This window comes from Pygocentrus nattereri, chromosome 2, assembly GCF_015220715.1.
Source record: "Pygocentrus nattereri isolate fPygNat1 chromosome 2, fPygNat1.pri, whole genome shotgun sequence".
NCBI classification, from domain to species: domain Eukaryota; kingdom Metazoa; phylum Chordata; class Actinopteri; order Characiformes; family Serrasalmidae; genus Pygocentrus; species Pygocentrus nattereri.
Genome location: NC_051212.1, coordinates 18291243 through 18363331, shown reverse-complemented (window position 1 = coordinate 18363331; position 72089 = coordinate 18291243). Strand labels below are relative to the sequence as shown.

The window sequence follows — 72089 nt, the reverse complement described above, 5'->3', positions numbered from 1 at the left end:
TCTGATTACATCACCCTGTTGCTCAGGCCTACTTGTAGCATTCAATAGTGTTTGAATAATCTACACTTGAAAGTGTCCGTTTGTGTACAGTCTTAGAAAAAAAGTTTGGAACTGTCACTGGGGTGGTACCCCTTATCACTCGAGTGGGATTCTCAGGGGTACGTCTTCAGTACCTTTAGCCAGGGAACATTATTGTACCCCATTCCATCTTTTCAAATTTTACATTTCTAAATTATATTGACTCTACACGGCCTGTTTTTACTCCAGTTTTTTTTATTGTATTTTTATATTTTAAATTGTTACATCATGAAAAGATGCAAATATGTCCCTCTTCTGAGGGAACATTAATGTAGCATACCTATCCTAATCATCAGGCAACGGACTAAAAACCATTTCATGTTCTTTCTGTGTTGATTGTGCTTTAAACCACACAAATTGGGACAGTAGATAAAATCCAAATAAAAACAAAAAGCAATGATTTATAAATCTATTTTGATTTGTATTTAAAATAATACTAAGACAAGGTCATTTGTGTTTTATTTTATCAACACTGTAAATGTCAGTTTAAGGAGCATCCAGGAAAGGCCTTTATGAGCGAGGATGGGTCAAGGCTCACCACCTTGCCAAAAAACGCAGAAAGAAAAATCTGTTTAATAATAAAGAATAAATCCTCAGTGAGTGATTGCAAGAGTTTTAAACATTTCACCCTCTGTGCTGCATAATATCATCAAAAAAATGCAGGGAATTCAGAGATAGATATCTCAGTGCTGCATGAAGGGCAAGAGCAAAAACCATAAGGGATTGCCTATCATTTTCGATCCCTCAGGCACTGCATTAAAAATAGGCCTATCTGAAATGTCCTGTGCACAGTGGAATCGTGCATTATGGTCTGACAAATCAACCTTGCAGATTGTTTATGGAAATAATGGACGTTATCTTCTCCAGGCCAAAATAGACACCTTGTGTAAAATGTCATGACTGGACCAATAGAAATGCTCTAAAATGGCTTCACCTAAAATTGCTTTACATTAACTTACATTAAAAGTAAAGAAAGTTTTTGCCCTCTCCTGTTGCCATAAAGTTATCAATTGGAGATACTTGTTTTTCTGTAGATAGCAACAATATGTGTACAAAAAAAAATACAATTCTTAAGGTAAAAATAGAATATTGTGCTTTGGGACCACTTTTAGTTTAATACACATCAAACAGAATTATAATTGGATTTGTACATTTATATTTTTAGTGCCTTAGAGAACAAACATGTCCCTTTACAGTAGCCTTTTTTTCTGATAGTACATTATCATATTATCTTAGACCCACAATTTCTTTTCAATTGTAATTTCTCTGGCTGGCTTAGAAAGTGCAATAAAGGCACATTCAACTTAACACCTACGCATCATTACTGACGGTGGAGTGACTTTACATCAGTGTCTGAGGAAGAGCGTTCCTTCGTTGCTCTGCAAGCTCTGTTGGCTTTAACTATGTGATTAGATCAGGTGTGCGTGTGTGGTGACCTGAAGGACACATCTGTGCAGCGACGCCGAGGAGAGCAGGTAAACGTGTGCGTGACCTGATCTGTAAACACTTATTGTGTGTGTGTGGGGGTGTGTGTGTGTGCGTGTTACCTTGCTTGTGTCACAACATTTCAGCACAGATGTATTTGAGGAGAGGAAAAACAGATAAGGTTGAAGTAGCCCATGGCAGACTTGTCTCTTGAGATTTATTTTGGATAAAATCTGTCCAGCAAGGGGATTTGAGATGTATATGTTTGCGTACATATAGGGGAGACTCATGGGATTACACTCTTCAGCAAAATTCCTGGGTTAGCACCTAACTTTTCCAATTTAAGGAAGTTTTGGTTTGAACCCCGAAGTAACATACCTTCAGCTGAACTCAGAGTGACTAACCTTTGTGTGCACTGCTGCATTACTAGCTTTTGTTTTCATGCCTCAGCAAGGGACACAATCTTGAATACATACTCTTCTGTTTGTACGTGATGCAGAATCATTCTTTCCACTCCTTTACTCACATGTTTGTCTGTGTATAGATGTGAGTTTGTCTCATGAGTGTTGTGTCGAATGTGCAAACACATACAGTCAGCGTCTCATCATCTATATACCAGGACTGTGAGTGGTCATGATAAGAAACAGATGAAAAAGGTGCCAACGGCAGATGAATCACACTTCTGGCCTCCCCAGCCAGTGCAGACGATGGCATTTCTGCCACTGAATAGGGTTGGCTTCAGGAGTGCTAACACTGACACCATAAGCGTCTGTGCGGGGGAGTGTGAGATTATGAATGAGGTCAGAGAGATTGCAGCAGGTCAACTAGAGGCCAACCTACAGAATATAGTCAGGAGAGTTCCCCAGCTTTCAATCATGAAAAGGTACAAATGTGCCCCTTTTCTACAGGTATCAGTATCATGTACCCTTTCATGTGAAACCACTCAGAATGACTGTTTATGTTTTAACAATTTCATTATGCAGAATTTAAGATAAACAGGTGGACCAGTGATATAACATTGAGGTACATTTATGGTTTTAATAACTTGGAGAACAAATGTGTACCTGTACAGTAGCCAAGTAATTTTAGACCTTTTCCAGCCCAGCTCTACTGAATAACAGCAAGAACAGTGGGGAAGGTCAACAATAGCCATTTAACTTCACTTTAAGGTAACTAACCCACAGCCCAATGCAATAAAACACAGTAAAAACATAGACACATCTTAAACTATCAACATTAACAATATTAACAACAAATGTGTAGTGGCACAGCTTTACATATCACATATCATATCATATCATATCATAGACAAATACAAAATGAATGTCCTCTATAGAGGATAAAAATGAATGATTTGGTCTCACAGCTGTAAATCTCTGGTATCACAATGATTCAATGATTCTTTCATGCCTCCCAAAATCTTATTGCACCACGATTCTGTCTTCATACACTCTTCACCTCATTGAATGCAACCATCACTGCTGAATATAACATATTGGGGAAAAAATATAACAGAAAATTTGGGCTGTGCAAAAGTTATTAAACTCAGCAGATAAATAGAAATATTTCACAAAATGTGCAGAAATATCCCATATGTACATTCTATGAAGAGAGAAGAGATGTGTTAATTTAGAAAATCACCAAAAAATGTAAATTAACTGGAGGTGTTTACATTTTTGCATTCATAGATAGATAGATAGATAGATAGATAGATAGATAGATAGATAGATAGATAGATAGATAGATATTTATCTAAGTAACATAATGTAATACATAATCTGGCATCACCCGGCAAACATGTCCTTCATCAGCTGGTTTACAGCTCAACCCCCACGGTGGTCCTGATTTTCACCCAGGCGAGGTGACCTGCATTGGGACAGAGGGGAGCTGTCTACCTGTCATCTTGACATCCCCCCTCCAGCATATGGGGTTCTCTGACTTACACTGAGCTGGAGGTACTGGAAGGTCTTATTGGCTGAGAGAAGAACTGAAAGAATCTGATTGGTGGAGAGAGAGTAGAGTGAGCAGAATGCCTCACAGAGCTATTAGATTATGATCACATCTGGCACCTATGAGCTCACTTGGCATTTGCATCCGTTACTGGATGCACGCAGAGCCCATGAGCTGGCACACACACACGCACACACACACACACACACTTACACACATACGCACACACACACACTCTTACACACACACGCACACATATGCAGTTCTGTGGATAAATGGCAGCAGATGTAATGGTTGAAAAACATAAATTAGATGAATTACAGTATCAAATCATACCCTATGGTCTTATGTAATGGCATTAACACGTAATTAATTACTGAAACCACACACTGTATAAAATTGTTCAGAATACCTTATTACATTTCACATTAGCCCAAATATCTGGCAGCTTTATCCTGCTAAGGGCCATGCTCCAAGTGAAGGGTATTTTTAGCTGCACACCGCGTGAGACAGCCAGGTAATGGGGTCTTCAGGGGTGCTAATCTGAGCAACATGGTGGAGTGTGAAAACATTCTGGGAGAGGGATAGCAGCTTAAATGGGAGGTCCAAAGGAGAGATATGAAGTGCCTTGGCTTCTTTTCCTCCTCTTGCTACAGCATGGCTTCCTTTGAATTGAAAAGATGCCTGGAAACCTTCACAAGCTGCTGAAACAAGCTAAGCAAACATAAGCTTCTGAATAGCCTGAAATATGGAGGCATCTCTTTCCACTGACCACCAGGTGCTTCTAACTGTAAACCATGCCTTAAAAATCTATAAATATAGGATCAAATTTAAAAGCGGTGTTAGCTTATATGCCGATGACATATATTTGTTTCCAGCCACAAAGCAACCTACTGTGGTGGATATCACTAACATTAAATACGTACATTGAAAGCAATCTTCAGGATTTTTCACTTTTTTTCTTTTTGTTTACTTAAAGAAGAAGAAGAAGTTTACTTTTTTTCCATCAGGGAAGCTGTGACAGAAATATTGTGTTTATGAAATGGCAGCACATGAATGCCACCACAGTCTTTTATTTATTTTATTTTTTGCAGCTCTTATTGTTCTGATTCTTGAAACATCCCATGATGTTTTCACTTGCAAAAGGCATTAGAGACCACTTTCAAGAATTCTCCTTTTATTGTGATATACAAGTGGGCCGTACACATATAAGAAATACAAATTCTGTGTTGGGTGCATGATGGGTAGTGTGTGACGTCACATTGTCATGGTTATCTGGTTTTGAGAACGTGCATTAGTCTGGAAAAAAAATCAATAAAGATCTTCTGTAGGAGTTTGGCATATGGATCTCGCTGCTGTCGGAAGAAAACCTTGTATCTCCAAAATAGTAACTTTACAGGAGAAGGAAAAACATACTTCACTTTCAATGTAAGTCAATGGAACCAGAATTTTTCCCATGTCATTTTGGGTAATTTCTTTTAGGCCATTTATCATAAAATTGACAAACAATGTAAAGAGTAACAGATACTATTAAAATTATGTCAAAAACTGAAAAATGGAGATATAAGGTTTTCTTCCAAAAGCAACAATATATATATATATATATAACAGAAACTAAACTAAATATAACATCACATTTTTCAATATTCATTTTATCTGCTCTTTGCACTTATTTGATCTTCCATCCTTTATTTTTTCAATGATGAAATCTGCTGGGATATTATTCCACTCTTCCAAAGTTTAGTCTAAGAAGTTGGTGGCATTATCTGCTTCTTGTGGTCCAGATATTCCTAATCACAAATTTGGACTTGTCCGTGCATAAAGCCTTACTCCACATCTCAGATGTCTAGTTTCAGTGTTCTACCTTCCTTTTTACAGCCAACTACACGCTACGGGTCTGAAAGAATCTGTAGCTGTCAAGAAGCTGTCACTACCATGTCTTTTATAGCTGTGAGGAGTCTAATTTATCTGTATTTTTAACATATTTTGGAAAATATGTTACTTAGATACATATCTATCTATCTATCTATCTATCTATCTATCTATCTATCTATCTATCTATCTATCTATCTATCTATCTGTCTGTCTGTCTGTCTGTCTGTCTGTCTGTCTGTCTTTGAATGCAAAATTTAAACACCTCCAGTTAATTTACATTTTTTTTGGTGATTTTCTAAGTGAAAATAAGTTAACACATCTCTTCATAAGTTAACACATCTCAAAAATAAAGAGTGGACAAATATTTATAGATATGATATTTCATATGGACACTTAGTATTGGAGTCTTTTGTGCAATTTTCTGTTACATATGTTTTCATAATATGTACTTAATGTCAGTTGTGGTCGTCTCTAACTTAAGCACAGTACTGAACATTTAAGATGGTACAGAGTGAAAAAATCAACTGTTGTCCTCCCCCCTCATCTACAGTTCTGTGCAATTATTGTGCATTTCTAATCTTGCAAGAACCTGTTGGAGCAGTAAAGTGGGCCAAGTGTCCTCAAGGTTTCATCACCACCGTCTGATAAGTTCATTAAACGCCTCAGAGATGTCGCCATGGAAACCCAGCGCCAAGATTTGGCGCCTCATGAGCCCACAGGCTGTGATGTCACGACCCAGTAAGTGTGTAATAGTGACACCTGAGCTGAGCCTTATGGGGAAATGCAGAGCAAAATAGCTCAGACTCAGTGTAACATAATCTAAATAATTAATTGGAAATAATTGGTCGCCTGCAGAAATTGCATGGTACAATAATTTAGCTAAAAGAAAGAAATGTGTAAAACCCTGCATGAAGTTCTAATCTTCAAAATAACATTAATAACTGTATTAATAACCTCTTTGTAGTTTTGAAGGCATAGTTTAGAAATATGCTGTTTGAGACCATTCTGACTTCACTTACATATAAGAAAAATGAAACTGGGACATTATGTGTGTTCAGTCAATTAAAAATATAAGAGTTTGTTGGTTTAAAATGTATTATTTACTAGAGATGTACCGATTCCACTTTTTCCCATCTAATTCTGATACCAATACCTGATCCTTCAATATCAATAATGATATCAATACTACCTCCTTTTAACTTAACTAATCTGTAAGTCCTGATATTTACACTATTTATTTGGGTAAAATCTATGTTCTGTGGCATAGATGAAACATACTTAACTAGACAGTATTTGGATTATAGTTGGATAGTTGGATTATATATCAGTGCTGTCAGACAAAACGTCATATCTCCATTTTGTCATTTTTTCAGTTTTTGGTGTAATTTAAAAATGCTCTTAATACTGTACGGAAAGTTCACAATCAATAGAAAAAAAATCTTTTTTCTCTCCAGAGAAAATCTCCCAGAGTTTGATTAAAAGTAAAGTTATCATTTTGGAGATATGAGGTTTTATTCTGACAGTAGTGATGTATTAGATGCTTAAGAAAACCTATTTTTATTTATTTACAATATGTATTTAGCATTTACTATTATAGAATAGTAGTAGGGATCATGTTTAACAACTAAAGTAAATATGAAATATTTTTTAATGTGCAAAATAGTTCAAAACAGAACTGAACAATGTATAGATTAACCCATGGTGTGCACCCGGCAGCCTCCCTGGCTCGGCAAAATGGCGCTGAATGATGTTTCACATGTGGATCTCTCAAGTCATTTGTCTCATACATGCATCCCATTCGCTCGTACTACATGTCCTAGCGTCAGACTCTGCTGGAGTTCAGTAAATATTAACGTCGTTCATGCTGTCAGTAGCACCGACTTTCAGTGATTTTACCCGCTTGGTTGAAGCGACAAGCCATGTGACCCCGCTGCTGCATGATACAGCTGACCCACAGAGTGACACTGCAGGCAGGGCTAGTAGACACAATAACTTGGCTAGTGGGCAACTATGTTAAAGGAAAAATCAAAGCTAAAGGCTATCATTATGTTGAGAGCCCAGAAAAAACACACCTGACACCCCATATAAAGTGCCAGGCAGCTCAGAGGCAGCTGGCATTAGTGACTTCAAAAGAAACCTAAGATGACTTACCAATGACACCACTCGTCCAAAGCCTACCTGGAATGCCTCGACTCGTCTCCCACCTATCACTTATGTACATAACATCATGGCATTAACAGACGAAGCCCCACTTCCCACTTATGTATCTCTACAAGAGCCATGAGGTTGAGAAGCTCCTTGGCTTCATCACTGGTCTGAGATATGAAGTCAAAGAGCTTCTTGAACACGTGGCTCTTGTAGAGGTATGTGAGTGGGAAGAGGGACCTCTTCTGTCAAACATGGGGCTAATAATAAGGTCTCTAGCTGAACTCTGGCCATCCTTCCACTCTTTACATGTCAAAACAACTTTAGAAATGCTGGACTTTTTCTTTTTGCCTCTCAGATGCCCTCATTGAGGCAGATCTTGTGTTTGAAGGCATCACAGATGCAAATGACCAAACTGAGAAGATGGTGGACGTGAAGGACAGAAGTAGTATTACTGAAGAAGAACTGCATATATATTGCATGAATCATTGATTTTCCTTCTTAGTGTCTTGTAGGCTCCTCTCCTAACTGCCTTGTATTGATGGCAAACCTGGCACCTAGAAACACAAGACCTCAGAGAGGATGGTTTCACCCCTCAGGGCTCATCAGCAGAATATGAGACAACATGAAATCTCAGACTAATAATGAGACCTGCTGGACTGTGGTACCAGTAGCTGTCAGTTTTTTTGATAAAATTACAATAAACTGACTTCTTCAGTTGATGGGTGACAACCTCAGCCTCTTAATTTGCAGCGTTTGGAGTAGGAGGGAGGTCAAAATGTGACATCATGGGCATCACCAGGCCAGTATTAGGTGGGCTTTAGTATCAGTGCACCCCTCCGGTCTATGTATGTATGTATATGTTTACTATGTGTGTGTATGTGTGTGTGTTGTTTCATCTGTATGTGTTTAGCCTGTGTGTATGTTGTTTGCTCTTTGTGACTGTGTGTGTGTGTGTGTGTGTGTGTGTGTGTGTATGCTTCTTCTATGTGTATGAGTGTGTGTGTCTTTGTATATGTGTTTGATCTTTGTTTCTGTGTGTGTTGGCTGATGTTTGTGTGTGTGTTGTTGTTTGCTGTTTGTTCCCCTGTGTGTTTGCTCTGTGTACATTAACCGTCCTGTGTGCTTTGGTTGATGATTGTGTGTGTGTATATTGTGTGCTATATGCATGTGTTGTGTCTTTGGTGTGTGTATGTGTGTGTTGCTTGCTGTGTGTGATGACTGCTTTGTAAGTGTGTTGTCTGCTGTCTGTCTGTTTGTTGGCTGCCCTGAAAGTGCTGTTGTTTGCTCTGTGTGTGCGTTGTGTGCTGTGTGTGTTTATTGTGTGTATGTGTGTTATTTACTCTGTGTGTATTGTTTACTATGTGTATTTGGATTGTTTGCTGTGTGTGTGTGTGTGTGTGTGTGTGTGTGTGTGTGTGTGTGTGTGTGTGTGTGTGTGTGTGTGAGTGTTAATCTGCTCGGTGTTAAACTCTCCGGTTCTCGGCGCGGTCAGCCGCTCTGATCCCGGAAAGGTCCTTTGTCACTGAGCGTTAGTGTCGAGCGTCCAGTGAACCGTGACAAGACCGCGCGCACGAGAGAGAGAGAGAGAGAGAGAGAGAGAGAGAGACAAATAATAACATGGAAAGATATTTATTTATTTATTTGACTACTAAATGCTGCAAAATCATTATTTTTTTATTGTTCAAATACAGTGTTTTAGTTATTGTATATTATTACATCACATTATTATTAAAATAAACGTGTGTCTATATTTTTCATACACATTTATCCTAAATGTTTACAAACTATTATTTTTATTATTATATTTTAATATTTGTATAAATAGTGTTTAAGAAATCAAACAATTTTTTTTAAATCATGTTTTTGGTTTTCTTATTTTTTTAATTACTCTCTCTCTCTCTCTCTCTCTCTCTGTGGCTTTAATTTAAGGGTCATGATGACTCAATTTGTTTATTATGAGACTATTTACACTGGAGGATCTTCTTCTTTTGAGATTTTAAAATAAGAAATATTCTGAAAGAGAAATTAGTAATAAAAGTGTTAATATGTGGCTCATTCCATATAGAAGAGTTACAAGAATTAGCAGATTTTATTTATTTATTTAGCATAATGTCAGGCAGCATGTGTACAAAATAACGACTAACAAAATGTCTTCATAAGCCGGTTATTTATGAGAGCTGCTGCCCTGAGATGACTCGATGCTCAAACAGAGGCATTACCGCTGCATCCGCTCTAATGTTCACTGAAGACGGTTTCTTCTCGTTAACTTTTTTTTTTGCTTATTACCAAAAATATTTGGGCCTGAGGAAGTGGAAGCTTCTATTATGCAATTTTGAATTAGTTCATACTGCATTAAACATTCATACAGAACAACAACCATCACCACTCATATGTCAGTTAGTCCGCTATCTTCCCTGTTTTGAGAAAGTTCAGGTTTAGGTCGCTCGTGACTGTATATCCCCTATATTACTTGAACCTTATTGTTATCGTTCATATTAATTATTTTCTAGAATATTATTGGAAGATTAAATGCGTTATTTCTTTTCCCACCTTTGTTCCGACAAGCCCCTCCTCCTGAACTGGGACTGACTGGCAGCATGTCGGGGGGGGGTTGTCGGAATACGGGTGGGAAAAGTAATAAACGATAACACGCCTTTGGTCTTTATGGAAACAGCAGCTGCTTACGACCAACCGGACGTGTGAATGAAACACAGTACGAGCACCACGTGAGAACACAGTGTGGGTGCGTCTGTGTGTGTGTGTGTGTGTGTGTGTGTGTGTGTGTGTGTGTGTGTGTGTGTGGGTGAGAGAGAGCCTAGAGCTGTGACGTCACGACCCGGTGACTCACCATGGCAACAGCAGTGGATGCTGAGCTGCATGGGATGCGACGGGCTGAACTCTTCACCTCTGCCTTTGCTCAAAAGAGACTGCAGTAATGGATAGTTTCTGTGCCCTGCAGTTTCCCTCTCTTCTCTTTTCGTTTGTTTCTGTTACTCCGTGACTTTGGTCTGTGTTTGTGTTTCTATCTTCTTGCTCTTCACTGGTTTAAACTGATATCATGCTCTGTTTCGTTCTTCTAGAGTGATGCTCTCATGACAGTGTCAGCTTAGATAAAAAGCAAATCTGCTTTGATCCAGCACTCTAATGCCAACTGTCACAGCAAGTGTTACAGACTACAGATTTGTTTACTCGCAAAACGAAAAGCTGCTAAATGGTTCTTGGCTTGGGTGCTTGGTTCTGGGGGGAGAAAATAATTGATATAGAAAAAATAGGGGTATCCCATAGGAAATTGTACAACTTCTGTTTATTCATGATTAGGTGATCAAAAATATTTATGTGTGGGCAGCCAAATTACATTTTGATTTTATAAGTCAATATAGAACACAGAGCACACATCTGCACATTTTTATGCACACTGTTTATTTGCTGGATTAAAAATATTGAAAAAAAAAAAATTCTCTGAAAAAGTTGTGGAACATTTAATATTTAAATTTTTTCTAAAATGTTAAAACTGAAATTGTGCACTAAAAGTTGCAGAAAAATGCCATATTTACATTTGCTTCCTGTAGAGCCAATCTTATCTGCAAAGGGCCGGAGCAGCTGCACGTTTTCATTCCAAACAAACGGGACCTCACTTGATTTCACCCATGTAATCATTTAGTCTAAGTGTTCAACAACGGATCAGGTGAGCTCCTCATTTATTGAAATGAAACCCTGCAGTGATATCAGCCCTTTAGGATCAGATGGGACACCCCTGAGCATGTGCTACCTTACTTGCACTTAGAAAAGCAAAAAAATGTTGAATGTTCATGTTGAAACCTTTCATATGACTGTATGGTCAAATATCTGTATAAAAGTGGTGCATGTTCACTACAGTAAGCCTACTTGTGTTCTCCCAGACATTAATGAGCATCTAGTTTGATAATGGTGGGGAATGCTAGCAGCACACTAATATGATATTGTATGTTGTGATATTGTAATGCATCAGCATTTGCCTGTTGACAAGACAGAGTAAATGTGTTTTTTTTCCTTATTCTAAATACCAAGAAACATGCTGAAAATGTTCTCTGTGAATGTTGATTGTATACTCCAGTGGTAACGGGTAAACATTAGGTTGACAAACACTGCAGTATTCCTTTAGAATTGACAGAATTTATGTACAGCGCTGTGAACTTTCTGTGGGCCCTGTCCTATGTGTAATTAGTCCGGTTTCAGTGAGAGCATGAGCTGGGAAATGGCTTGTGAAATTCACCGTGGAGCAGGTCACGCCAAAGGCCATTTTTGTGGCCTGGCCTAAGCAGGCCTGCCCGGGCACAACTGAAAGCCCTGCCACAGATACATCAAAACAAACACGATGTGAACAGACGGGCCACCACTGAGCCAATGAGACGGCTTGGCCTGCTCAAACCCTCCACCCCTTTCTCTCTCTCTCTTTCACTCTCTCTCTCTCTTTAAGGTTAGACTGTCTCTGACTTACACTAAGCCTTTATCTCCCCTCAATTTCTTACTGTCTGTCTAGGTTAGTAGCCCCCTTCAAGAACCTCTAGCAGACAGCATGTCAGTACAGTGATAAATAGCGGTCATGTCACGATAGAGACTCCAAACACAGATTCTTTCAGCAGAGAGGAGACGTATTGTTCTGGTCCGTCTGACTCAGGCCAGCAGAGTCATGAGGTAAAGCACAGAGACTGGGCTTCCATGACACAGTTTGTCTACATTCATCTTTTTATTTTCTTGTTTAGCATAAACAGCAAGCAGGTATGCTCTTCAGCAAAAAGGCTTATATAGTACTGAGGCTATATAGTACTATATGGAACTGTACATGACTTGCAACTGCAAAATATATATCTTTTTATTTTATTTGATGATGTTATTTTTAGAAGATATTAGAAACTATAACCAATATACACCATGTTCATCATTATGGAGAAGAGCCACTTAAAGGGATACTTTATCCAAAATGAAAAATGCAACTTCAGATAATAGATATCTACAGAGCCCCACTGGTGACATCCTATATATGACTTAGTAAGGCATGGGAACAAGATACTTAAGTCATAGCCATGACTTAATAAGGCAGGGGAATGAAATCCTAATGTGTGACCATGACTTAGTTAGGCACAATCTCATTCCCATGCCTTAGTAAGATTCAGATTCAGATTCAGATTCCTTTATTGATCCCAGGGGGAAATTGCAGTTGTTACAGTTGCAGCCATTTATGTAAAAATAAACACTTTACTAATAATTTAAGACAATATAGAGAATGTACAGTATGTACACCAGATTTAAGTACTTAAGAATATAGTAAGGTGGTGGTGATTGTGATAGTAATGTGAAACATCAGGTATGAAGCAATTACAATTATTTAAATTATTTAAATTAAGTTAGTGGCCCTCTGAGTTATTGTACACACAATTGTTATTATTGCACATATGAACAGTTTCGTATTGAGTTTGTGAGTCACACACTGAGGGAGGAGTTATAGAGTTTGATGGCCACAGGTAAGAATGACCTCCTGTGAGCTGAATGAGCTCCTGTGTCTCATCCCTGTGTCGTAGAGTGGGTGGGAGCCATTGTTCGTAATGGCCTTCAGTTTAGACAGCGTCCAGCTCCACACCCACAACATCGCCGGCCTTGCGGATCAATTTGTTGAGTCTGTTGGCATCTGCCACCCTCAGCCTGCTTCCCCAGCATGCAACAGCATAGAGGATAGCACTCGCCACCACAGACTCATAGAATATCCTGAGCATAGTCCGGCAGATGTTGAAGGACCTCAGGCGCCTCAGAAAATAGAGACGACTTTGGCCCTTCCTGTAGAGGGCGTCAGTGTTCTTAGCCCAGTCCAGTTTATTGTCAATATACACACCCAGATATTTGTAATCATCCACAGTGTCCACACTGACCCCGCTGATGGACACAGGGGTCACCGATGCCTTGTCCCTCCTCAGGTCCACCACCAGTTCCTTTGTCTTTGTCACATTGAGCTGCAGGTGGTTCCGCTCGCACCATGCGACAAAGTCCTTCACCGTTGCCCTGTACTCATCCTCTTCACCCTTGCTGATACATCCAACTATTGCAGAGTCATCAGAAAACTTCTGAAGGTGGCAAGTCTCTGTGCAGTAGCTGAAGTCTGTGGTGTAGAGGGTGAAGAGGAAGGGAGAGAGTACAGTACCTTGTGGGACTCCAGTGTTGCTGACCACTCTGTCCGACACACAGTGCTGCAGGCGTATGTACTGTGGTCTGCCAGTCAGGTAGTCAACAATCCAGGCCACAAGGGGGGCATCTACCTGCATCACTGTGAGCTTATCACCAAGAAGAGCAGGCCAGACGCTGTTAATTGCAAGTCAAAAAACATGACCCTCACAGAGCTGGCTGGCTTATCCAGGTGAGCATAAACTCGGTTGAGCAGGTAGATGATGGCGTCTTCAACTCCCAGTCGGGGCTGATAGGCAAACTGGAGGGGATCTAGAAAAGGCTGGACTATGGGTCGGAGCTGATCCAAGACGAGCCTCTCCATGGTCTTCATGACATGAGAAGGGTGGCCATAACTTAATTATCTCGTTCCCACGCCTTACTAAGTGGTGGCCATGGCTTAATTCTTTCATGCCCACGCCTTATTAAGTTGAGGCCATGCGGAATGAGATCCTAATGCATGCACATTATGTTTATCTATACGGGATGTCACCAGCAGGGTTCCATAGATATCACTTCATCTCTTGTAAACATGCTTGTGTTGTAAACCCACATCAACAGTGGTGCTGCAGTGTTCTTTTCTGGTTTAAAGATTTAAAAAGCTCCTTCTGATGAGTATCTTGAAGGTGACATGGATTTTGGGGTGGATTTGGGGGTAGGCTGTTTGGATTTTTTTTAGCTGGTGATTGGAGGAAGACAGCTGAACACCTTATTGCTGTTGTATGACTCCAGAAACTGTTTTCAGATCATCACCACAATGCAGAGAATGGATTACTCAATACAGACAGTCTGGCTGACTGAGGAAGGAGTTACCCTCATGCCAGTTTGGTTGTATTAGACCAGGGGTGCACAACTCTGGTCCTGGAGGGCCGGTGTGCAGCACAGTTTGGAGTAGTTTCCCTACTCAAATACACCCACTAAACCTGTTAATTAACAGATGAGTGTAATCAGTTGTGTTTGTGCAGGAATATCACCAAATTGTGCTGGAGCAGCCCTCCAGGACTGGAGTTGTACACCCCTGTAGACTATAGCTCAGTGTATAGCAGTTAGGATTAGTTGACACCACAGGGATTGATGTATTTGTATAATGTATGCTGGGTTTTGTAGTGAGAGAACACTGATGAACGAATTGCGTCAAACTGAGGGATATCATGCTGCACTGTGAAGTACTACATATCACAATAAACCTCTATTTTTAGGCTGGAATGGCCCTTTTACCATGCAAAGAACCATTTATGTATTCAGAATGTCATGGTTCTATATATAACCATTGTCTAACAACTGGCAAAGAACCCTTTTTAAAGGGTTTATTATCCTTCCTCACTCTTGTGCATGCAGAAGTGTACACACACCTACTCACGTACATACTCACATACAGCTGAAGAAACCTTTCAGGCAAAAGGCTTCATTATATATACATGATCAATCTTTAATCTCCTTCTCTGAAACACTCAGCTTTCTTCATCCCACTTTCTGTGTCCCCATCAAATTTTCATAGAGGTAATTGAGATAAAACTGAAATAGCTGATGCTTTCTTCCCATTTCTACCATCTCCTCCCACCTAAAGTGAGGCTTTTTTAATCCAGCTGACACATGGACAGGTGTCAGACAGTGCTAGACAAATGTTTTTTTTAGAAATTAAGGCAAGTTCATTGATGGGAATGTGCTAAAGTAATAACTTAAGGACATCTAAAGGTACTCTATAAATCATGGCGTCTGAAATAGAGAATGACCTGCAGGTCCAGCACCGAGGCTGATGAAGCGTTGTGATATGACAGATGTTGTGGTGAAACAGCTGCATTTTATGCAGCACAGAGCAAAACAAAAGTAGTTAGAAAATGTGTGAGTTAGTAGCACTTTTTCATTTGGCCTCTAGAGAGCACTGCATAGCACTGAACTTTTGACCCCTGTAATGCCACAGGGGACAGGCCTAGTTGATCCATTTCAGTTAATTAGGAGAATGCGATCATACACACCATCAGCGCCTGCTTAAAACGAGGAGAGATCCTTTCATGCAGAGCCAACACAGCAAACAAACAGAGGACGGGTGTGAGTTACAGGAAGGAATGAAAAAGCAATGAAGAGAAAAGAAGAGAATTAAAGTTCTTAAAGTGACAGAGAGAGATAAACACCATGGCTGGCTTTGAGTGTAAATTTCATCCTGCCTTTTTCTTTCCATTTTTTCTTGGCTTCATTATTGAGTCCTTAATATCTCTGTACTTTCTCTTAAATCATAATGAGAATAGGTAGAAATATAAAAAAGAGTTAACCCTTTACTGCTGCTCAGACATTTCTCCTGAAAAACCCTCAGAAGTCTCATGTGTCTTCTCGTGAGTTTTAATAGAGGTCTCAGAAGTCACACACTGTGCTCAGATTTGGCAAAATAACAGCCCTCATGTTTAACTGTAACTGAAATAAAGCCAGGTCCTGGATCAGATTTAGAGCCTTCTCAGTTTTGATTCTATAAGTAACTACATGTGTGCAATATGATCAATCGTGATAAGCGATACACTTTTCTGAGCATATCATGGATGATGAGTACTTAAAAAACACTGACCAACTGCATGTTTCATTACAAAGGGCACATTATTAGTCTTGTTTGTGGTGCAGTATGTGAAACATCAAACAAAAATCATTGTATTAATAGTTTGCTGGCTGTTTTGAATTATGGCACTACTAGTGCATTGAGATTGTATGGCAAAAAAAAACTTGAAATGCATTGTGTATCAAGAAAATGTTTATATTGTGGTATGATATTTTGGCCTCATTGCCCACACGTGTGAGAAACTACTCTTATGTATATGATGTGTATGGGTCAGACGTGTCTCATGGCTCTATTTATCTGATGCTAATCCTAATAAGGAATTTTAGGAGAATCACCATCTCCTGAACCATCGAAGACCAATATTTGAGAAACACAATTTTTATGAAGCACACATTCACTCACTCACACACACACACCTTGTGAGCTGCTGTAGATCTCAGTGTGAGTGTGGAGTGTAATGGTCATTTTGGGAATCTCACCTGGGATCAGCAAATGTCACACACGTCAGGTTACATAATACCACACCATCCACACACGCACACAAACTATTCGTGGTCTTCCAGAGTCTGATTTGACCCCCCTGCAAACTCACCCTATTACTCCAGGGACTGGAGAGAGAGAGAGAGAGAGAGAGAGAGAGAGAGAGAGAGAGAGAGAGAGAGAGAAGTAGGTAGAGAGAGAGAGAGACCCCTAGCACAAGCTTAAAGGAAAAGCCAGAAATGATAGTAACATTAATGATCATAATAAATAATAATAATAATAATAATAATACGTGTCTTTAAATGTCTCACCACAAAATACAATTATTACTATTTATACTATATATAGCACATTTCATACATTAAAATGCACCTTAATGAGAAAAGACAATTATAAAAGAATCCATTACACTTTACAATTTAAATAAGTGAAGGAATATAAAATACATTAATATAATAATAATGCCAAGAAACAAGGAATTATTATACAGCAAAATAAAAAAACACAAACATTTTAACATAAATAATAAATTATTAAATTAATTTATTAACAAGTTAAAATAATGTGTAATAATGAAAATATAATACTTATAGATAAAAGCAAACTAAAAAGGTGTATGTGAAAAGTCTTTTTTAAACGACTCATATGTGGATGTTTAAAATTAGTCTTCAAATTTGCATCTAAGCCTTTTAACTGTCCTGCACTAGATGCAAAGAGAACTGTGCTGCACAAGCACCCTCTGCAGGTTATTCTGAGTAACAACCTACTTCCTGAAGAGTTGAGTTCCAACCTGCCTCTAACAACCTGCCCTCAGGTCACGCTAAGACATCTCATCCAGCCAATCAAGAACTTCTGAAGAAGTTAATTAAGTGGAGCAGGTGTGGCAGATTGAAACTAAACTCTGCAGGAAGGTAGATCTCCAGGCCCAGGGTCGGTCACCACTGCTCTATAGTCTCTATGATGATTTTATCATCAGTCTCAGAGGCACAGATACACTGAATAAAGTCTATATTTAATAGATGTTTGTGTCTGACAGTGGCCTGCACAAATTCATAACCAATCCCCTCTCTGCCAATGAGGGGGAGCTCAGCCCTGGAGGGTGTGTCTCATTAGCTACATTCCACAGTCTGGCTGTGGCCCACTGTACGCAACTAGGCGGAAGGAAGACCTCCAGAGGGGACATCATTAAAGGCATCTTTAGAAATAGCAGTGAGTGAGTGTCTGGCAGACGTTGTCCTTTAATCCACTTGCTCATGTTTGCATTGTAATGGTTAAGGCTTGGTCTTGGGGAGAGGGAGCTGCTACTGGGTCAGCACAAATTAAATGTCATCTAAAGTTACAATAACCCAAGACAGAGATAACAGACATGTAAATCAGTGTATCACTCTCTCAAAAACCTCCTCTTTCCTGTACATTCACGCTGAGACACTAGTTTATTAAGCTCATAGATGCACTTTGGTTTACAATAACTGACTGCAATATGGAAGCCCGTTCTTCCAGGTAGAGAAGAAAATAAAATATTTCTTGTCCTGTCTTTTATTTAGTATCTTAAAGGCTTATTTTCTCAACCTATTGACATAGTATCTATAAATAACTATTTTTCTTAAATGTTTTGACTCATATTTTTCTCAAAATTTGTACATAGTACCTCAAGCTCATGATTTACTTTCACAGAATATTGGCTCATTATATAGAATGACTAACTGTCTTGAGATTTTGAGCTATTAAGACAAAATTCATTACATTCATTATGTGCAGTCCTGTATGATGTGCTGCTGTTGTGTGTTGCACCATGAGAACTGACAATGAAGAATAATTGAACATTTTGAGAAAATAAGTAACTGTGAGTAATAAATAATTTTTTCCTCCTCTATTTTACGGGAAATGACCTCCTCACTGCGTCTTGCCAGTTGTCGTCCAGTGGTCCTGCTGTGCGAGCTGCGGCACTTTAGTGGAATCTTCTGTTTGTGAGGCCAACTCGGCTGAAGAAAGTATCAATAACTTCACTTACGGAAATATGGGAGGCAAATATGGGAGGCAAAAAAGGAAATGAAAATGAAAACAAAATCTAAATGCAAAACTCTTTTTGTCATTTCTTTTTCCAAACATCTGCGCAAATATCCTGCCAAAATTGAAAATGAAATGAAATGCCTTCATTTGCAATTTCATTTTTCACATGAGCACAAGCCGTCTGTGACAAAAAATAAAATAAATTGAAAACAGCTATTTCTCATTTAATTTCAGTCGATATTCTGTTTTTTTTCACGGCCAAATCTAAAATGAAAAAGCTAACAGACAAAAGAAAACACAAACTTCACTTTGGCTTTGACTTTTCTTCATGAAACGCAGAATACATGTCAAAACTAAAATCAAAAGGCAACGTTTAAAATGCAAAACTTTTTTATAGCGATTGGCTGCAAATCAACAGCAAAGCGACGGTTCAGGATTCAGTTTTCGTCGTGGACGCACTTTAATTGTCAGAATGAAAAGGAAAATTAAAACTAGCATCAGCACCACCTGCTGGAGATTCACTTTTCATTTTCCACTTTTCTATTTCTTTTTCTATCTGACCAACATTCAAATATATGTTAATTAGCACTAGGCGGGACTACGAGGTACATTTTAGGACATCCTTAGCCGTCAGAATCGCCATCAGGTGTTTGGAAAAAGAAATGGCAAAAAGAGGCTTGCATTTACATTTTATTGTTTCCATTTTCATTTCCTATTTGGCAGGATTTGCCTCCCACAACGGAAATCTCTGTATCGGGATATTAAGCAGCTAACTCTTTGCATGGCTGTCCCAGAATAGCGAAAGTTGGCTAATTTGTTTCCGTTAGCTAGGCTAGTTAGCTTTCCCAGCCTCCAAGCTAAATAACTAACATCAGGAATGTGTGGACAGTGTGTGGACACAATGTTAAAAACTGTAGCAGCACTGCTGTGTCTGAGCCACAACACACACTAACACACCACCACCACCGCGTCAGCGTTACTGCAGTGCTGAGACCAATCCACCACCAAGATAGTACTTGCTCTGTGATGGTCCTCTGGGGGTGAGAAGATATGTGTAAAAGGGGGCTAACAAAGTATGCAGAGAGAAGATAGACTACAGTCTGTAATTGTAGAACTACAAAGTGCAACAATATGGTAAGTGGAGCTGGTAAAATGGACAAGGAATGTAGATAAAAGGAGGTGCATTTAATAAAATGCTCAGTAAGAGGGACTGTGTGTGTTTATTTTACATAAATTATTCTGAAATGCACACATATGTATATATAGAAAATAGCTGTTTGTGATCGTGGCTATTCTTTTCAGCCTTCTCCTCCAGTCATAGTAATAATGGGATATTCCATGTTGTTCCATGATGACACGACAAAAGTAAAAACAGACTGGCATGAAAAAAGACAAGCGATAATCTACAGTATGGAGAGGAGGTTCTTTGGTGTTATTTTCTATTTGTTGAGAGGGAAAATCTAACAAAATTATCCAAGTGCAGCAGAGAAATGAAAAAAGAGGGAGGAGAGCAAAATGTGCGTTGTTACACTCCTCAAGCTAACTTTTTTTTTCAGTAAGAACAGAGTGCTGCACGGACGCAGCAGACTGTACCTAATGCTAGTGCTGATGTTAGTATAGTTGGCTATAGTGGTAGGGTAGTTACTCAAAAAAAAGCAATCTGTTACAAGTTACTAATTAGTTCTTTCAAAATGCAATGGGATTACATTACATGCTACTTTCTGGAAAAGTAAACTCTACACATTACATCTGCATTACACTCTACCAGTTGTCTCACTGGATTGGCAGACAGGTGTAACTGTCATTTTTTGTTTTAAGCATTATTTCATAATGCCAATTCAGTAAAATCATTTCACTTAATAAAATTACTTAAAACGGTCTAGAAGTAAATGAAAAAATAATATTCTTAGAAAAATCTTAAATTGAGAAATATTAGGTATATTAACTAAAATATAAAAATGTGCATCCAGGGGGCCCCGTTCTGTTTTTCGCCTAAAGCCCCAGAATCAATAAATCCACCCCAGCTATAGTTTAGTCCAGTTCTTGGTAGTCAGCTAAGTTAATGTAGCAGGTCTTAGCTCTCCCAATTATAATTAATATAGTACTCCTTATTTTTTCCAGATGTCATTCTATACATCTTGGTTTTTAGAATTGTGATTATTGTATGGAATCCACTCCTATCACTTGGAATCGGAGTGGATTCTGAAATTTCTGGAATCAAGCAACCATAGTTTTTTACCTATTCAAAGCATCTGAACTGGAAGTACCTTAAATTTTTTATATTTCTTGCAGGAGCCAGTTAGGAATCAGTTAAGAATCTTTTAAGGAGGTTCTTCATTGTTGCACGCAGAACAATTTTAATATTTGAGAAACCCTTTGAAAGATCTTTGTGAATTTAAAATGAGCTATTTGTGGCACTGACCATCCACTGAGAGCTTCTTGAGGGAACCAAATTACTTTGTCTGTGTCATTGCTCCAAAGAACCCCATCGCTTTCTACTTTAAACCTTAATTTTTAGAATAACACTTTTTTATGTCATAGCTGAATATGCTATCAAAATTAAATTCACTTGTGGCATAAATATTTGTGGGAGACTTCGTACAGGTGAGTTAGAAATATTGTCTGAATCGTCTAAAAACAAATCTCATTGAGACAAATATTCTCTCTATTCAAAACTACTGTCCATACACATTGTGTGAAGTGACATTTTGTGGGTGCCCTTTGTGCCCATCTCTTATAGGTTCTGGGAATGTGTAATGTACCTGTATCCATAGGCCATTTCAAATTTAAAAGGATAAACTTCATGACCTTCAAAAGCACACCGATTATATTTGCTTCATGGTCTGCATTCTGTGGCATTCCTCCCCCGATGAGGGTCGCCCACCTTAGACACACAAGCAGCGCAGGGTGGGGTGAGGAGGAGAGATAAGGTGGTGGTACAAGCTGCCCTTTCCTACTGATCTGACATCACCCATGTGTTTTTTTCTGGTGTGGTTAAGGTCAGGACATAGGCCGCGGAAGGTGATCTTGGATCAGTTTAAAAGGGCAGCTTCTTCCCAGAGTGTGGCTCCTCAAGGTCCATCAGATTTAATATGTCCACCCCTGGAGAGATACATTTGACCTTTCCGAGATGAGTGCAGTCACAGCCAGCGTTAAAAGTTTCTCAAAACCCAAGGAAACAACAAATTAGAGGGGCTATTCTAAAGGGCATGCAGAGGGCAAACCTTCACAGTGATTGACATAGACATTTGTGAAATTGATATCTATATGCTGTACAGTGCTGCTATATAATTCATTTACTGTATTTTACAGGCTTAAATGGCAGAGGAGGACTTTGACCAGTGGTTCATTTTAAAACAGCAGTATTGCAAATGGACTCTAATGGAAATTAATGATGGAGAATTAATTATTGCTGATGGAAATGTGCTCAGCATGCACTGTGAAATATTGTATGTACTGTGGAAAAGTCTGACGAGTCTTTTAAAACCTCTTGAATAATAATGACATTATAGTAAATCAGACATTCACTCGCTCGGTCAAGTGCCGAACGGCAACATCAGAAAATCCATTATTCAAATGAGTTATTACCCACTGATAGAAATAACCTGATAAATCCACTTTGAATAGGAAGGTGGTGCTTTAAAGGTGGGGCAGGGGGTCCTATGTTTTTAACAGTGGCCCAACAAGATCGCTTTTAGGTATATCACAAAGAAGCAGGCATACTGAAAATGTTAAACTGATGCAATGCAGAGCAGCGTTGCACTAGTCCATCACACTAAACTGAATGAAAGAGAGACTGCCTGAAATGTAAGACAAAGAGTTCTCAAGTGGATTCATCATCAATTACCATGAAGTAGGCATGATCTGTGCATTATGGTGTGGTACTTCCTGTGTTTAGTCAGAAGTTGGCCATAATTTGTCGGATGTAATCAGGGATTTTATAAAGTTTGCCAGTGAAATTATGTTGCTTGTGCATAAGCATTACCTTAAAAGGCTAATTTACAATAAATGAACACATACTAAATCAAAATAATAGTTAGCCTAATGGACAATTTAATGGACTAGGCTAATGCACTCGGTCATTGAAAGCAAATTTTCTATGAGATTGCATGTTACATTCACCTAAGTGATGTGTTTGCCCTAAATCTAACAATGTGGTCTTTGATAGAGGAAGGGAAAAAATTACTTATTTTATTGCATGAATGGTAAGTGGTGTTTTTTCTTTACAGACATCAGAATGGTACCCCTGCTGGGAGGTACAAACATCCTAGTGAAAAATAAATGCTACTGAGGAGCACTTCCCTGTGCTTGGGTCGTTTGAGTTGACAGCCTGCCTGGTGTAATGGTAAGGTAGAGGGATAACTGGCTTGCACATGACAGCCATGGGCCACAATTACCACTGATTACATATGAGCGCCTCGCTTCTTGTTGTGCCTGTCAGTGTGGCCATTGAAAGAGAATTCTATTTTCAAAGTCTGTTTCTGAGATTGAATGTGTCTCTCTTTCAAACGAAACAGACCCCTGCATTCAAACTCATAATTTACCTGTCAGCAGAACAGTAGACACCCAGCACGAGCTCACTCAACCACAGGACTAATGGCAAGTCCGTTTTTATAAATTCTGCTGCTAAAAGGCCTTGAATGATTTAACTAATTAAACATGGTTTATGCCCTACTGAAGTGTCCCACTCAGGTGTTTATCTCTGTGAATGATCATCACTAAATCTAATTTGAAAGGAGATTTTTGGCAGCCTGAGCTCATTCACAGTCTTAGAATGTTCTGAGAAATGCAAACTTAATCATGACTTGCTGGTTCTGTTAATTCTGACAGCCTAGACTGAGTAGAATTTGTAATGGTGAAACATCACTGCCACTGCACTTCAGTCTAAGACCAGGTTTACTCTATGTGTGAGAAACTAGCCGTCAGAGTTTTTAATGAACTTTATATGAGATGATAGATGTATTCTCTCATGTAAATCTTTTGATTGTTTTAAAGCATACAGAGAAGGCAGGCCTGCATAAACCTGTTTCCACAACCTTACACCATACCTTTACATTAAGGAGCGCAGTTGCTGCTTTACACTCAAATTGCAGATCTAAATCATGTTACTTTCAAGTCTTTGCATACAGTGTTAATCACTGACACACTATTTCACTAATATCTTCATTGATGACATGGAAAGCACATCTGCACAGAATAACAAATTTAAAGGAGCTTCAGCTTGAACAAGTGGATTGGCAACAGCAGCATACCATTTTGCCAGATTGTGTAATCTTGTTTATGCACACCTTTTACAAAACAGAAAAATTGCAAATCAAACAGAAGCTGCTGGTGTTCTGAGAATAATGGGCTGGTCACCCCATTGAGATCTGTTTGGGATTACATGGATCTTGTGTTGCTGACTGTCATGATGGTGGTCTCTGATTTTTGCAAAGTACTCTATATCTGTAAACATTCAACAAAATGGGGGCATGTTAAGCACTTCAGATTCAGTGAGCAATTTGATCCTGTCACCAACTGATGATTTTTCTCTAGGAGCAGGGAGGCAGCTGCAGTTATACGCTTTTTCTCTGCTTTGTCTTGACAGTTGCAGAAAAGGTTTGCTTCACAAAGGTAAATCCTTTTTTTTTTTTTTTTTTTTTTTACAATTTACTATGAATTACAGAAAGGCTTTGAAAAGAAACATACACACATCCAGAGTAGACAGATGGCATATCTCTCAACTGTCGTGGTGTGTCTGGCAGCCTGCTGCTAAGTACTTCAGTTGATTCTGCACCTTCAGTTAGAATACCACAACTTTCTTAATTTTTTTAAAGAATATTTTATGCTCTTTTCACATTTTGCAAATAAAAGGTTCCTAAATGCTTAAAAAAGTACTTTCATTATGTTTTTTTTCCCTTTTTGATATTTTGTTGTCAACATGTTCACATATACAACAAATATCTGTGCTGCATTATGATTTAATACCACCGTTATTACAGAAATTAAAGTGCATAAAGTGCTTTGCATTATGTGTCAGCTCAAGTCAAGTCAAGAAGCTTTTATAGTCATTCCATCTATGTACAAGTACACAGTGCAGTGAACTTAAGTTCCTCCAGAAACAACACGGTGCAACAAGGAACAAAAGTACAAAGTGCAAACGTGCAGACAGAGTGTGCAAACAAAAAATTAAGCTAGAAACAATAAATATGATAAATTAAACAGACATTAGACACAGTAAACAGACAGGACAGTGCAGCACCGACACAGCACTCATTCTGCACATGAGGTAGTGGAATAAGGTGCAGAGATATTTAACATGTTATGATCTGTGAGTCACGCAGTCAGATGACATACAAACACAGCAGTTTCTGAGGTAGAAAAAAAACAGAGTAAAACAGTGTAAACACAGTGTAGCAGCAATGATCCAGATAGTGCAAGTAGAGCATCAAAAGAGTTGTGTGTGTGGAGTGTGTGTGTGAGGGGGGAATGGGGTTAACTCAGTCCTTGTGAGTTTAAAAACCTGATTGCTTGAGGATGCTCTCCACAGTCCCCCTGTAGAACATGGTGAGGATGGGAGGGGGGAGATGAGCCTTCTTCAGTCTCTGCAGGAAGTAGAGGCGCTGCTGGGCTCTCTTGGCTGTGGAGTTGGTGTTGAGGGACCAGGTTATCTGTGATGTGGATACCGAGGAACTTGGTGCTCCTGACGATTTCCACAGTTGTAATTCTTTTTAAATATCTTTGTTGTTACAAATAAATATGTAGAGTTTTGGAATGGAACTCTTCAAGTTTTCTTGTGTATCCTCATTTAAGAACCACTGATCTGAGTCTTTATGTATGAAAACAGTTTAGTCCCAATGTTTTCTAAGCAATGCTGTAACTTAAAATGTTAGAAATAAAGGTGCCATGCAGGTGACCTACTTACATTAAATAAGTATTTTTGAGTGTAAAAATACAGACACACACACACACACACACACACATATATATATATATATATATATATATACACTGCTCAAAAAAATAAATAATAAAGGGAATAAATAAAGGGAACACTCAAATAACACATCCTAGATCTGAATGAATGACAAATTCTCATTGAATACTTTGTTCTGTACAAAGTTGAATGTGCTGACAACAAAATCACACAAAAATCATCAATGGAAATCAAGTTTATTAATCAATGGAGGCTTGGATTTGGAGTCACACACAGAATTAAAGTGGAAAAACACACCACAGGCTGATCCAACTTTGATGTGATGTCCTTAAAACAAGTCAAAATGAGGCTCAGTATTGTGTGTGGCTTCCAGGTGCCTGTATGACCTCCCTACAACGTCTGGGTATGATGAGGTGGCAGATGGTCTCCTGAGGGATCTCCTCCCAGACCTGGACTAAAGCATCCGCCAACTCCTGGACAGTCTGTGGTGCAATGTGGCATTGGTGGATGGAGCGAGACATGATGTCCCAGATGTGCTCAATCGGATTCAGATCTAGGGAACGGGCGGGCCACTCCACCCACTCACACACACTGCTGACACACTCCAGCCACATGAAGTCTAGCATTGTCCTGCATTTGGAGGAACCCAGGGCCAACCGCACCAGCATATGGTCTCACAAGGGGTCTGTGGATCTGCCTAATGGCAGTCAGGCTACCTCTGGCGAGCACATGGAGGGCTGTGCGACCCTCCAAAGAAATGCCACCCCACACCATTACTGACCCACTGCCAAACCGGTCATGCTGAAGGATGTTGCAGGCAGCAGATCACTCTCCACGGCGTCTCCAGACTCTGTCATGTCTGTCACATGTGCTCAGTGTGAACCTGCTTTCATCTGTGAAGAGCACAGGGCGCCAGTGGCGAATTTGCCAATCCTGGTGTTCTCTGGCAAATGCCAAGTGTCCTAGATGGTGTTGGGCTGTGAGCACAACTCCCATCTATGGACGTCGGGCCCTCATACCATCCTCATGGAGTCCATTTCTAACCGTATGTGCAGACACATGCACATTTGTGGCCTGCTGGAGGTCATTTTGCAGGGCTCTGGCAGTGCTCCTCCTGTTCCTCCTTGCACAAAGGCAGAGGTAGCGGTCCTGCTGCTGGGTTGTTGCCCTCCTACGGCCTGCTCCACATCTTCTGGAGTACTGGCCTGTCTCCTGGTAGCACCTCCAGCCTCTGGACACTATGCTGACAGACACAGCAAACCTTCTTGCCACAGCTCACATTGATGTGACATCCTGGATGAGCTGCACTACCTGAGCCACTTGTGTGGGTTGTAGAGTCCGTCTCATGCTACCACGAGTGTGAAAGCACCACCAACATTCAAAAGTGACCAAAAGTGGTGGTGGAGTGGGGTGGAGTCAACTTAGAAAATATCATTCCAATGGATTATGGTACAGTTATGTTCCCTGACTAAAGGTACTGAGATGTACCCTTGAGGGTCCCACCCCAGTGACAAGAGGGGTCCTGCCCCAGTTTTGTACCTTTTTTCTTAGAGTGTAGTAATATTGGAAGTGCAAATATCAAAACTAAATCACTGCACTGATTACAGCCTGCTTCTGACATCAAAACTCACATGCACACAGTGTTCTCCATCTGGCTCCATGTTCAATACCAGAATGTCTTCTGTTAAAACAAATGGCAGCACTGCTGCCAGTTCCCATAAATGAATTCCACAGCAACATAGAGAGCCAGAGAAATCATTAAAAAGGGCATTCTGCAATTTCCCCCTGCGATCAATAAAGGAATCTGAAAATTGTTGCAGTTGCCATGATGGAGCCAGCAGGTGTCACTAAACTGCAGCATTTCCAGTGTTTCTAAAAATGTAAATCTACTGTGCAACCTTAAAAAAAACGCATCCTGATAAAAATAGACTACCATTCCTTCTGAATTACAGCGAACATTGTGAAGCTTGTTGGTACTGGTATGTATTTGACTAGAGAACTAGGCTGTGTAGAAATATATCTAGAGGCCTGTTATCCTTCTTGAAATATTTGAAATATTATAACTTAAAACATTCATGGTTCAGTTATAGCCACAGATTAACATTTACTTAAATTAAAAAGACAGTCTTAATATTTAAGTAATTTACAAGAATTACAACATTTATAAGAAGTCATGTAATTCACACCTCTGGTAACAGGTGAAGCGCTTGCCCATATGGCATCTAGCATTTGGTAAGAGAATGTAAGGATGCAGAAAAAAATTTGACTGCCTTGTTTAGTATTAGTAGTTCAATAGTCACCCATTAGAACAGGCTCTGTTTCATAATGTAGGAACAGAGACTGTTTCAAAGTCTATTTCAGTTGTATTGGAAGTTTGTGACAATGTAAAAAGGGTTTAAATTTCAGAATGAAGTATGCACGGCAGAAATAAAAATATCTACCTTAAACAACAGATCAGCACATAATACAAATTCTCCCACCTATGGTAGATTATTGAATGAGCCAGCTTTCCTCTAAGCGATAAAAGTACATCTAAGGCTACAAACTGTACCAGGATTGTGATGTGGTGTCAGCTACCTGGGCCAAGCATGAATACAGCAGAAGTTGTCTTGTATTTGAGTAAAATTCCAAGTATAAAAATACTTCACCATACCTAGAAGCTACTTCAGTACAAATCTAGAGGAAATGAGGTGTTAAACTGTAGTGATGCATATTGATCCGTGTTTTAACATTTTAGTATCTGCATCCAGTTTCAGAAAGCTACATAACATTTAACCATTTAAATGTCCAAGACCTGCTATGGGCACAAACCTTTTTACACGCTGTACCCTAAGACAGCTAGTTAGCACTGTAGTCCATGTTACAACTAAACTAATGTCTTAATGTGGTGACATTAACAGTTTGAATTAAATAATACAAAATAGAATTTTAGTTTAGATGAACAAAAAGCAATACTTTAAGTTAAAAACACTTTAATCAGCTTCTGCCCTGTTCCCTTTTTTACAGTGCACTGAAAAATACATTTTAAGTTATACTTAGCATGGGATTTTAAGGGTTTAAATATCAAAACTGACAGAATACATTTTAATCCCACTCTTAACAAACCTGCTTCAAATCAATGAATTAATTACTAAGCACTAAAAAAGTCATAGCATGTTGTCTGATGAGCTTTTTAGTTATATAAGGTGTAATGAATTGTCTGTTTGCCATTATTTTCATTATTTGTATACATTTATATAGTATTTTAAGCTGCTTTAAGTGTACTACATAAAATTATTATTATTATTGGTAATTTACCTAGCACTAGGATTGAGAACTACTGTTGAAAGGAATTCAGTGACCATAAGCTGCTGTTTTATTACACAGAACATAAAAGAAACAAAAATGCTATTTATTTATTTACAGAAATATGTAAAGGTCAGACAAATCCATCACAATTTATCCAGGTGCCATTCTATTTCTATATCTCAATATCGATTTCAATTTCCCTTCCACAGTCTGAGTCAGTCTGATGGATAATAATGCTTGGGGTTCCCTGCAACCATTTTGGAAATCTTCTCCAACAGCTCTACCACATGAGCTTCCCTGTGTCTGTTATCTAGTACATGGTATCGGCCTCCACATTTCTCAATGAGCCATTCCAAATCCCCATTCCTCTTTATGTGCTGTTGGCCACTTTCTCCGAGAGCTTCTCCCCATGTAAACAGAACAATGGCATGCTTCCATGAAGCCTCCCCCAGCATAGCCATGGTACACTCCACCGCTCTCCTGTACTGTCCTGTAAAAGTTAGGTAAGCAGGCAGGATGAGGATGAAGGCATGAGGGCCAGGGGTGCACAGTGATACATTTTGCATGAGCTCCTTTTCAAACGTCACATTCATAGCTTTGGCTGATCGCCATTTTATCCCCTGGGGCTCAACAACAATGAGGGGCTTGCCAGATACACTTCCTCTCCAGGGGCTGCCAATCTCAGTATCTTTCCCCAGGATGGTATGTCTGACCGAGCGGTGAGATGAACGCATCTCCCCTAGTAGAACTACTCTGAGCTCCTGAGGCACAGAGTGTAAACCTTGAGTCACTGGGTGGTCAAAACTGGCTGGCTCAAAGAATTCTTCACCATCTTCTTCCTTAGCACCTGGTTTCTCTTCCCACAAGCTCATTCCATTGCCTTCCTCTCCTGTGTTGGCCTCTAGCTCTCTTTTGCTTCTATGTTGGAATGGCAGCTGTGCATTTTCAGACTCGCAGTTTGTCATTTTTGATGATGAAGCCATCTCTACACTCTGATCATCCTCCCCATCATCATCTTTATCATATTCTCTGAGCTCTTTTTCACAGGTTCTGCCATCCACTCCAACTTCCTGATACATTTTTTGTGTGACTTGCTCTTTTCCATTTGGTGCTGTTGTTTGGCTCCATGGTTGGAACTTAAAGTTGGAATTGCTGTTGATCATTTTAAGCTCTGTATTGTACAGATATTTTTCCCACTTTTCCAGCTCCTCTGTTTTCACTTTAACAACTTGTTTCTCACGGTTTAGCTCCTGTTTCTGGCTTTCTAGTTCATTTGTGCAGTTTGCTAAATCTTTCTTCTTCATTTCTAGAATTTCCTTCAGTTCATTCAACTCTTGCTCTCTCTTCTTTAAAGTGTTCTCTGTTGACTTTAGATCAAGCTCATGTTTTTCCATGGTGCTCTTCTTTATGTCTTGTTCCTTGTATCTGTTGCTCAGGTTTTGTTCTTTTGTTGCTATGTTTTGTTCTCTGCTGATAAGTTCTTTCTGAAGATCTTCTAGCTCATGTTGTTTTGTTTCTAAAGAAAACCTTATTTCTTCTGTTTTCTCTTGTTTTTTCTTGAGATCACATAACAAGGCATCCTGCTGTTGTTTGTTAATTTGCACTTCTTCTTCTCTTTTCTGCACAGTTTCCTCTCTCTTCTCCAAATATATTTCTGCACTCCTAAGATTATCTTCCCTTTTTTGAAGCTCATCCTCTTTGTTTGTCACTTCTTGCTCCCTTATTGCCAAGGCCTGTTTGATACCTTCAAATTCTGTTTCCAGTGTGTCAGTTGCTTGGTTGTGTTGTAAGCTCAAGAGCTGCTGTTGATGTTTCTCAATCTCCCGATTGGTCTCTTTGACTTCACAGTCATTTTCTCTCTGTAAAAGCTGGTGCTCTTTTTTCTCAAGTTCATCTAGTCTCTGTATCAGATCATATTCCTTGGCAGTTAATTCAGCTTGCCATTTCTCATTTTTCTGTTTGTTATTCTGTAGTTCCTGCAAAGCTTTGGACAGTTCTTGTGCTTTCACCTCACAGATCTGCTCTGAATCCATTAGCTGTTGCTTTCTCTTGCTCAATTCAGATTCTTTGATATCTAGGTTTGCTGTATGGTTCTCCAAGTCCTCCTTATGCTTAATTTGCTTTACTAGAAGCTCCTCCTCCATGTGCTTTAGTATTTTTTCTCTCTCTTCCTGCTGCTGCCTGGCAATTTCTATGTCCTTTTCCTGCTTTTCCAAAGAAATAATCTGTGCTTTCTCTTTGCTTTCCAGCATCTTCTCTGCCGCCTCATACTCATCATATTTCTTGTTAATTTGATGTTCTTTTATGTCTAGGTCTTTATCTCTGTCTGCAAGTTGTTGCCGTCTTCTCTCAAGTTCCTCCTTTGTATTTCTCAGTTCTTGCTCCTTCATTGATAAGTCCAGCTCAATCGCCTCTAATTCTTTTTTCCATTTATCAGATAAAGTTGCCTGGTTTTGTTCACGGGTCTCAATCTCTTGACTTTTTACCATTAGCTCTTGAGTTATGAGTCCAAGTTCTTGCTCTTTTTTCTGAAGCTCATTTAGTCTTTGTGTCAAATCATATTCCTTGTTTGTTAGTTCTGTCTGCCATTTTTCATGGTTCTGTTTGGTTTTCTCCAGTTCCTGCATACCTCTATACAGTTCTTGCAGTTTGTTCTCATACACATGCTCTGAGTCTATTAACTGTTGTTGTCTTTTCTTTAATCCCTGTTCTTTGGTTTCCACGTTCTCTCTGTGGTTCTCCAAGGCTTTCTTTTCTTCTCTAAGATTAAGCTGTTTTAGTACAAGCTCATCTTCCATTTTCCTCACGTCTTTTCCTCTCTCTTCCAGCTGCTGCCTGATATTTTCTATTTCCTTTTCCTGCTTTTCAGACAAATCCTTGTGTGCCTTCTGCTTGCTTTCCAGTATCATCTCTACAGCCTTGTGCTCCTCATGTTTCTTCTTGATCTCTTGCTCTAACTTTTGCTCTGCATCTAAAAGCTCTTCTTCTCTTTTCTTTAGCTCGTCTTCTCTTCTCTCCAGGTCTTCTTGGTATCGTTGGTTATTTTGGCACTGATTTTCCAGTTCCTTCTCCTTGTCTCTTACTTCATGTTCCCTCTTATCCAGCACCTGTTTTTCATCTCTTAGCACTTGTTCTCTCCGGTTGATGTCATCCTCTTGTTTTTTCACATCCTTTTTGCTTCGTTCAAGCTCTTGCATATGTTGCCTCAACGTGTGCTCTCTTTCACTCAGCTCCAGCTCTCTGCTGTGCAGAGCTCGCTCCCTCTCAGCATCCTTAACATCCATTTCTGCTATTCCTTCCAGCAGCCTTTCCTCATAGTATTTTTTCATCTCTTCTATCTTGTTTTCTAGTTCTTTTCCTCTTTCCTTCATGTCTTCCAGGTCCATTTGCTGGGTGTGATTGGTCTGTTTTAGCAGACAAATCTCCTTTTCTTTCTCTTCGATGTGCTCTTGGGACAATGAATCTTTGATTTTCCCCATTTCCTCATATTGGTTGAGCATGTCTTTAATCTCTTTCTCTCTTCTCTGGCTTTCAGCTCTCTGGGCCTGAAGGTCTCTTTTATAGTCCTCACACTTTAAAAGAAGCCCTTCTGACTCCTGCATGAGGGCTTCATTTTGATTTTGTAGACTCCCTTCATGGATTTGGCTCTCTCTTAGCTTTTCTATAAGATCTTCTAGATGGGTTTCCCTGTCTTTGTTCTGTTTCTGCAGTTGGTTGATCATGTTTTCCTTCATCTCCAAGATCTGCCTTGTGTCATCTTCTTTCTTTCTCATGTTATCCTCATACAGTTTCTTCATGATCTCCATTTCTTCTTTTATAATCACATTTTCTCTTTTCAGGAAATCTTCCATCTCTTTGTACTCATCCTCCAAAAGTTTTATTCTAGAGGTGAATTCTGCCATTTTTGCTTGACTGTCATTTTTCAAAATTTCCATCGTTTTGTGTTTCGCATCAATAGCTTGCTTCAGCACATTGATCTCCTGCTCTTTCTCCTTGTGTCTTTTTGTTAAGTCATTTATTTCCACATCCTTTTCCTGCAGTTTTGCTCGACTCTCAACACTTTGGGCCATCTCCTGCTCCTTTTGCCTCTTCTGAATGGCTAGAATTTCTGTATCCTTCCCAAGAAGTTTGTCTACAAGTTCATTGTATTTTATTACTGTGTTTTCATGCATTTGTCTCTCTGCTTCTAATTTTTTTACTTGTTCTTGGAAAGCAACCTGTAGCTCTTCTATCTCTTTGGTCATCAGCTCTACCATTTCTCTTAGCGTATTTATCTCCCTCTCCCTCTTTTCACTCACTTCCCTCCATCTTTCTTCTTGCTCCTTTATTTTGTTCTCAGCTCGCAGTTTAATTTCTTCCATCTCCTTCTGTTTTTCAGCAAGCCTTTTCTCAAATTCATTCTTTGCTGATAGTATTTGGTCTGTTTCGCACCTTGCTTGTATGATTTCATCCTCGTACCTCATTTTTGACTCTGCCATTTTTTGCTCTGTCTTTTCAACTCTTCTCTTTAGCTCCTCTTCTCCCTTTTCCTTCTGATTCAATTCTTCTTTCAGCATTTTGACCTCCTTTTCAACACTCTCATGCCTTTTTGCCAGCTCTTCTTCTCTTTCTTTTCTTTCTTGCTCCTTTAACATGCTCACACGTTCCAGCTCCAATACTTTCACTTGTAACTCATCCACTTTTTCTTTCAGTTCATCACTCTCACTGTCTTTCTCCTCCAATTTCATAACCAGCTCATCTTTCTCTCTGTATGCCTGGTTTAGAGCTGCTATGACTCTGCTGTTTTCCAGGCTCAGCTCCTGAATCTCTCTTTCTTTATCTTCTGTTAACCAAGCCATTCTCTCCTCTAGTTCTCCCATTATGCTCTTCCTGTCATCTTCTCCTTTATCCAGTACTTCCTCCTTCTCTGTGCTTGTTTTCTCTGGGGATTTCACTTTATCCTTCCTTCTGTCAAAAAACCACCTGATACTTTTCACCTCCCTTTCTCTCATCCTTTTCAGCTCCGTGTCTTGACGTTGAAGCTTCTCGTTAACTTCTTTCAGTTTCTGGTTGAACCTCTCATTCTTCTGTTTTCCAAGATCCTGAATTTCCTGCACCAGTGGTGAGAAAGCCTCACAACGATTCCCTGCCACCATTTTCTCTATCTTCTCCAACAGTCCAGTTACCTGGGCACTGGAGCTATGACCTTCCCAGCAGACACTACTAATTACATGGTATCTGTTGCCACATTTCTCCATCAGCCAGTGCAGATCCTTGCCTCCTCCTTGGATGTGTTGCTCAATAGTGACCCCCTCTCTCAGCTGGTCACCTCTGGTGAAAAGCAGTATGGTGTGTCTCCAAACTCCTTCACCAAGCAACTCCAAGTGGTCCCTCACTGCTGCGGCTCTGACCAAGGCATCCACCCTCAGGGTCAACAGGAGAGCATGGGGACCAGGAGGACACAGGGTCACACTAGCACCAATCTCTCGCCTCACTCTCTCTGGTGTAATTCCATCAGGACCACCCTCCCATCCAGGAGCATCCACCACTGTGACCAGTCTTCCGGAAACTTCTGCCTGCTGCCTTGAACATTCTTCTGTGGCCTGCCCTGTTTGGAAAAATGTGACCGCTCTGAGGATGGCATTCCCAGCAGAGCTTTTGCCCGTCTCTCTTTCTCCCAGAAGGATAATTCGCAGCTCTGGAAGACGGCGTGATCCCCTAGAGAACAAATTCCTCTCATCTAGATCTTCAGTGTGTGGAGCATCAACTGTATGGAATAAAAAAAAATGTTTTAATTATGGCTCATTTTTCACTTCTGACTACTTAATTTAACTGTGGAGTTTGATCCAACCCAAGCTAAATTAATTCATTTGGAATAGCTTAAATGGTCCAAGGTAATCAGCTTCCACAATATTTTTAATAATGTAAACCTGGTTTTACAGGATTCTATGAGGCATAGAATTTTCCACTTATATAGTCTCATTCTTTCCTGAGAACTGTTTCTATAGTGTGTGTGAACTCAGACATGCTTAAATTGTCTTTACCACGAGGTATATGGTTTTGAATATGCAACATATACATACAACCTTCAAATGCACTGGCCACTTTATAAGGAACACCAGTCAGTTTTATCTATGCCATATTGGTAAACTCTGTAGTTCTACAATTACAGATAATGTTTAACCTGTTTCTCTGAAAATTTATTAGCCTTTCTTTACCCTCTTTATCAGTGGTCAGGACCCCCACAGGACCACCACTGAGCAGGAATTTTTTGGACATTGGACATTTCATTCTTAGCACTGCAGTGATACTGATATGGTAATGACATGGCAGTAAGTGTATGTGAGCAGTATAAGTGTGCAGTAAAAACAACAACAAAAAGTGAACTGAATAAAAATAAACTCTTCACATGATACAGGACTGTATGCATTCAGGACTGGATTTGAGAACTCCAACATGAAATACAATATGGAACATAATACTAGTACCTTTACTGCTCCATCATAATAGGCTGTATATTCTGTGCTGTGTTATTTAAACATGTACATGCTGTGCCAGTCTTTATTTAACAATGTTGGATGTAGAAACCCTTGTTTTATTAGTAGCCTCTGTTTATCAAAACACATGTGTTGATTATGCTAATTTCTTCTAGTTAGTATATGAGATTTCAAGCTAATAGCTTTAGCGCTGAATATTGCTGGCTTCACCTGTTAGCCCTTTAGCACTGTGCCAAACTAGGTGTACTCAAAAACCTGGTTAAGTAATTAAGATCTATCTTCCTTCATGACTTTCACTTTATATAAATATAGTTTATAATGCAAACATTCATGTATTTGTGGGATTGAGCATTTTTTCCAAGCCAGTTGGGATGTGAGGTTTCTTTTTTTTTGTAGGTAAAAGTAGTTTGTCTGCTTCTCCTTTCTCTGTGCTGTGGCTCTACACATTGTGATTATTTGAAAGCTACACTCAGAGGAAGGGCTGTGTCACGTGATCAAAGCATGACAGTGCAATAGGAGCTTGTGAAAGCAGAGCTGTGCGGTTGTGTAAAAACACTACAGTTGGTTTGAGTAATGCACAGTAGTTGTCATGAACAATAACATTATTTCTGAGTGTCCATGATAACTTTACTGTGCATGTTTAAAATGGAACACTGATACATCAGTGTACACACAGTGTTTAAAAAAACTACAGCAACATTGCATCAAAAAGGGTTCTAATAGCAGCCTTTACGCAAAAACATTTTGAAAGGATGGTTTGAAATGTACTGTATCACTGTCTAAAGGAGTGATGCCTCCAGGAAGAAATTGTTAGAAAAAAGCATGTTTACAACAAATCTGTCTGCTGATTTTCCTTTTTCCACATCATATAACCCCTCCCTATAACCTATAATGCAGTCAATACAAAGTCATGCATGCAAAGCCTTTTGCGTTAATTGATGAAGCCTTTTATAGGAGGTACAAATGGCAGGCAGTGAAGCAGTTTAGTTTCACGTTGATTCTGTTTTGCTGTTTGCCACTATAAAAACATGAATTCTCTAGTGGGTTTAGTGGGGCATGATGACTGGTTCATGCAGCACCATGGCCTGATGCAAGGCCTAATAAAATAGCCACTGAGAAGTGTATATAGTTAGATCAATCATAAAACATTTTCATATATCATGTAGAGCAGGGGTTCCTCCCACAGTCCAAAGACATGCAGTCAGGCTGTTTGGACATGCTTACTTGCCCTTAGGTGTGAGTGAATGTGTGTGTATGTCTGTCTGTCTGCCCTATGATGGATTGGCGACCTGTCCAGGGTGTATCCTGCCTTTCACTCAATAACAACTGGGATATGCTCCAGCACCCCCCGCAACCCATAAGGAAAAGCAGCTTAGAAGTATGTGTGTGTGTGTGTGTGTGTGTGTGTGTATAGAGCAGGGGTGTCCAGTCTTATCTGCAAAGGCCTGGTGTGGCTGCAGGTTTTCACTCTAAATAAGCTGGAGCACACCTGATTCTAGTTGTTTAATCAGTTGGTCTTAGTATTCAAATATTTCATCAGGTGACCTCATGCTTTGTTGGAGGGAAAACCTGCAGCCACACTGGCCTTCTGCAGATAAGATTGAACACTCCTGAAGTACACGATTCATAAGCACTCACCTGTTAGCACAGCTTTTATGGCCCCTCTTTGTGTTTGGGCCTCCATGAGTCTTTGTTTCTTTCTTCTCTCTCTTGCTCTTCTCTTCCCTTCTACCTCCAGAACTAGCAGTAGTGGATCTGAGTCGTAATGTTTTCCCCCTCTCTCTTCCACCATCTCCTCAATCTTCCTCATCAGTCCCATCACCTGAGTTCCATCATCACCACGGCGTTTGTTCTCTAGAACATGGAACCGATTTCCACATCTTTGTAGAAGCTTCTGGAAGGACTTCCCTGCGTTTTGTATTCTCTGTTCAATGGGAATGGAGCCTAGTTCGTCCCCACGTGTGAAGAGCACCATTGTGTGACCCCACACTGTCTTCCCTAAAAGCTCCAGGTGCTCCTCAATCTGCCGAAAATAGTCCTCCGTCACTGAGGCGCAAGACCGTACCACAAGAAGCAAGGCGTGGGGTCCAGGTGGACAGAGTGACACACTTCTCATTGTCTCTCTTTGCACCCAGCCTGGAGTGCCGTTGCTTGAGTAATACCATTCCCACCCTGGGGTGTCCACTGCTGTAACACGATGGCCTGCAGTGTCAGCCCGCCTTTTCACACACTCCTCTGTTGGCTTGCCAGTCTCAAACCCCCCATTCAGGCCAAGAATAGTGTTTCCAGCAGAACTCTTTCCCGTCCCTTTGCGGCCTAGCAGAACCAGACGCAGCTCTGGGAGAGGGGAGTACCCTTGTTGAGTGCTGCCTGCTGCCTTTGCACCAGCATGCTGTTTGACTTTTAAAAGAGACATAGAAAGTATTTAAGTATATTTACTTTGCATGTTTGGATTAAGCAATATTACATTCTTACATTCTGCCCGACACATCTTTAATGATATATCTGTGCATTGGACCATAGCAGCCTATGGTGACATATGTGATATCCAATAGCCCCAAAAGTATTCTGGAATGAAGGTGTCACAAAATGGAGTTACAGAAAAACTGAAATTTGGGAGCATGTCTAAAACCCCACCACCATCCAGTCTCCTTCCTGTTCCTCAGTTCCATGACAGTCCTATCACAGATACAATGGGTCTGACCTTCTAGCGACTAGCAAAAGCCACCTAGAACTCCAGCCCAAGTTCTCAGAGTTCGCTTCCCTCCATCAATCAGTCTTCCCTCACACTGTCACCATGTGTTGAAGGCACGGTCCATACTTGCAACAGGTTCTTTAAATGATGCCATGAAAGGGCTACTTTTGCTTCACTAATAACAGTGTTTAAAAAGAGATTTCATAGTGTGAAGAACTTTTAATGTTTAAAGTAGAGCTTAAAACTGTTACATTATGCAAAGGTTCTTCACACTAACATTTATATCAAAAACCATCCACTAAAAATGTATTTAGGATCACAGAGGTGGCTCTTGTGTGGCATCATGCAAAGAATGAATTTAGATATTTTAAGAGTAATTGGTAAACTTTAATGAGGTTCTTTAGGTTGCCTGGCAACAAAAAAGAGGATTTCTAACCACACTACAGTAATAATACTGTAAGGCGCACAGGCGGAAACATCAAAGCCTGCAGCTGTTTTTCTTACAGTGGTGTCAGTGAGCTTGTGTTCCTTGATGGTATTATGAAATGTATGAAGGCATTTTGGATTCAAAACTGCAAAACACTGCAAAAAAATTGCTCAAATGATAATGAACTAAAAAACACCAGCTGTCATTTGAAAGAATATTTTGAAAGAATATAGATGGTCTTGGAATGGTCTTAAAAGATGAATGATGCTTGGTTTTGTTCTTTAACACAAATAACGTAATACATTTTTAAGTACAGTACAAATGTCCCAAATACTTTTTTGGGGCCACTATACATAGAGAACATATAGAGAGTGGACAAGTGGGCAAATGTGGGGCCTAGACAATGCATTTCATTTAGGATGTATCGACCATTTCCTAAACTTAAGTTCAAAATGCTCAGGCACTCGTCTGCTCTGCGGTTATTTTTAATCATGGTCATGTGCAGCTTACCAGCATTGAATGCATTCTCACTCTGTGTCTCCATCACGCTGGTGTAAGCCTGTATCCTCTGTTTGTTCTTTCGCCTGTTTGGTTCCACTTATATCTTCGCTATCCTCATCATTTTTTACTGTTCAGTAACTCACGAGCACTTCACTCACTTCCTACTGCTGTGCGGAACAGCAGAACACAACGCAGAATATGGAACCAGATCACATGATTAACCTGTGGTTTCTTTCTCACTAGTAGTGCAACACAGGAAACAGCATGTATGGGTGCTGTCTGCCGGCATGGTTAGAGCGGAACTAAAGAGAACATTGTGGTTGATACTGCTCTTTTAAGGAGTGCCATCTTCACGCGATATCTCTTCACTTCAGTTGAGTTCTGGTGAACTTCTTTGTGATTAGGGCAGCTGGTTTCATGTGCCTGTTTTATGCAAAAGAAGTAGTAACACTGAGATATTCTTGAAAAAAATAATCAATGCTTGTACTATATTTTGATATTCTTCATTTTGAAGCTCATAGTCAACAAAGTCTTGGATACAGTCTCAGTTGGGTTGCAAATGGTGTATTTTAACCTATTTATCAGAATAACTGTGAACTCTGAAACCCACTTCTTTCTTTTGATGTGCATGTCTAAATGAAGGAGCAGAAAACACACTGAGCCCCTCAAAAGGTCATAGATTTCCACCCCTGTGTTTTTGCAGACCGCTGCCACATTTTAGTTTTATGATGCACTTTCTTTGCAAACTACTGTCACATGTTGGTTTTCAATGCCTGAGGATGTTTCTGAAAAGACTATTCATAAGATGTGTGTGCAGAGAGTCTCTTCATAATCTCATTCTGCCACTCGCTTTGAAGACTGGCCATACTAAGGGCTTTGCATGTTCTAGCACTACAGCTGTTGATGGATGAAGGTAGCTTAGTGTGTTCTGGTGTTTCTGAGCATGCTAGTGGTTAGATCATACCTGTGACTCAACTTTTCCTGGGTATCAAACCTGGTGTGAACAACCGAATATTGTTTCTCAGTGTAATGGGCAAAGTAAGCTGTTTCCATATTGGCTGCCTATAGCATTGGCACATGTACAAATGATGAGAGACTCATTGCTTGTGTGTTTAATTCAGTTATATTTTGGAACTACAATTTCTTAAATATATGTTCTTAGAAGCCACAATCATAGTATAGACTTATATTGTTCACTGGTGTGTGTTATTTTATATTATGAAATTTCTGCTTAGGACACATTATGTATTCCTCATGTATGAATTTTGACTTTTCTAACACTTGCCTGTCCAGACAGAAAGATGGACGTGGTACATTCCTCACTTAGTTCTTTATTTGGTCACACATTGCTTTCCCCAAGTGACTTGCCTCACTTAAAAGACACACACTACACTGAGATACACATATTTCTGCAGGCACACACACACGCACACACACACACACACACATGCATGATTAAGAAAAGTGGTTGAATGTTCTTGCAGACTGTTACAGTAGCATAGTTCTGATAATTAACACCATCAACTGAATATCTGATTGCTGCATGTACATCAGTCATTTAGACCACAAAGAGGCAGTAACTAAATTGAGTTAGCTAGTTACCGTAGCACAAAATACCATCATTATAAGAATAACAAAACATATAAAATACATTCAAATGTCTTTGGGTGATGAATAATTTGTGAAAAACAAACCAAAAAAGCCCTGTGAAATTAAATTAAGCATAGATGAAAAAGGATTTTTGTTGCTTGCAAGTAACAGCTAATTTCTGTAAAATCCAGCATTTTAATATCTTTGAAAAGAAGTTTCTTCTAGAAGTTACCATTTTTTACATTACTGTCATATTTCTTTTTTGCAGTGTTGAAATCTACATATTCTCACATAGAAATTATTTTGTACATACATGCACACACACACACACACACACACACACACACACACACACACACACACACACACACACACACACACACACATACACACACACATAACCAAACTTGGAAACACATCAGCTTTCATAGTGACATCCACATGTGTACAACACCCAGCCCAGAGGCTGCTTGATCTTAATGGCTCTCTTACACACACACACACACACACACACACACACACACACACACACACACACACATGGTGGGCTACTCCTTCTCTGTATATAACTGGTGGTAACAGGGGGATGATCGTGGCAGCTTCAGAAGCCTGAAGTGTGTGAGCAGACTCTGAGACTCCAAGTTCCTCCAGCCTCTCCCTCAGCAAACACATCAGGTTAGTAAACACCAGCTGTTATGATGCATTTTACACTTCCTTCTTAGAAAAGTTAAAAATAAGTTGATATTAAGAATTTTGTGACAAAAGATTTTCCTTTCATTGAACATATTTTAGTGGATGTTGTAAATACAGTTTTGCATGTGACCTAACACATACACTCACTATGAAGTGTAATACTTTCTTATATAATGGTTAAAAATGCAGTCTCGAAAGAACACATAATAACAGTAACATCATAATAAATTCTTGTGAAAAGTCATCATTCACTAACTAATTGACTAATTTCATGTTCCTGGCCATTAAATGGCATGTCCAGGAGTTGAGCAAATGTTGGCCACCTCTTCTTCACCGTCATTGGCTTGACTTCTGGTAGTTCAAGAAATGATGATTTATTATTATAGTGAGCAACGCAATCTTCAGCATTAGATCTGCACTTGCGAAACCAATGATGAGAGTGAAACATATAAACTGGGTAAAACATTGCTGAGAAAAAGCATAACTCATAACCATTTTACTACAATATGACCACCAAAATTTTGGTAAAACTATGTTGTTGTTGTTGTATGTTGTTGGACCATACAGTAAGTATAGTCAGATTTTCTAACAGCATATCCATCATTACACCCTATAAAAGCTTCACTCCGTAAAAACTGTTTGGAACTCGTTTGGTGTTTTGAATTTTTCTAATGTGTGTCACTGTGTCACTATTAGATGTGTGTGTGTGCGTGTGTGTCTGCCATGCATTATATAAGTTGCATGAGTTCCAAACAGTTTTATAATACATGTGCCCACAACCATTAAAAACAGTAATGAAAACATTTCTAAAAATCTGTGCTGATAGATATTTTCCCCACCCTGTACCAACTCTGCCAAGCCCAAGTGTGGAAAAGGTGGTAGCATCTGCAATTTGGCCTTCTAAAGTATTCTGGAAGAAAACAGAGCTTTCTCTGTGTGTGAGATGACTCACTGCTACAGGGGGGTCTACCAGGTGCCAACACGGTGCCCAAACTGCAGCCTGTTCACCAGCAGACGCCCATTATGTAATGACACAACCTCAAATGAGTGCTTGTGTCTTCTGCAGTGACATAGTTTGTGCCGTTCTTAGTTTGAATGAAAACAGCTGCTGTGTTTCCAGCATAGCATAAAAATACACTGCAGAACATTTAGGAGGGGAAAACATTCATGACAGGTAGTTTTTCATTTCAAACCCACGTCAGCTAAAAATGAAAACATCTCAAGTAAACATCTCACATAAAACATTACTTGTTATTATTTACTGCAGATTTTTCCACTGAGAGCAGAGGCTAATTGATTTTTGCTCATGCACGTTTGCTGACTCAGCCTTCTGTGTAGCTCTTAGCTGAAGTTGATTAAGACACAGATGTGATGACATGAATGTATGGTTTCCCTGTTAAAAAGTATCACTGTGGTTTGTAGATAAGCATTGAGTTAGAAAGGTTGGTTTTATTGTAAGAAACCCTTTTCTTATTTGTTATTGACCTCTACTGGATAAATTCTACATTTTCTCAGTAGTCTTGCTAGAAAGAAAGTCAGATAGTAGGAAGCACTGCATTGTAGAAAAACCAAAGACAAATTGGTCTTCGTTTCTCTTTTGTCAATTTCCTTGAATCTTAAATAAAAGAAAAATGTTTTCAGCTTTATTGTCAATATGTCACAAGACCTGTACTAAGTGAAATGCTGCAAATGATCTTTTTGAATTACTGAAGCCACACTAGGCATTTTAAGCTTCGAGTCAACCGTCATTTCTAAGTTACTTAGCAGAACTTTATTTCAGTCAAAATTGACAAAAAAGCCTTTGACAACTGACACAAATTGGAATCAAATAATTAGTAATGTAAATAAAACAGTATAACATCATCAGAATATTAAATTAAGGTAACTGCATTCTGTTACAGGTAAAAAATAATCAGTAATCAGACCACAGGTCCGTCATAAGAACCAGGTTTATGGTTTAGCTGCAAATTTGTTTGCAGCTAATATGTTTAGCTGCAAATTTGCAGTCTTTTGCCAAAATTAGCCATTTTAATGATAAATGTCACATGAGTTGTGTAGATTTAAAGAGCATTTGATTTGAGGGGGAGGCAGTGAGGCTGCCAGGAGATAATTCTGAAGAACCCCCTTAATTTATTCAGCTAATCTATAGAAATATTAAGTATTTAATAAAGTATTTAGTAATTAAGTATTTTATTTTTATTGTCAAAACTGAGATCTGCAGCGTCTTCCTGAAAATGTCTGAATCGGGCGTTTAATCTGATCTTCCACACAGCCAGATTCTACAGCAGCAGACTTCGATAACGTTAACCTGACAGGTTTACATTAACTGTGAAACACTTGTGTCCTAAAACACTGCAGATTTTAACACACTGTCTCATTAAACACACCTGACTCAGCTCTTCGACTAATTAACAAGGCCTTCATGAACTGAATTCAGAGCGTTAGATGAGGGTAAACACTGATCTCCACAGCACTTTAGCTTGGAAGGTCCCCAGTTTGACATGACTGGTCTAAGATGTTAACAGAGAGTGAAGTGTCATGAGCGATAAATTCTTATTTATGCATGTATGGATGATTTCTTTCTTCTATCATTTTTAAACAATAGTGCAAGAAGTTAATGTGTGTAAATGATCATTATTTGTAACAAAGACAATCAATTCCTTCGTAGGTTTCGCGTAAAATTAATGACTTTTTTAACTCATAGTATTCATTGATTTCTGTAAACTGCTGAAACCACTGAGAGCTGACCAGGAGCATCTACAAACCAACATCATCAAAGTCCAGCACGACCCACCAACCTTTATAATCAAGTACAACCTTTTAGTAGACAGAACACACATGATGAGCAGATTTTAGAATGACCTCTATTTATAATTATTGATGATGCAGGGTGTCAAAATAAGATTATACCAGACAGATCTTTTGACTTTGGAATGAAAAACTAAAGATTTTAACAAATAAGCGAATAAGGAAAACTCATAAAAGAGCAGCATATTTTTAGTATATTGCATTTGATCCAATTTACTCTTTCCTTCTACAGTGATTAGAGCTTTTAGTCTCAAGACAGTTTTTTTTTTTCCCTGGGGAGCAAAGCTTGATTGCTGAACTTCATGCTTTGAGTATGCATGTGTAAACTCAAACAAATTATACTGTTTACAAACTTGCCATCAAAATATTTTCACATATTGCTCCACCTGTGTTTGGCTGTTTCACATTTAACATACTGGGGAAAAAGATTAAACACAAAATGTGACCGTACAAATTTCACATTTTATATTTAATTTTTTCCAATATGTTTAACACAGTATATTAAGCAGAAACTGGGAACATTGTTACATTTCAGCATGTTCTCTAAAGAGGATGTGTTTGCTTATTTTTATTAGAAAATCAACAACACATGTAATTAGACCAGGGTTATTCAAACTTTTGCATACAACTGTACATGGATGAATGCACCCCTTAGCTAGAGAGTTGCATGTTTTTCTGCATACATTTACTCTTTTCTAGCATTTTGAGGTACAGCAGCTATGGCAGATCAGGAGACTCCTGAGCATACAGAGACCCCCGAAGCACCAACTGTACGTCCTAAACGGGTGTCCCACCGTGGCCGCAGTGCAGCTCCTTCGGCAAGCTCCAACAAAGATGAAGGAAGCATACCTGAGTTTGAGGCTTTTGGGCAACTGCCTAGAGGAGTTCCACCTCTTAGTGGTAAGTCTTAGAGCCTGTGTGTGTTTTAGTGGGGTAAAATCACTACAGTGTTCATTTAGATCTCACACAGGTTGGCAGAAGCCACCTCAGAACCCTCAATACTATATTTCAGGTATTAATGATGAAACATCTTATTCAGTAACTACTAGATATCCTATAAACATCCTATAAAAGTTGATCTGTGAGGTTTGTAGTTATGAGAGAAACCAGTTCCAGAACTGAGGACCATATACAGATCCTTTTTTCCATCAACCTTACTGAAGTTTGAGATGGGTGTAAAGATCCTCATATATTGTAATGAGTCTTTGTGGATCCAGAAAAGAAAGTCATAATAACACTGATACATTTTCTTTTCCTGTATGAAAATTAATAATAATAATAATAATAATAATAATAATAATACATACATACATACATACATACATACATACATATATATATATATATATATATACACATTACCAGGTTTGAATGAGAATCTTATAGTTAATTTAGACAATTACTATAGTTTACTACAGGATTAGATCACTATCATTAGATTACTATAAAACAGTACTACAGGACAATGTGAAAATACTACAGATTACTAAAAAAAATGTTATGTAGTCATTTCAAAGATTCATTTTAACTTGTTTAACCAAAGCTGTCAGCAGAAAGTCTAAAACCAGAATGTGGATTTTACACTATACATTCCATCTATATATACTGATAACATTTATTTCTTCAGCAAACTGAAGAGGCCTATCATTTTTATAAAACAGATAACACACCTGTAGTGAAAGTTATTGCCCATTTTGTCAGAATAAAGCATTTTCTCAGGAAACTCCACTCCTTGAAATGGCATAAGCTCCAATCACGAAACTCACAAAATTGTAAAGATCCCTTTTAAAATTGAATGGGGATAATGAATGGGGAATTATTATTGGGGATAATAATAATAAGTGAAAAATGTTCCTACACATCTGCTGTTAAGTATTTTCTTGTTTCTTGTCTTTCTTTCTTATCACTGTTACTCAGAGTACCTGGACATCTGGGATGTTGACATGGTGAAGCAACGGCATGAGGTGAATAAGCAGAGTCACCACACTCACCTGTACGCCAGTGACCATCTGATTGTACGTCGAGCCCAACAGTTCCAGATGAAGATCACCTTCAACCGTCCCTACAAGCCTAAAGAAGACAAGTTTGCTGTCGAGTTTGTTATAGGTGCGTTTCCCTCTTAAACAGAACGATTACATTTATTGCTTAACTGACTTGCCTGTTCATTGGGTACACTTCCTTGTACACACAGCTACACTCGTTGCTGCTGTACCAGAGCAACTCACACTGCCATGTTGTTGGAACTGCTGTTCTGAGAATGGTCCACCATCCAAATAATGGTATAATGGTTGGTATAGTGTAGTGGGCAAGGGCCTAGCCATCTTAGGTACACACCAGGGTTCAATTCCCTGCTCAGGCAAAAACACCTGGCTAAACCAATATAACTCAATGCTGCATTCACCCACCACAGTAACATGATCAAGTTTGTATGTTGCTCTGAATAGTGTCTGTCAATTGCACAAATGTAATATTTGGTCAGTGGCAGTCCTATTGTGGTCTTTTTCAGCACCAGCCATTAGCTGTAATCTTTCAAATACACTTATGTAGTAGAAATAGCTGATAAAGTGGTCAATAAGTCCATTTGAATAGGTCTTTGAATTTGTGGCACAAATATCTGTGCTTCATCCATGATAATATGAAGCATTATGTGTTAGTTCTTCTGTTTAGCTCTATTGTCTTCCTCTTTTCATGGAAACATGTGAGGGTATGTTGAAAAACAATTCCTGTGACACAGCAATAAACTGCATCTTATTGTGCTATAGTTAGAGAATGAGGAGTAAACATTGTTTCGTAGTCACTTTCCCTTCTCGTTGGCATGCTTCCTCATGTATCCAGTGTTTCCTCTTAAGGTTCCTCTTTCCAGTTCATTGAACTTTAAGACAGCAATATTGCAAATTCTGAGGAAAACCGTGTTATAAAGTGGTGGGCACAGGAGCCTAGAAACATCTTCAAGTCTTCTGCTTCTTTCGGCTGCTCCCTTTAGGGGTCGCCACAGTGGATCAGCTGCCTCCATCTTGCCCTATCCACTGCCTCCTCTACTTTTACACCAACCATGTCCATGTCCACCTTCACTACATCCATAAACCTTCTCTGAGGTCTACCTCTTCTCCTTCTACCCGGCAGCTCCATCTCCAACATTCTTTGACCAATATATCCTCTATTCCTCCTCAACACATGTCCAAACCATCTCAACCTGGCCTCTCTGGCTTTATCTCCAAACTGCTCCACCTTCATTGTCCCTCTGATTTGCTCATTTCTAATCTTATCCATCCTTGTCACTCCCAGCGAAAATCTCAGCATCTTCATCTACGCCACCTCCAGCTCAGCCTCCTGTCTTTTAGACAGAGCCACAGTCTCCAAACCATACATCATAGCAGGACGCACTACTGTCTTGTAAACCTTCCCTTTCACTCTTGCTGCTATCCTTCTGTCACACATCAACCCTGACACCCGTCTCCACCCACTCCATCCTGCCTGCACCCTCTTCTTCACCTCTTTTCTACACTGTCAATTGCTCTGGATGGTTGACCCAAGATATTTGAAGTCATCCACCTTTACGACCTCTACTCCTTGCATCTTCACCTTTCCACCTGTCTCCCTCTCATTCACACACATGTATTCCGTCTTATCTCTACTGACCTTCATTCCTCTCCTCTCCAGTGCAAACCTCCACCTCTCCAGATTCTCTTCCACCTGCTCTCTACTCTCACCACAGACTAAATTGTCATCTGCAAACATCATGGTCCATGGAGCCTCCTGCCTGACCTCATCTGTCAACCTTTCCATCACCATTGCAAACAGGAAGGGGCTCAAAGCTGATCCCTGATGTAACCCTACATTCACCATTTGTCACTCCAACTGCACACCTCATCACTGTCTCACTATCCTCATACATGTCCTGCACCACCCTAACATACCTTTCAGCTACACCTGACTTCCTCATACAGTACCACAGTTCCTCTCTGGGCACTCTATCATATGCCTTCTCTAGATCCACAAAGACACAATGTAGCTCCTTCTGACCTTCTCTGTACTTCTCTACCAACACTCTCAATGCAAAATGCATCTGTGGTACTATTTCTGGGCATGAAACCAAACTGCTGCTCACTGATCTGAACCTCTCGCCTTAGCCTTGCTTCAACAACTCTTTCCCATACCTTCATGGTGTGGCTCATCAACTTTATACCTCTGTAGTTACTGCAGCTCTGCACATCACCCTTGTTCGTAAAAATGGGGACCAATACCCTACTTCTCCACTCATCAGGCTTACTTGCAGAGATTTCTCCAGATTCTCTGAATCTTTTGATGATATTATGGACTGTAGATGATGAAATCCCTAAATTCCTTGCAATTGCACGTTGATAAATGTTGTTCTTAAATTGTTGGACTATTTGCTCAAGCAGTTGTTCACAAAGTGGTGAACCTCGCCCCGTCCTTGCTTGTGAACAACTGAGCCTTTCAGAGATGCTCCATTTATACCCAGTCATGACACTCACCTGTTTCCAATTAACCTGTTCACCTGTGGAATGTTCCAAACAGGTGTTTTTTGAGCATTCCTCAACTTTCCCAGTCTTTTTTTGCCCCTGTCCCAAATTCTTTGGAACATGTTGCAGACATCAAATTCAAAATGAGTGAATATTTGCAAAAAACAATAAAGTTTATCCGTTTGAACATTAAATATCTTGTCTTTGTAGTGTATTCAATTGAATACAGGTTGAAAAGGATTTGCAAATCATTGTGTTCTGTACACAACGTCCCAACCTCATTGGAATTGGGGTTGTACAAAAAAAAATCCCTTTTGCCTTAACTGAGGTCTGGACCTCAGTCAGAAAACATGATAAATCATAGAAAACACTGAACTTCTTGTATCAGCAATATAGCTTGCAATGTGGATTTACTCTACATTACTCTGCATATTTATCCTCACTATAGGCTACCTGTGGGTAGTCCAGTTCTTGAGGGCCAAAACCCTGCAGACTGCAAAATACTGCCTCATTAAATGCACCTGATTCAGCTCTTCAGCTCATTAGCAAGGCCTTCATGAGGTGAATTCAGAGAGTTAGATAAGTGTAGATTCTAATCTCTGGCCCTCAGTTTCACATGTCTGCTGTAGGCCCTGGATCTCAGTGAAGGCTACAATGTCCGTACATGTAACCTAACTTCCTGTCCACTAGGTGCCAGTCCCCAGTACAGTAAAGGCACCTACATCCCCGTCTTCCCCACTGAGGAGCGTCAGAGCACATGGCGTGGTCAGGTGATCGAAAGCAATGACAATGTTGTTACCATGGGCATCACAACTGCCCACGACTGCATTGTGGGAAAGTATGGTATGTATGTTGCTGTGGTCACTAGATATGGCATTCGAAGGACAAGGAGGGACCCCAACTGGGACCTTTACATCATCTTCAACCCATGGTCACCAGGTATGGAACTGAGCAAGAACAAGAATTCATGTTCCACCCACAGATGTGTTATTTTATAGCATCTGTTACAAAGTTACAAGAGTGCATAGCTGGACAAGCTTTACAGAATTGATATGCAAATCCAATTTTTATTGCACAGCTCAGCTTTTGCTAGACATTTAGAATATGTTCTTTATTTCACTTGATATTTATTTTGTGTGCATATGAAAGGTCAAACTATTAGGACAGATCAGGTGTAGGCTTTGTGTTGTGTAATTGAGCTAACATGATAGCATGCTTGTAAATTCATTGACAGTTAAAACCAGACTAGTTTTGATTAGCCACAGCACTGCCTGGTAGTGTACTAGTTTTTAAGATTCAATATGTAGAGAATCCAAATGGCAACTTAAGCAGCATTTCTGTCATCGTTCTGTAAAGTTTGCCCAAACACAAACGTTTCTACAGTAGAACACATTTGTAGGTGGAGCATGTAAAGACAAAAAGTTTACAATATTAAAGAATACCCATTATATACCTTTGACCTCACTCCTCAGCCAGTGTGGTTTCTCTTTGAAGGCGATTCTGTGTTCCTTGATGATGAGGAGCAGAGGGAGGAGTATGTGATGAATGAATTGGGCATCATCTATCATGGGGCATATGATGATATATCTGAACGTGCCTGGAACTATGGGCAGGTATGGAATCAGTGTGTGTGTGTGTGTGTATATATATATAGTAAATGACAGTAAATGTGTTTTGATTTGATTTGATTTTTGAGTTGGTGTAAACAGTTATTCAGATGGGTTTGATGTAAATGGTGCACTGCAGAGAAACTTACTGGCTCAGATTTCTTTACAGTGGTGGTGAATCAGTTCACCTTCACATTTTTGTTTCATTTTGTCATGATAATGGTGTTAAAATTGCTTTCTTTGTTGCTATTTTGGTATGTATTTTGAATTCTGAATGTCCATCCATCCATCCATTATCTTCCGCTTCTCCGGGGTTCGGGTCGCGGGGGCAGCATCCTAAGCAATGAAGCCCAGACCTCCCTTTCCCCAGCCACTTCCACCAGCTCTCCAAGGGGGATTCCGAGGCGCTCCCAGGCCAGCTGGGCGATATAGTCGCGCCAGCGTGTCCTGGGTCTTCCCCGGGGTCTCCTCCCAGGTGGACTCGCCTGTGACACCTCCCGAGGGAGGCGTCCAGGAGGCATCCTAACCAGATGCCCGAACCACCTCAGCTGGCTCCTCTCGACGTGAAGAAGCAGCGGCTCTTCAGAGAGGGCTCTCCATCCTTTTCCGCCTGAGAACCATGGTCTCGGATTTAGAGGTACTGATTCTCATCCCAGCCGCTTCACACTCGGCTGCAAACCGATCCAGCGAAAGTTGAAGTTCGCGGCCTGATGTCCCCAATAGGACCACATCATCTGCAAACAGCAGCGATGTGACCCTGAGGTCACCAAACCGGACACCCTCCATCCCTTGACTGCGCCTAGAAATTCTATCCATAAAAATTATGAATAGAATCGGTGACAAAGGGCAGCCCTGACGGAGTCCAACTCTCACTGGGAACGAGTCTGACTTACTGCCGGCCATGCGAACCAAACTCCTGCTTTGTTTGTACAGGGCCTGAATGGCTCGTAGCAAAGAGCCATGTACCCCGTACTCCTGAAGCACCTCCCACAGAATACCCCGGGGAACACAGTCGAATGCCTTCTCCAGATCCACAAAGCACATGTGGACTGGTTGGGCAAACTCCCATGAACCCTCCAGAATCCTGGAGAGGGTGAAGAGTTGGTCCAGTGTTCCACGACCAGGGCGGAACCCGCACTGTTCCTCCTGGATCCGAGGTTCGACTATAAGCCGGACTATCTTCACCAGTACCCCTGCATAGACCTTGCCAGGGAGGCTGAGGAGTGTGATTCCCCTGTAGTTGGAACACACCCTCCGGTCCCCTTTTTTAAAAAGAGGCACCACCACCCCAGTCTGCCAATCCAGTGGCACCGCCCCCGATGTCCACGCAATGTTGAAAAGGCGTGTCAGCCAAGACAGCCCCACAACATCCAGAGCCTTGAGGAACTCAGGGCGGATCTCATCCACCCCTGGAGCCTTGCCACCAAGGAGCTTCTTAACTACCTTAGCGACTTCGGCCTCAGTAATGGACAAGCCTATTCCCATGTCCCCAGACTCAGCCTCCTCACTGGAGAACGTGTCGGTGGGATTGAGAAGGTCCTCAAAGTACTCCTTCCACCGCCCAATGACGTCTTCAGTCGAAGTCAGCAGCACACCATCTCCACTATATACAGTGCTAGTGGCACACTGCTTTCCCCTTCTGAGTCGCCTGACGGTTTGCCAGAATCTTTTCGGAGCCGACTTAAAGTCACTTTCCAAGGCCTCACCAAACTCCTCCCATACACGGGTTTTTGCCTTGGCGACAACTGAAGCCGCAGATCGCTTGGCCTGTCGATACCTGCCAGCTGCCTCTGGTGTCCCACAGGCCAACCATGCCCGGTAGGACTCCTTCTTCAGCTTGATGGCATCTCTCACCTGGGGTGTCCACCACCGGGTTCGAGGATTACCGCCCCGACAGGCACCAACTACCTTACGGCCACAGCTACAGTCAGCCGCTTCAGCAATGGAGGAACGGAACATGGCCCATTCTGAGTCAATGTCCCCCACCTCCCTCGATATCTGGTCAAAGTTCTGACGGAGGTGTGAGTTGAAGATCAATCTGACAGGTTCTTCTGCTAGACGTTCCCAGCAAACCCTCACTATACGTTTGGGCTTGCCTGGTCTGACCGGCATCTTCCCCCACCACCTGATCCAACTCACCACCAGGTGGTGATCAGTTGACAGCTCAGCTCCTCTCTTTACCCGAGTGTCCAAAACACATAGCCGCAAGTCCGATGACACGACTACAAAGTCAATCATTGAACTGCGGCCTAGGGTGTCCTGGTGCCATGTGCACTTATGGACATCCTTGTGTTCAAACATGGTGTTCGTGATGGACAAACTGTGGTTTGCGCAGAAGTCCAAAAACTGAACATCACTCGGGTTCAGATCAGAGAGGCCATTCCTCCCAATCACACCCCTCCAGGTCTCACTGTCATTGCCCACGTGAGCGTTGAAGTCCCCCAGTAGGACAATAGAGTCTCCAGGAGGAGCACTTTCAAGCACCCTTCCCAAGGACTCTAAGAAGGCTGGGTACTCTGAACTGCTGTTCGGTGCATAAGCACAGACAACAGTCAGGACCCGTTCCCCAACCCGAAGGCGTAGGGAAGCTACCCTCTCGTCCACCAGAGAAAACCCCAACATACAGGCACCGAGTCGAGGGGCTATGAGAAAGCCCACACCTGCCCGCCGCCTCTCACCATGGGCAACTCCAGAAAAGAATAAAGTCCAGCCCCTCTCAAGGAGATTGGACCCAGAGCCCAAGCTGTGTGTTGAGGTGAGCCCGACTATATCTAGCCGGTATCTCTCAACCTCGCGCACCAACTCAGGCTCTTTCCCCGCCAGTGAGGTAACGTTCCAAGTTCCAAAAGCCAGTTTCAGCAACCGAGGATCAGAACGCCAAGGCCCACGCCTTCGGACACTGCCCGATCCACAACGCACCGAACCCCTACTACTGCCCCTCCCATTGGTGGTGGGTCGATGGGAGGGGGGACTCATGTAACTCCTTCGGGCTGGGCCCAGCCGGGCACCATGAGTAAATGCCCGGCCACCAGACGCTCGCTGGCGAGCCCCTCCCCCAGGCCTGGCTCCAGGGTGGGGCCCCGGTAACCCTGTTCCGGGCAGGGTACACAAGTCCTGCTTTTGTGTCTTCATAGGGGTTATTATGGATCACACTTTGTCTGACCTGTCACCTAGGACCAGTTTGCCATGGGAGACCCTACCAGGAGCTTTTGCTCCAGACAACATAGCTCCTAAGATCATTCAAGCACGCAAACCCCTCCACCACGATAAGGTGGTGATCCAAGGAGAGGGAATTCTGAATGTATTTTTTGAAAATAGTGGCCAAGTTTTAGGCCAAAATTTTATCTTATCAGGCATCACACAGTGTATTCATAAACATTTCTGTCATGATAACTTCCTGTGATGAAGCTTTTATAGACATGAAACACTTAAGATGTCTGGTTCTTATCACTATATCTATTAACAAGTCTGATACTGTACACTCTGAATGACTTTGTTTACATCCTAACAATTTATTTATGCAGGATAAATTGGTGAAATTCCCCTTTTAAATATGGTCTATATATCTAATGTTTCCTTTTTACAGATTGTGAAAAGAATATTAAAATATTAATTCTCTTATTTATAGTCATTTCACTTGTAAGTAATTTTACTTAGTGAAAGTTCCTTAATGCTGCTTGTTTCAAACATTATTTCTTGGAAAGTGAAAGTGTTTTATTTTTAAATAAGCTAATTTGCCAATGGAATTAGAAACTGCCACTATAGTTACTTTAAACAAATAAAAATATCTAGAAATTAGTTAATTAGTTTCAAAATCTCAAAATGAGAAATTTTAGATATTTATTATTTGTCTTCCAGGTTATAATTGTTTGCAGTGTTATATGGTCAGCCAGATAACATAAAATATGAGATGCCTTGCAAAGACCTCTGGGTGCTATATAAGTTTGGGTGTTAATCAACATTTTAAAACATACATGCAAATTAGTGTTCTTACATAAGGCATTATGCTTTTGTTTCAAAATGTCAGGCTTTAAACAGCTTAGATTAGACCGATCTAAATGATTAGAGACATGTCAAATTGGAAAATGACTTTTTTTGCTGATTAATCTGTGAGTCACAAGTAAAGTGTTTCTGTTTATTCTGACCTCCACAGATAAAGGCCTGTGACATGTACATGTCAGAGTGACTCAAGGGCTGTGGATTGCTAATTTGAACTCATTCTCTGTGTTGCAGTTTGAGTTTGGCATTCTGGATGCCTGTCTGTTCATCATGGACAAAGCTGATATGCCCCTCACCAACCGTGGAGATCCTGTTAAGATCAGCAGGAAGGCCTCTGCTATGGTGAGATATGAAGACCATGAACACCAAATGCCTCAGCAACTCCACAGAACTGCTAAATTATGGTCTGCAAAAAGAAAAGCACTACATGTAAACAGTTAAATTGGTTCATTGTTTTCTCAGATGATGTGACTTCACAAAGTAAAGCTTGATAAACTTTTAATCCACAGCTTGTTTAGCATATAAGTTAATTGTATTAAACCTAATTTGCTACTGCTGCTAATTTGCCAAAGCAATTTATCTGAAAACAATGAACAGATGTCACTGCAGAATATATGATATACATTTTGTTTTATTGTCTGTTAACATCCTATATTGTCTGTTTCATCCTATATTCAATTGAATACACTACAAAGACAAGATATTTAATGTTCAAACTGATAAACTTTATTGTTTTTTGCAAATATTCACTCATTTTGAATTTGATCCCTACAACACGTTCCAAAGAAGTTGAGACAGGGGCATGTTTACCTCTGTGTTACATCACCTTTCCTTTTAAAAACACTCAATAAATGTTTGGGAACTGAGGACGCTAATTGTTGAAGCTTTGTAGGTGGAATTCTTTCCCATTCTTGCTTGATGTACAACTTCAGTTGCTCAACAGTCCGGGGTCTCCGTTGTCATATTTTGTGCTTCTTAATGCGCCACACATTTTCAATGGAATATAGGTTGAAAAGGATTTGCAAATCATTGTATTCTGTTTTTATTTATGTTTTACATAATGTCCCAACTTAATTGGAATTGGGGTTGTATTTTATTTAGGGAAAAAAGAAACTGCTTGCAGATTTACAGTAAAAAATAAGGCTTATAAAATATATTGCCATTGTTAGAATAACATCTCCAAAATGGAAACTGTACAGGAGAAAAAAAATACTTATATCTTGAAGTAATGATTTGTTTGGACCATTTTTTATTGGTATCCGAACAGCTGAACTCGCGTGATGATGAAGGCGTGTTGGTGGGGAACTGGAGTGGTGATTACATTTACGGTGTTGCTCCCACCTCCTGGACCGGCAGTGTGGAGATCCTCCTGAACTACGCCAGCAGTGGAGGACTGCCAGTCTGCTATGCACAGTGCTGGGTCTATGCGGCTGTTTTCAACACCTGTGAGAGAGTGAACTCATGCTTTTACTGCCCTCTGCTGATCAAACACTCTTCTCACACAGAAACGCCAGTATACTGATTTTCTTACAGTAAAACAAGGTTAGGCAAGCCTAGTCTTGCTGGACTGCCATTAGCGGTATATTTGTGTCATGCAGGTATCTACAGTGCATGAAAAATATGAAATACATATGAAAAAACTGCATTATGTGTAAGGTGGCAAATTAACATTTTACTCCCCCTGCCTGCAGTATCTAGTGGATGCCCACTTTTTGTCAATAAGTACATATTTTGTATTGTTCTGCTACTACAACTACTACAGCTGCCAATATTATTAATAACAATAATATTAAGAATTAGCTTAAAAAAGGCAAAATCTGTGCTTTCCATGGGTTCATTTTGACTTGCTTTGTTCACTGCTACATTAAGAATAAATCCGTTAAGAATGATGTAGTTAGCTAGTGAGTTAACGTGGTCAACATTTGCAAAAAGCAGACTCTAGGGTGATTTTTTACACATAAACATACTAAAATATCTATAGTTTACCATGGTGACAAGTATTTAAAATTTTCTCTTGAGAGTGTAAAAAAATAAGCAAGAAAATACTCATTTTCTAGTTGCTAGCATATAGCACTAGCATCACAGCTTCCAAGCTAGCTAAATGCATACATGTTTCAAAATGTTTTTGAAACAGGACTTTCTCAAGGCAAATGATTAAAGCATGTTAGCATTAAACGAACAGCTACCTGGTAGACCTCAGTGGTGGAAATTAATTGTTTAAAACAATCCAGTTCTGTCCCATGAACAGAGTCCTGAACATCACTATGATGGGTTGACTGTCAGAACAATGATTGAAGTGAAAAAATCAGTAAGGAGAAATCCACTATTAAAGTTCAGCGTGTATAGAGTACAGCATTCCAAATTTGAAAGTGATTTTCTCTTTGTCTGTCTCTCTCTCAGTCTTGCGCTGCCTGGGCATCCCTGGCAGAGTTGTGACCAACTACTTCTCCGCCCACGATAATGACGGAAACCTGAAGATGGATATCATACTAGACGACAATGGCAAAGTAGACAGGAACCGCACCAAGGACTCCATCTGGTCAGTTCTGTTGCTAAACTGTCAGGCCCTGAAGTCCTGCTATGATACTTAGATACTATAATAAAAGCATTGAGCCTTGTTCTTTTCATCCTATCATGCTAGTGAATAAATGGAACAAATATACAGACTATCAGAAGTTGTTACTGTAGGAGTCATCAGTTCTGAAGTCCTGGATGCTCAAAGCCTAGCAACTGGTGATTTCTCTGCATTGCAGGAACTATCACTGCTGGAATGAGTGCTACATGACCAGGCCTGACCTTCCTGAGGGCTTTGGAGGATGGCAGGTTGTGGATGCTACACCTCAGGAGACGAGTGATGGTGAGAAAACACACTCATGTGAATAACAGCCACAGGATAAATGTGTCCATGGATCTATAGTTAAATGTACATCTGATATGGCATAGTAATCATTATTTTAGTTACAGTAGCAATAACTGTATTGGTCACTGTGTGGCAGGGATGTACAGGTGTGGACCTGCATCTGTGGCGGCCATCAAACATGGCCAAGTGTGTTACCCTTTTGATGCCTCCTTTGTGTTTGCTGAGGTAAGTTTGCTAGTCTAACCAGTGTAAACGTTGTTGTTCAGTTTCCTAAATGTGCTTTCTCTTTGATTATTTCTCATATTAGAGAGTCATTACTTTCAACTTCATGCTTTTAACTTTTAACTCCCCAGCTCTGATGTACATGTTTCAGTTCATAAATGACTGAGTAGGCAAAGTAATGAGCCTCTAGGAACTCATAATCATACGATTTTAAAAATAAAGGTGCCAAAGGGTTCTCTTTCATAGGGTGGTTCTCAGTAAAAGTGTTCTTTAGGGAGCCACAGGGTATAATTAAGAAATTCATAAATTGTACTATTAATTCATTTATGTACCAGGATAGACATACTCTGGATTCTTATTCTTTTGCTCTTTTTTGATATTAATGGATGATTGCTCTCTGCAGGTGAACAGTGATGTAGTGTTCTACCGCAGAGATAAGGAGGGCACACTGCAACCGGTGAAGGTGAACACCAGCCATGTGGGCCGCATGGTGCTGACCAAAGCAGTGCTGCATGATGGACGCAAAGACATCACTGAGCAGTACAAGTTCCCTGAGGGTAAGAGAGCTATTAATAGTAGTACAACATCGTGCAGCAAGTGGTGTTGTCTATAACAGAAATATAATATTACATAACATAATTTTATTTACTATTAAAATGAGTAGTGAAAATGTATTCTGTGTTTATACTCTGCTCAAAAAATAAAGGGAACACTTAAACAACACAATATAACTCCAAGTAAATCAAACTTCTGTGAAATCAAACTGTCCACTTAGGAAGCAACACTGATTGACAATCAATTTCACAGCTGTTGTGTAAATGGAATAGACAACAAGTGGAAATTATTGGCGATTAGCAAGACACACTCAATAAAGGAGTGGTTCTGCAGGTGGGGACCACAGACCACTTCTCAGTACCTTTCTGCTTTCTGGCTGATGTTTTGGTCACTTTTGAATGTTGGTGGTGCTTTCACACTCGTGGTAGCATGAGACAGACTCTACCACCCACACAAGTGGCTCAGGTAGTGCAGCTCATCCAGGATGGCACATCAATGTGAGCTGTGGCAAGAAGATTTGCTGTGTCTGTCAGCGTAGTGTCCAGAGCCTGGAGGTGCTACCAGGAGACAGGCCAGTACACCGGGAGATGTGGAGGAGGCCGTAGGAGGTCAACAACCCAGCAGCAGGACCGCTACCTCTGCCTTTGTGCAAGGAGGAACAGGAGGAGCACTGCCAGAGCCCTGCAAAATGACCTCCAGCAGGCCACAAATGTGCGTGTGTCTGCACAGTTAGAAACCGACTCCATGAGGATAATATGATAAATATAGTTTTAAGGGATTAAGGTAAAATGATGTTCCCTGACTAAAGTTACTGAGATGTACCTCTGAGGCAACCACGCCAGTGATAAGAGGGCTACTGCCCCAGTGAGTTTATTACCTTTATTTCTGAGAGTGTACGTTTGCTTGTAACAGAGCATTTCAAAGAAAATCACTCCATATGACTTAAGCATTTAATTGCACTTAATTCCTCTTTAATTAGTCCTCCTCTCTCTCTCTTTTGTTAGGTAGTCCAGAGGAGCGCAGGGTGCTGGAGAAGGCTGAGGAGTTTGGCTGTCAGCGAGAGAAAGCTTCTGTGCCTGAGGGAGATGTGACTGTAGAGATTGCTGCTCTGGAAGTGCAGCTGGGGGATGATTTTGAACTGGTGCTGGAGTTTACTAACCGCAGTAGCCAGCACCGCACCGTGGACATCTACATCAGTGGTAGCGTGGTCTATTACACAGGTGTGCCGAGCGCTGAGGTTGTGCTCAAGACACCTACTGTGAAAGTGGATCCGCAACAGAGTAAGCATGTGGCCATGTGGATAATGCAAGTAATGTGTTAATGCATGCAAGACTTTAGCTAGAGGACCAACAGTATTCTCTACAGTAGTTGTCATTTTGTTTATACTTGAATTTGAGTGCAGTTTAAGTCATCGCTAATCACTTCTCTACCCTTTCTGTCCTGAAATGATCTTTTCAGCATTCCCTTTGTTGTTGTGTATTTGTGTTTAATGAACTTTGCCTTGTTGCCCCTGCTGGTGCTAGGTAAGAAGAAGAGCGTGTTGGTGCACAGCAAGGATTATCAGAGTGAGCTGGTGGAGCAGGGGAACCTGCACTTCATCGCTACAGGGAAGGTGAAAGAGACGGGTCAGATCATAACTGCCATGAGGCTCATCAACGTGCACAACCCCAGACTCACTGTGCAGGTCCGACACTCCATTTTAACATTTAATCAAATAAATCTGACAGGCTCCAATACTGTTTATTTATATAGAAATATAGAATATAGAAATAGAAATATTATATAAAATTATATAGAATTAAAATGATATAGAATTAAATTATATAGAAATATATTTGGATGGCCAAATATTATTTCATGAATTGCATGAAGGATATTACGTAGATCAGACTGGGAGTGTTCTGACTGAACTCTCCTACAGTTTTCCTTAATTTCACAAGTCCTAAAGCAGAGTTCAAACCCAACAGAGAAATACGACTTGTTTGTTAAAAAAACACCTTGAAGACCCAAAATACATTGTTTTTTGAGGCAGGTAATCTCTTGGCACCACGCAATTCAATTCAAGTAGCCAAGATGTGATTATGGAACAATTCTTGATGAATCTAAGTTTTTTTGTAGCCTAGACCTACCTTCTATTGTATTTTTAGCTTTTTCAACATTTACTTAGTTAAAATGTTCCATGAAAAAAACAGCATATTAAATAATATAAAACTGAGTAACTAATACATTCTTGTGAACTCTTTTGCCTCTTATTCTTTAAATGACATACAAAAAACGGCTAGCATACTAATAGCAACCCTGCTGGAGAAACTTCAGATTGTGGACTCTATTCGAGTAAATGAGTGAATTACAAACTCGCATTCAGATGCTTTACATCTAAAATCAGGTGTTTTTATTGTGGATTTGCTCTGGAATAAGCTAGAAATTCCTGTGAGAACATTAAGAAATGCCTTTTCATAATTTTACAACTCATCTGAACAATCAGGACACTGTTTTGTACACTCTTAAAAATGGAAATAAGGAAACTTTAGTAAAGAAAATGGTTCTATATAGAACCATTAAAACTCAAAGGGTTCTTTGCATCATTGACGGGTTCTTCAGATTGATGGAAAATGTGCATGAATGTGTGATAGATGATTCTATTTTTGAAAAGGGCTCTTTACAGCACCCAAAAGGGTTCTTCTATTGATTAAAGCTAACAACAGAAGAACCTTTTTAGGTGCTACATAGAACCATTTTCAAAAATGGAATTTATGGAACAGGAATAGCAGTTTACGGAAAACTAGTGGGATGGGAAAAGAATAAATAAAAGGAAAAGGTACATAATAATTATGGACGAGTAAAAAAAGAGCAATTATTTGGTTAAAAAGTAAATAAACTAAAGGAGAAGCTGACAGGTGGTGTAACACACATTCAGCAGATTATGGACATAAAATGTTTATCCTTATGACCATGATCACATCTAACCAAATATAATTGTTCCTGATTTTGAGTACACAAACACCTACTGTTTCTCTCTTTTAGGTGGCTGGTTCTCCTAGAGTGAGCGAGGAGATGTACGTGACAGTGGAGTTCACCAACCCCTTTAAGTTTAGACTGGAAAATGTGTACGTTCGTCTGGAGGGGCCTGGCATCATGTCAATCCACACAAAACAGTACAGGTAAACAAAATCAAGCTTCCACCAAAGCGGTTTTATGAGTCATAACATTGCTCTACCTCTGCTGCTGCTCACTATTGTGTTCTGCAGTCTTTGTAAAAGATAGTAGACAGGCAGCAATTTGTCAAGTGGTTCACAACACTGCAACAAGATATGTTGGAACCTAAAATTTAGTCAAATTATCTACTGTTTCTCATTTTATTACATTGTTTTAAGAATATTATAAGAGTAATTAGTCTAATGACTTGGTTTAAGAAATTAAGCTTGAAACACAGAAATGATCTTCTAGTAGAACAAGACATGGATAAAATAGCTTAAAACTAAAAATCAGTATAAGCAAGTTAATTAATCTTATAACATTCTTTCAGCGCTAAAAAATATTGGACAAGATAAGATCATTTCACTTGTCAGTATATAATTTTTTGCAGTGCTTACATTCTTAATGAATTTACAGTGCCTTTAGGATTACTTAACACTACATGATATATACAGTATTAATGCTTTTGCTTTCAAAGAGACATTAATCTTTATTTTGTGGTGAAAGCCTATAAAAATGGAGCTTAAAAGTGTATGTTTATGTTTTGCAGCATGATTGGTCCAGGCACCACTATATCATGGACGGAGCGTTTCAGTCCTCGGAGGGCAGGCACCACCAAGCTGATGGCCAGCCTGGACTGTGCTGCCCTCAGACAGGTGTATGGGGAGACAGAGATCACCATCCAGCCATGAAGTCCAGACAGAGGAGAAATATGATGACCTGGTCAGAATTAAACCAATTAGAAGAGCAGCTTGGCTAGAGAACTGTGTTCAGTAAAACAAACACAGTCTGCTTACTGTATCAAGATATTTGCCTTTGTATTAGAGTCCACTGATAACATAGAAGCACCGCAGTGCAGTTGTATGCTTAATGCTTATGTCAATGAATAAGAATCAAAGGAATTATATAAATTTGGTATAATATTATCTTGTGCTCTTATGCTTGTCATGTTATCTGCAGTGTTATCACTTAAAGGTTAACCAGGTAAACAGTGCCGACTGTGGAAATAAAAACTGTTTGAGAAACACACTTTTCTTCTGAAAAGTCTTTCACACTGTTGTCTTATACTAGAATAAAGCCTTTCCTACTTAAAGAAGATGCCTTTTCTCAAGCATCACTTGATTTTAAACATTATGTTCTGGTGAGTAGCACAGCAATGTCTTTTAATGCAGCTGTATTTTCACCAGTGTCCTGGGCAAGAGCAAATCAAAATCTATAAAATGAAATAAATGAAATGTGTGTAAATGTATATGTCTGTCTGTCTGCCCTGCAATGGACTGGTGACCTGTCTCCTCCCTTCCACCAAGTGACTGCTGGGATAGGATCCAGCTCCCCCTCGACCCAGTTATAACATCTTAAAATTCAACTTTAATTGTAGGTATTATGCTTTAGCATGTAAGATGTAAATTTTCAATTAAATATTAATTATGCAAGAATTACAAATTACTAGTAAAAGATGAATTTCCTCTAGTGAAATGTCATTCTTCTATGTGTAGCTTGAATTTCTTGTAAAATCCACTGTAAAAATCCACAAGATATAAAAGTTAACACAGCTGCAATAAATTCAGTTCAAACATGCAATTAGAATCCCAACAAGTCAAGTTACTCTTCACTTACTTGGGTTTCAAGCTAAACCTACTCTCCATTTGTGAAATGTTGAATCGGACACTGGAAGAAAAGACTGTTTTTGATGTCATGGTAAATATCCATCACTCTCTTGAACAGTTAAAATATTACACATAAAAAATATTCCAGCTTCTAACCTGCACTTCTGAATATATTGGTATACAATATCACACTCAAAATTCCATCCTCTGAAACTACCATATCAGACAAGTGTTTCCTCCAGCATCTTATTTATCTGCCTTATTACCCCACTTATCTGACTGTTGCCTTACTTCTCCCTTTCTCTGCCACTATACACCCTTTAACTGCTGCTGCAGTCAGCCAGTCAGCACTTTAACTTAAGACACATATACTGCACAATGTAAGGTTTAGGTTTACAGGTACAACTGTGTGTGTGTGTGTGTGTGTGTGTGTATGAGTGAGTGATTGTAAGAATGCATGTTTTAATTTATTCTATTTTATTTTATTTACTACATGTAAATGTTTGTCTGGTACTGTGCACTATGAGCTCATGTAACCTAAACCCAATTCCTTGTACACCAATCAGGCATAACATTATGATTATAACAAAAATAACTGAATACAAACCAGAGAATTTTGTGCAAAGCATTGTCAACTGTTGAAATGAAACTCCAATTTAAACATTTCAGCAAGATACACAGATTAGGCATAACATTATGACCACCTCCTTGTTTCTACGTTCATTGTTCATTTTATCAGCTCCACTTACTTTATAGGTGCACTTTGTACATTATTGATTATTTTGTGGTGTATTAGATTTATTCTTGGGTTTTGTTTGTTTTTGTCTTGTTTATGATACAGGATGATTGCAAATATATTCGTTTTAATATTGTAATTGCTCTTGTGTGGAACCCCAGAAGACTAGCAACCTAATAGGGATCCAAATAAAGAATAATAAAGGGCAACACTTTGACCTCTTCATCATGTTCCTCAAACCATTTCTAAACAGTGGTTCTCATTCACCAATATCTTACTAAGTTTTTTTTTCTTGAATTTGTTACTAAGAACTGTAATAAGAAAATGTCTATATCAGATTCATGACGTGTTCTCAAACTGGCAAAGTGTTTGCATCTTTCTGCTCTGAGTGTGTGCAGATTCAAATCCCAAATAAGAAAATATTAAAGTAAAAATCACCCAAAATAGAAATACTTCAGTAAAGATACATAAAAAAAACAATTAAGTACAGTACACTGCTCAAAAAAATTAAGGGAACACTCAAATAACACATCCTAGATCTGAATGAATGACATATTCTCATTGAATACTTTGTTCTGTACAAAGTTGAATGTGCTGACAACAAAATCACACTTAAATAATGAAGTGCAGTTTTTAAGATGTTATGTGTTGCTGGGCCTGATTCTTAATTATCCACCTTTTATGAAGTGTAGTTCATTATTGTTTTTAGTAAAGTGTGGCTATTCTAATTGTCTAGTCATCATTTTATGTCTCTCAGGTTTTCTGGGACAATGTGCATTTTGATTTGAAGATGAAAGTACAGCAAGAACAGGAAATTTACAACTATGAACCACTAAAGAATGTACAATGCACCAAAAAATAACTTTGCCTCTTAATTACTGCTAGAAAAAGCTTTGTTGTTGTCATTGAAATCCATGCCTATAAAATCCAATCAGATGATGAACTGCCAGTTGAAGCTAACTTGTAAATTAACAATTTTTGTAAAATAGCTGCTCACCTCTATAGATTAAACCAGCCAGAGTAGCGTAATCTGCAAAAGTACAATGCAGCTGACTATGGACTGGCAGTGTTGAGGAAGAGGGTGTTTAAATTGGGCTGACTTAATATGACAAGCTGTTCCTTTTTTGGGGGGGCAACATTCAACTATTGTTATTTTGTATTTTTCTTTGAAGATGAAACAAGGACTCCTTTCCTCAAAGGTCATAGAGAGAGTTCTAGTCGAAGGCGGTGAGAAAATGAATTTCAGTAAGTAATGGAAGAAAATGCACAGACAAATACAGAGAAAAAAATAGAAAAAATAAATGTAAAAATTTAAGGGCATCTCAAGTGCCATGAACAGCTTGCAGAAAGTAGGGATTTAGGGCCACTGCAATAACCCTGGATAACCAGTGGTGCAGTCTGTGACCCCACCCTGGTCACATCTGTGAACAACCTGTTTAATACAATACAGTCTCCCTGTTATACTTCTGTGCTTGGCATCAAACATGCAGCATGCTAAAATCTAGTTTGTGATGCTGGCAATGCTAGAGAACAGCTAGTGTAAGCTATGCCTAGGTTATAAAGGTTGGGTTAGCTTTTTACTGCATTAACTATTAACATATCTCAGCCACCACCCTACTGGAAGTGTTCTCAACAGATGAGAGATTTGCCCACAAGTGTACCTGTATAGAAAGAAAAATACTACCCCAATGGTCTAATAGAAATATATTTTTCATAGCTTGTTGTCAAAATTAATGAAGTTTAGACAATATTTAAAGAAATCTACTTCATTAATTTGGATTTCAGGACATCTAAGAAATCGGCACTCGGGTTTTACTGAATATGGACCTGCTGAACAGATAATAAGAAGCTAGCTGTCATGGTTTTGGGGAATGTTCTACCCTTTGGAGACCTCTGCTGCTCGCTGTTTATCATTTTCTGGCACTATATTAACTCCTTATATAGCACAGCAAAAGCCTAGTAACCCCCTGGGATACCATAACAGCCTAGCAAAACCTTAGCAACCAACTGAAATATTATAGCAATGGCCTATCAACACCTTAGCAACCACTTGGGATACTACAGCTACAGCCTAGCAACATCTAATAAACCTCCTGGGATAAAACTGGCCTAACAACACTTTTGCTACTGTTTGGGATTTCATACACTCTAAAGGACTGATGTAAATTTACGGAGGAGATTATGTTGCATTGCTGTGTATTCTGGGAGACCCAGCTCCTTGTGAAAAAAAAATAAAAAATGCTGGATTTTATATTAATGAGCATTATCTGCAAAGCATGTTGGGCAAGTGGCTGGAACTTTGTCTTGAGCAGCTGGTCACTAAATATTGTGGTGATTAGGGTGGAGCTTCCCAGTGTTCTTTTTTGTTTTTGTTAGCTTTTGTTAATTACCTTTAAAATTTCTTCCACAGTTCATTTTACTTTAGTTTGTTTTGTTTTGTTTTGTTTTGTTTTAACATGTTTGAATGTATTTAATATACACCTATCCAGCATAACATCCTTGTTTCTAACATACATTTTATCTGCTACACTTACTGTATAGCTGCACTTTGTAGTTCTACAATTACAGACTATAGTCCATCTGTTTCTCTGCATACTTTGTTAGCCCCTTTTACCCTGTTCTTCAGTGGTTAGGGCCCCCATGGACCCTCACAGAGCAGGTATTATTATCAGTGAAATAACTGCTGTAATGGGATGTTCAGTTCATGGTATACATGATGAACAGTTGTACACGCATACATCAATAGTTTCTTGTTTGTTAAACATGCATGAACGTTCAAGCATTTGCTTGCTGAATAGATTTGCCCTGTTCTTCTATATCTTTACATGAGGTACTACACAATGTGGTAAAAATGAGTATGTAGCGGACCGAAAAATAAAAGGGTTTATTAGTTTCAGTAAAACAGGGACCCTTACATGTTTTATTATTTCTTTATTTGACTTGATTTAATTACATTTTGTTTATTATGAACATTAGTACACTGTTGTTTATTTTGGTGACAGAGCTGAGAATGTAAAATCATTTACTCTTTTATGACAAAGAAGTTATATTTATTTCATCCAGTAGAGGGAGCTCTTGGGTTGAACCCACAGGAAAACGAGCTGTGTGGGTAAAGTTTAAGTGACCCTTATTAGTCCCATCCATCCATCCATCATCGTTGACCGCTAGTCCAAACAGGGTCGCGGTAGCAGTTGGGAGAGCAGAGAATCCCAGATGACCCTGTCCCCCGCAACTTCCTCCAGCTCATTCCCGGGGACCCCAAGCCGCTCCCAGGCCAACTTGGAGACATAATCCCTCCAGCGGGTCCTAGGATGACCCCAGGGTCTTGTCCCGGTAGGCCGTGCCTGGAACACCCCACCGGGAGGCGTCCAGGAGGCATCCGGATCAGATGCCCGAACCACCTCAGCTGGCTCCTCTCAATGCGGAGGAGTAGCGGCTCTACTCTGAGCTCCTCCCGGGTGACCGAGCTCCTCACCCTATCATATAGAGTGTAGCCCGCCACCCGACGAAGAAAGCTCATTTCCGCTGCTTGTATTCGCGATCTCGTTCTTTCGGTCATTACCCACAACTCATGACCATAGGTGAGGGTTGGGATGTGGACCGACCGGTAAACAGAGAGCTTCGCCTTTTGGCTCAACTCCCTCTTCACCACTACAGTCCGGTACAGTGACCGCATTACTGCCGCCTGGCCCAGCCTGCGGCCGATCTTTTTAGTCCCACAACAGGGAAATTTCCACATTTAACCCATCTGTGAAGTGAAATACCACATACACTCTAGTGAGCACACACACTAGGGGGCAGTGAGCACACTTGCCCAGAGCGTTTGTTTCAAGTATTGCAACAATACCAGAAAAGGATGCTTATTATTAAGAATGCATCCTTTTTTGGAGATTTCATGTCAGTTTCTATTCACTCTACTGAACACCTGCGGCCATGTTTTCACCCAAATTGGCATGATCATTTCAGAGGAAATGACTATTTCTAACACTGCAATTAGCATTGCAACTGGAACTGTTCAGAGTTCACATGTGAGCACTGATGATACACTTTTTTCTAATTCACATTTCTGTTTTTTTTTCTGTTTAACCACATTGTATTAATCAACTGCCTGTAAACCTGCTTTTGTTTATACAGGTGGCTCCCATGTATTCAATTCGGAAGAGATTGATCTTGAAGACTGGTATGACATGCTTGTTAAAATCTTGAGTGACCTGACTGAACAACAGCTTGAAAAAATGAAGTACATCAGGAGCAACAGAGGGCAATGCAGAATTCCTAAAGGCCATGTAAGGGACCGAAGTCCAAACAACCTGGCATGGCTCATGGTTGAACACTGGGGTGAAGAGCAGTGTATCATTAACACAATAAATGTTCTGAAAGACATCCCACGGAATGACAAGAACACGGTTGACCTCATTACGCCATTCTTACAGAAGATTGAAGAAGCGTGGTAATACAAGGCTATATATCAGTTATACAACTCCACTGGCATAAGTTATGAAGACATGTTAAAAGTAAAAGTACTAATATGGTGTTATACATTTGTTCAGGTGTACAGGTAGTCAGTGGAGTGATGCAAGAAATTGTCTAATATGATCTTGTTTTCTAATATGTGTTATACTATATTTCCAAAAGTATTCACTCACCCATCCAAATCATTGAATTCAGGTGTTCCAATCCCTTCCATGGCCACAGATGTATAAAACCAAGCACCTAGGCCTGCAGACTGCTTCTGCAAACGTTAGTAAAAGAACGGGTCGCTCTCAGGAGCTCAGTGAATTCCAGCATGATAGCGTGATAGGATGCCACCTGTAACAAGTCCAGTCGTGAAATTTCCTTTGGGGTTGATTTTCAGGAGTTGGGCTCGGCCCCTTAGTTCCAGTGAACTCTTAATGCTTCAGCAGACCAAGAGATTTTGGACAATTTCATGCTCCCAAATTTGTGGGAACAGTTTTGGGGATGGCCCCTTCCTGTTCCAACATGACTGCTCACTCAGTGTCATGTGTAACTCACAAACTGCCTACCAGAGGTCATCATCTCCTGAATTCTAATTGTCACTAATTGTCACATACACACACGCACATGCTTGCAATACCAAACATGCACACGAACATACATATTCCAATCTAAGCTTCTTTACTTCATTATTCCTTTTATATATACACACACACCTATATTGTTGTAAGTGTACACTTATAAACCTATTTCAGTGAACTGTCAGCTCATCCTTTTCCTTTCAAGGATAGTCATCCTCTCCCCTTAATCAGTGGTTCTGGATACAGCCCCACTGTTGGTTGAATATTTTAGGTGCTGGTAAAGAGGCTTCACAAAATATGAGCTGTTTTTGTCAAATAGAAATATATATATATATATATTTGGTCAATTTGCATATTGAACTTTGTAAGTCTTTCAATGTAAAAAGGTTCATTTAAAGATTCCTAAACTTTTTCATTCTAAGACCCACATGTGAGGAATTTCATTTTATGGAATACAAAAAGTCACAAACCTGTCAAAAAAAATCTTGGGTTCTTATGTTTCCAGTGCAGTTTTACACAACATACAGTTCTTTTAACCAACAAGTGCAACAGCTTACCATGATAGTTTGCACAGGCTTACATTATTACATACTAGTGAGATTGTGAAATAGATTTTTTTGTAACAATAAAATAAAGATGTTGCATTTAGACATAGTCCATTCACCTCTTTAGTATAAATGGATTATTGTATTTCAATATTTAATATTTGTTTAAATGCATTCTGATCCATGTCAGATTAATTATCTATGTTCTCTGATCACTGCTGCTGTGTAACCATCCAACTGTCCAACAGTTGTAAGGCAATTGGATACAAACTACAAAGAGAGAAATCGACTTGTTCATCCAAATAGCCATTTTTGATACATTTTCTGGCTGTTGCTACTCAAAATGTTTATGATAAATAGACATTTTGGGGCCATTAAAAAACCTCCTTTGGGAGGACCATACCCCCAGTCCCCCCTAGGACAGGCTTCACATCTATAATCCTCTAGTGGTGTCCCCATTTGTGTCGCATGTCATATTATCATATTATCATAAATATTTTAACGATCATCTCCTGGCATACTGTCTCCAGTGATGCCACCTTTCCACCATCTTTTACTATTAGGTTAGAGTTGTTTTTCCTATTCTTATCCTCGTTCCTATTCAGGTCATCATATCCCCCTTGCTGGTGACCTTTGTGTGTGTTGATGAAATTTATTAAAACAAAACTTTTTTATCCTCTCCTTGGATCACCACCTTATCGTGGTGGAGGGGTTTGCGTGCCTGAATGATGTTAGGAGCTATGTTGTCTGGAGCAAAAGCTCCTGGTAGGGTCTCCCATGGCAAACTGGTCCTAGGTGACAGGTCAGACAAAGTGTGATCCATAATAACCCCTATGAAGACACAAAAACGGGACTTGTGTACCTTGCCCAGAACAGGGTTACCGGGGCCCCACCCTGGAGCCAGGCCTGGGGGAGGGGCTCGCCAGCGAGCGTCTGGGGGCCCGGGTGTTTACTCATGGTGCCCGGCCGGGCCCAGCCCGAAGGAGTTACATGAGTCCCCCCTCCCATCGACCCACCACCAATGGGAGGGGCAGTAGTAGGGGTTCGGTGCGTTGTGGATCGGCAGTGTCCGAAGGCATGGGCCTTGGCGTTCTGATCCTCGGTTGCTGAAACTGGCTTTTGGAACTTGGAACGTTACCTCACTGGCGGGGAAGGAGCCTGAGTTGGTGCGTGAGGTTGAGAGATACCGCCTAGATATAGTCGGGCTCACCTCAACACACAGCTTGGGCTCTGGGTCCAATCTCCTTGAGAGGGGCTGGACTTTATTCTTTTCTGGAGTTGCCCATGGTGAGAGGCGGCGGGCAGGTGTGGGCTTTCTCATAGCCCCTCGACTCGGTGCCTGTATGTTGGGGTTTTCTCTGGTGGACGAGAGGGTAGCTTCCCTACGCCTTCGGGTTGGGGAACGGGTCCTGACTGTTGACTGTGCTTATGCACCGAACAGCAGTTCAGAGTACCCAGCCTTCTTAGAGTCCTTGGGAAGGGTGCTTGAAAGTGCTCCTCCTGGAGACTCTATTGTCCTACTGGGGAACTTCAACGCTCACGTGGGCAATGACAGTGAGACCTGGAGGGGTGTGATTGGGAGGAATGGCCTCTCTGATCTGAACCCGAGTGGTGTTCAGTTTTTGGACTTCTGCGCAAACCACAGTTTGTCCATCACGAACACCATGTTTGAACACAAGGATGTCCATAAGTGCACATGGCACCAGGACACCCTAGGCCGCAGTTCAATGATTGACTTTGTAGTCGTGTCATCGGACTTGCGGCCATGTGTTTTGGACACTCGGGTAAAGAGAGGAGCTGAGCTGTCAACTGATCACCACCTGGTGGTAAGTTGGATCAGGTGGTGGGGGAAGATGCCGGTCAGACCAGGCAAGCCCAAACGTATAGTGAGGGTTTGCTGGGAACGTCTAGCAGAAGAAACTGTCAGATTGATCTTCAACTCACACCTCCGTCAGAACTTTGACCAGATATCGGGGGAGGTGGGGGACATTGACTCAGAATGGGCCATGTTCCGTTCCTCCATTGCTGAAGCGGCTGACTGTAGCTGTGGCCGTAAGGTAGTTGGTGCCTGTCGGGGCGGTAATCCTCGAACCCGGTGGTGGACACCCCAGGTGAGAGATGCCATCAAGCTGAAGAAGGAGTCCTACCGGGCATGGTTGGCCTGTGGGACACCAGAGGCAGCTGGCAGGTATCGACAGGCCAAGTGATCTGCGGCTTCAGTTGTCGCCAAGGCAAAAACCTGTGTATGGGAGGAGTTTGGTGAGGCCTTGGAAAGTGACTTTAAGTCGGCTCCGAAAAGATTCTGGCAAACTGTCAGGCGACTCAGAAGGGGAAAGCAGTGTGCCACTAGCACTGTATATAGTGGAGATGGTGTGCTGCTGACTTCGACTGAAGACGTCATTGGGCGGTGGAAGGAATACTTTGAGGACCTTCTCAATCCCACCGACACGTTCTCCAGTGAGGAGGCTGAGTCTGGGGACATGGGAATAGGCTTGTCCATTACTGAGGCCGAAGTTGCTAAGGTAGTTAAGAAGCTCCTTGGTGGCAAGGCTCCAGGGGTGGATGAGATCCGCCCTGAGTTCCTCAAGGCTCTGGATGTTGTGGGGCTGTCTTGGCTGACACGCCTTTTCAACATTGCGTGGACATCGGGGGCGGTGCCACTGGATTGGCAGACTGGGGTGGTGGTGCCTCTTTTTAAAAAGGGCCCGGAGGGTGTGTTCCAACTACAGGGGAATCACACTCCTCAGCCTCCCTGGCAAGGTCTATGCAGGGGTACTGGAGAAGAGAGTCGAACCTCGGATCCAGGAGGAACAGTGCGGGTTCCGCCCTGGTCGTGGAACACTGGACCAACTCTTCACCCTCTCCAGGATTCTGGAGGGTTCATGGGAGTTTGCCCAACCAGTCCACATGTGCTTTGTGGATCTGGAGAAGGCATTCTACTGTGTTCCCCGGGGTATTCTGTGGGAGGTGCTTCGGGAGTACGGGGTACATGGCTCTTTACTACTAGCCATTCAGGCCCTGTACAAACAAAGCAGGAGTTTGGTTCGCATGGCCGGCAGTAAGTCAGACTCGTTCCCAGTGAGAGTTGGACTCCGTCAGGGCTGCCCTTTGTCACCGATTCTATTCATAATTTTTATGGATAGAAT

General features: G+C 40.3%; 2 protein-coding genes across 2 annotated transcripts; one reads left to right on the top strand and one right to left on the bottom strand.

Moving 5' to 3' along the window:
* Nucleotides 1-28951: 28951 nt before the first annotated feature.
* si:dkey-185m8.2 (trichohyalin) lies at nt 28952-39172 on the bottom strand. The gene is made up of 3 exons (XM_017683033.2): nt 39016-39172; nt 37022-37783; nt 28952-34653 (listed from the first exon to the last, which is right to left on the bottom strand). Exons 1-3 carry the CDS (start codon nt 39047-39049, stop codon nt 29123-29125), a joined length of 6327 nt encoding a protein of 2108 aa, XP_017538522.2. The 5' UTR covers nt 39050-39172; the 3' UTR covers nt 28952-29122.
* Nucleotides 39173-41048: 1876 nt separating this feature from the next.
* f13a1b (coagulation factor XIII, A1 polypeptide b) lies at nt 41049-62268 on the top strand. Its single transcript, XM_017683034.2, has 15 exons — nt 41049-41271; nt 44797-44997; nt 46015-46203; nt 49272-49520; nt 50076-50194; nt 54422-54529; nt 55455-55632; nt 56588-56726; nt 56941-57044; nt 57184-57272; nt 57673-57826; nt 58829-59104; nt 59348-59508; nt 60849-60985; nt 61570-62268. The coding sequence occupies exons 2-15, from the start codon at nt 44817-44819 to the stop codon at nt 61709-61711; spliced, it is 2226 nt and encodes a 741-aa protein (XP_017538523.1). The 5' UTR covers nt 41049-41271; nt 44797-44816; the 3' UTR covers nt 61712-62268.
* The last annotated feature ends 9821 nt before the right edge of the window (nt 62269-72089 follow it).

Bases quoted from the DNA above. Each gene is read 5' to 3' on its own strand.
- si:dkey-185m8.2 (XM_017683033.2), bottom strand. From the start codon at position 39,049: ATGGAGACACAGAGTGAGAATGCATTCAATGCTG. The intron at 37,784-39,015 runs GTAAGCTGCACA...CTCTTTTAAAAG, and splicing joins TGAGAATGCATTCAATGCTG to TCAAACAGCATGCTGGTGCA. The intron at 34,654-37,021 runs GTGAGTGCTTAT...TATTCCATACAG, and splicing joins CATAAAAGCTGTGCTAACAG to TTGATGCTCCACACACTGAA.
- f13a1b (XM_017683034.2), top strand. From the start codon at position 44,817: ATGGCAGATCAGGAGACTCCTGAGCATACAGAGACCCCCGAAGCACCA. The intron at 46,204-49,271 runs GTGCGTTTCCCT...CCTGTCCACTAG, and splicing joins TGCTGTCGAGTTTGTTATAG to GTGCCAGTCCCCAGTACAGT. The intron at 57,827-58,828 runs GTAAGAGAGCTA...CTCTTTTGTTAG, and splicing joins GCAGTACAAGTTCCCTGAGG to GTAGTCCAGAGGAGCGCAGG.